The sequence below is a fragment of the Gopherus evgoodei genome, chromosome 20 (assembly GCF_007399415.2).
Source record: "Gopherus evgoodei ecotype Sinaloan lineage chromosome 20, rGopEvg1_v1.p, whole genome shotgun sequence".
NCBI classification, from domain to species: domain Eukaryota; kingdom Metazoa; phylum Chordata; order Testudines; family Testudinidae; genus Gopherus; species Gopherus evgoodei.
In genome coordinates, this window is record NC_044341.1 from 18,225,181 (window position 1) to 18,297,019 (window position 71,839).

General features: G+C 46.1%; 1 protein-coding gene and 1 long non-coding RNA gene across 2 annotated transcripts; one reads left to right on the forward strand and one right to left on the reverse strand.

Annotated features, from left to right (window-relative positions):
• The first annotated feature begins 20,545 nt into the window (after window positions 1-20,545).
• Window positions 20,546-58,852, forward strand: STX12 (syntaxin 12). The gene is made up of 9 exons (XM_030539046.1): window positions 20,546-20,758; window positions 36,479-36,548; window positions 45,064-45,163; window positions 51,880-52,017; window positions 53,065-53,108; window positions 54,214-54,316; window positions 54,888-54,960; window positions 55,192-55,274; window positions 57,244-58,852. The coding sequence occupies exons 1-9, from the start codon at window positions 20,638-20,640 to the stop codon at window positions 57,334-57,336; spliced, it is 825 nt and encodes a 274-aa protein (XP_030394906.1). The 5' UTR covers window positions 20,546-20,637; the 3' UTR covers window positions 57,337-58,852.
• LOC115637613 lies at window positions 21,433-32,665 on the reverse strand. Its single transcript, XR_003997307.1, has 2 exons — window positions 32,559-32,665; window positions 21,433-21,684 (listed from the first exon to the last, which is right to left on the reverse strand). It is a non-coding gene; the product is annotated as an uncharacterized LOC115637613 (long non-coding RNA).
• Window positions 58,853-71,839: the final 12,987 nt, after the last annotated feature.

Genomic DNA, 71,839 nt, shown 5'->3' on the forward strand with positions numbered 1-71,839 from the left:
ATACACACAGATCCATTATACATTTCATTGCAACCTGAGTGTGTATAGGTGGTAACACTGCAGGCTGTTTAACAGACTCCACTTTGGAAGCCCACAGTGCAATAAAGAGTAGTAGGCACTAACCCTGGTCCACAGAATCTTCTCAATCCTAGGAATGTGCCTTGTTGACAAGTTTAATGGCTGTTTCATGCATTAAAGGCAAATAATTGCAGTAAATGAGTAATCTGTCTAGCAAACCCTCTGCACACATCCTGGTGTTTTGAGTACTGCTGAATGCAAGGCAGAAATATTTAAGACTTAATTAGATATTCAGTAGAGTTTATTGACACCAAAGAATTACTCAGATGTGTTTGTTCATTGAATGCCAGGAACAGATCATAATCAGGCTCCATTTTCTTCCCCTCAATACAAAACATCTTTGGCTAAATTCAAGGCAATGAAAGAAAAACGTTGCAAATGCCTCTGGCCCCTTGCATGAGAAGGCGCAGCAGCAGCAGCAGGCAGCTCTTGTTTATAAATAACCAGGTTCAGGAAAAGGCACTTTCCGTTCTCGTGTCAGTACTTTGTGAAGAATAAACAGTTTTCAGAGCTGAAAAAAAACCCTGCTTATCTTTTCAGTAGGAAAAGCTCTGCATCTGCTTCAATATATTCAGCCAGCACCCTGGGATTCAAACACCAATTTTGTTTCCCCCATTTCACTTGGTCTGCACAGGGGCAGGCATATGTCACACTCTGAGCAGGGAGGAATAGGCCAGGATCTGGAAATATCAGTTACTCGTTCCCAAGTTCAGGCTGCTACCCTTGGGCCTGCAGGAAAGTACTAGCCCGTTTTCTCATGAGAACTAAGTGGGAGTCCGCAGGGGAAGGGGACTCATTAAAACAAAGCATTCCATCAGCTCGTTCCTTTCTGCTCTGCTGGCCTCTCAAGTTATGCAAGATTTCAAAAGAGCTACAGAGGCTGTTTAAACAAGTTTGTCATCTCACTAGGGCCTATGATGAGCTGAGCTGAGGCCATGTCAGAACAATGATCCTCAACACTCCTGGCTGGCCTGTCCTTAAAGCCTCTCAAAGTTCTGCACAATTGTAAGAAGCACTCCCGAGAGGCAGGGCAGTATGATTAGCCCCAGGTTAGAGGTGGGGAACCTGAGGCACAGAGAGGGGAAGTGACTTGCTCAAGATCATGCAGAACAGCAGAGGCAGAGTTGGGAGTAGAAGTCAGCAATCCTGACACAAAATCACTTGCTCCAGCAACTAGACCAGGAACAGCATATGGGCACCTGCTCTGCCACCCACTGTAACCCTCATTAATCAAGCTCATTTATTAATCTAACTATCTAGCACCATAGTTTCTGAACACCTGGAACATTTTAAAGGAAACACACTGGCCATCTGTTTCTCTCAGTCCCCCAGGCCCCAGCCATGGGGAAATTCCTTTGACTGCTTATTGCAGGGAAGCCAGACAGGAATGTGCTCAGTGGTGGCTCTGTTTTTTACCACCCCAAGCACAGCAGTCAGGCGGCTTTTGGTGGCATGCCTGCGGGCAGTCTGCTGGCCACGCAGATTCGGCAGCATTTCTGCAAATGATCTGATGGTCCCACGCCTTCGGCACCCTCCACCGAATTGCCGCCAAAGCCGCAGGACCGGCAGACTTCCTGCAGAAAAGCTGCTGAAGGCTGCCTGACTCCTGCCCTCATGGCGACCGGCACGCTGCCCCCCACAGCTTGCCACCCCAGGCTTGCTGCGCTGGTGCCTGGAGCCATCCGTGAATGTGCATCACATTTTGTTCCAGTGGCAGGGACGGGTGCAACCCAGTCCAGAACCATCTTTGGGGTGTGGTGGTCTCATCCTTGGGGGTAATAAATCAGTGGTTCCAGAGAAGCATGCTTGTTGAGGGTAGTTTTGGTCACAGAAAGACTGAAGGCCCCCTAGTTTGCTTGGGCCATTTCCAATCATCAGGCCTTGAATCTGATTTAGGCCTGGGCTACACTAGCAGGGGGGTTCGAACTAAGATATGCAACTTCAGCTACGCTATTTGTGTAGCTGAAGTCAAAGTATCTTACTTCGACTTATCTGGCCGTCCTCACGGCAGTGAGTCGATTGCTGCGGCTCCCCCATCGACTCTGCTTACTCCTCCTGCCGAGGTGGAGTACGGGTGTCAATTCAGGGATCAATTTATCGTATTCAGAGAAGAAGCGGTAAATCAATCCCCGATACATGGAACACTACCCACAGATCCGGCGGGTAGTATAGACGTACCTTTAGAGCTCAATGGGGAGACAAAGTAAGGAATGGAGAGGCATGGTTACGTGCTTTTCATGACTTGCAATGCTAAGTGGCTGCAGAGCTGCATTTGAACAACCGGAGTCTCACACGTTGGTGATTTCACCCCCAGATAGATTGCAATGCAGTAACCAAGCTTGGAGGTCACGAATACCTAGATCACTGTGCCCTGGATCACCATGGCCAGGCATAGACAGGAAAAGGCCATTTTTGCAACCATAGCATCTGAAAAGAGTCTTTTGCCTGCTTTGCAGTGGGTAGTCCCCAAATTAAGGGCACTGACCTGAACAGAGCTCCGATTGTTTTGTACACTCTGTTTTATTTGGTGATCAAGCCCTGCTTTGAAGACAGGTTCAGAGTATTTGTGGAGGAGGCAGGGGATTTTGACAGCGAATTCTTATCTGATACATGTATTCATAACCAGCCTGTGATGTTCTGTAACTAGCTAGAAAAAGCAAATAAACAAAGGAAGGAAGTGCACTCACAAAACATTCAGTGCAAGCTCTCTGGGAGGCTCATTCACTCAATTTCACTTTTTACAGGATGCTGCTGCCCCTTGGTGGCCGTTGGTTAAACACCAAAATCTAGCTCCATCCAGATCCAGAGTAACACAGAAGGAGATGGAAACACAGAGTAAGACACCCTCAGTGTTGTGACTGGAGATGTTTTGTTTGAGGCTGTAGAGACGTTGCTGAGAATAGCTCCAAAAATCTGGTGCTAGTGCTCCCCTACCCTTGTTCCCAGGATCTGCACTCAGAAAATGGGGGATCCCTTTGCCTGGTTCAAAGGTGGAGAACCATCCAGTTTCTGTCTTTTCATTTCACTGGTAGCCAGAAAAAAGCTGGAAATGGATTTGGGGACAACTGACCTGAAAATCATTCTTCTACCTACATCTAGGCTGCTTGTGTGGACGCTGAGAATGTGGAATGGGAGAAAACCAGCCCAAGCTACTTCAGGTTCCGATCATTGCTCTAATTATCAGGGTCATCAAATGAAATTAATAGGTAGCAGGTTTAAAACAAATAAAAGGAAGTCCTTCTTCACACAGCGCACAGTCAACTTGTGGAACTCCTTACCTGAGGAGGTTGTGAAGGCTGGGACTATAACAATGTTTAAAAGGGAACTGGATAAATTCATGGTGGCTAAGTCCATAAATGGCTATTGGCCAGGAAGGATAAAGAATGTTGTCCCTAGCCTCTGTTCATCAGAGGATGGAGATGGATGGCAGGAGATCACTTGATCATTGCCTGTTAGCTTCACTCCCTCTGGGGCACCTGGCATTGGCCACTGTCGGTAGACAGATACTGGGCTAGATGGACCTTTGGTCTGACCTGGTACGGCTGTTCTTATGTTCTTATGTCATTACCCTGTACACCCTTAGGGTGGCAGTAGCAGGCCCAGCACATCACATCTCAGAGGCAAGCTCTGTAAGTGCTTCAGCAGCTTGGCCTTGTGGGTGCTAGCTTTGGTGCGTCCCTTTCAGACACATGGCTAAGGGAAAGGTTTTTACTAGGGCTGGCAGGAAAGGGAAAAGGTTGCAAATACTCTAGGTAAAGAGGCTTAAACAGTTACAGTTCAAGGTGAGTGACAGGGCCGGCTCCCGGTTTTCTGCCGCCCCAAGTGGCAAAAAAAAGAAAAAAAAAAGCCGTTGTGATCATGTGTGATCATGTGTGATCATGCCACTCCACTCTTCGGCTGCAATTCGGCGGCAGGTCCTTTGTTCCGACAGGGACTGAGGGACCCGCTGCCAAATTGCTGCCAAAGACCCAGACGTGCCGCCCCTTGATATTGGCCACCCCAAGCACCTGTTTCCTTAGCTGGTGCCTGGAGCTGGCTCTGGTAAGTGATAGCGGTACCAGTTGGGCTCCTGGGCAATCCAATTAAGAGTCAAGGCTTTTCAGACCTGCAGTGCCCTCTGTGGCCCAATCCCTATTCAAGCAAATAAGCATTTGTAGGTTTCCAAGCCAGACACAGTCAGCATCTCTCATCGAGTCACTCTGCACGGGCTCCCTGCCCAGCCACCGCTGCTCCCTCACAGACCTGCACCCAGCTGTGATGTCCGACAGTCACAGCAAGTTCCAAAGTGGAATAACTTCAACAGGAGAAACAGAGAAAGGCCCACCCTAAAATAGCTCATAGCCCAGTGGCTACGGCACACGTAGGAGGGGAAAGACATCAGATGGACTGGGGAACTCAACCTGGGGCTCCCACATGCCCTGTGATTGCTCTAACCACTGGGCTAGAGAACATAAAGACACCAGCTCTTTTTTCTTTGTGAGAAAGAGCTGATCTGGCTCTGATGCCTAACTTCAGGAGAGGGTTCATGGCCATGGATCCTGAGAGCAGACTGGCACCTCCCTCTGGCTCTGAGTTAGGCACTTAAGTCACATCCCCTCCTCAGCATTTCCTATTGGCTAGCTCACGCGGCTCCCCACTCAGCATGCTAGCTTCCATAAATCCCATCCGTAGGCACCTATCTCTCCCCATGCACGGTATAGAAAGCCTGAGTCCCTAGCTCAGGACTGTGGTTTTCACTAAGTAGCAGAGCACCTGAGTTACACATTGCAGTGCTGAGCCTTTGTGAATTTAGCCCTTAATCTCCCCTATTCCCCAGTTCCCTGCCTGTGAAATGATGATAACTGCCTACCTCACTGGGGAGTTGTGAGGATGAAATCTATAAGTGATTGTGAGGTGCTCAGACAGTGCAGGGTTGAGGGCCAAATAAGACAGCAGATCTGCCACACTTGTGTAAGCGCCTCCTTGAAAGTCTTTTCTGCCTCCAAAGGGGCAGGAATGGCTGTACAGACCTCTCTGCCCATTGCACACAGGACCTGCAGGGGAGGAAATGTTCTATGCAGGCCCTGTAGTTCTCAATCACCTCCAGAGAGGGAAGAGGCTGTGTTGTTACTGATCACATTTCTAAGGCCATGTCTACACTATGCATGAAAGTCGATCTAAGCTATGTAATTTGAGTTACGTTAACAGCATAACTCAAGCTGACATAGCTTAGATCTACTTATCACGAGGTCCACAATACGCAATGTCGACTGGAGATGCTCTTCTGTCAACTCCCCTTACTCTTCTTGATCCAGTGGAGTACAGGAGTCAACAGGAGAGTGATCGGCACCAATGCATCGATCGCCGCAGCATTGATCCTCCGGTAAGCATAGACAAGTCCTAAGACAGAAGCATAGGCACTGCCAGACTGGAGCAGACCCAAGAGCCATCTAGCTCAGTATCCTATCTGTGACAATGGCCAGTACCAGGTGATTCAGAGGAAGAGGTAAGAACCTGACAGTAGCAGATGTGAGATGAGATCAGCTAAAGCCATGAAGCACAAGGTTTAACATCCCTACCAAAATTGTTATCATTAATTATAGCAACTCTGAATATTCTTGTTAGGCATATAAATACCCAGTCCCTTTGTGAATGTTGCTAAATTCTAGGCCTCAATTACTTCCTGTAGCAATGAGTTCCACAGTCTAATACTGTGTGTGGAATAAGTATTTCCTTTTGAACCTCCCACTTTTTAATTTCATTGAACATTTGTTCATTTCTTCTCATGTTATGAGACAGGAAGAACAGAAGGTCCCTGCATTCTCTAGAGCCCTCAGTATGTTATCTACTTTTATCAAGTCCTCTCTTATTTGTCTCTTTCTAAAGTAAACAATCTCTTTTCATATAAGAGTTTTTCCAGAACCCTAATTATTCCTGTATCAGAGGGGTAGCCGTGTTAGTCTGGGTCTGTAAAAGCAGCAAAGAGTCCTGTGGCACCTTATAGACTAAAAGACCTATTGGAGCATGAGCTTTCGTGGGTGAATACCCACTTTGCTGGATGCATGTAGTGGAAATTTCCAGAGGCAGGTATATATATGCAAGCAAGAGGCAGTGGAAATTTCTTTTATGACTGCAGCATGCCAGCAAGTAACCTTGAGCTATTAATGGATGGTAGCTGAACCGGTTATGAACTCTAGCTGCTCCAGTGTATTCTTCCCTTCACACACCGTCTACATCCTCCCCATCTCTATTCTTGGTCATCCCTCCCAGTAGTTTCCTGGGGGACGATTGTTCCTCCAGCTCCCACCAGGAGGGAACCAATGGTACAGAGTTCATATAAGCTCTGTGCAGAGGCCCCTTACAGATATCTGACCCAGTTGTACAGCAGCCCAATCTGACCCTACTCAGTAGTGTCTTAATATTACTTTTTCTAATATAATCAAGCCCTATTTTTGCTACAGGGAGGTGTAGGATCAGGACTGGGAAGTTGGAAGGGGAGGTGATATATAAGATCCTGTCATAAGAAATGGCCCACAGTATAAAAATCTTTTGGAACCACTATTCCAGTTCATGGTGGAAGATCATTTTATTTGGGCTGGACAAATGCAGGTGTCACCAGACCCAAGCTGTGTGCCTCTATTGCCCCCTATGGTGAACACAGACAATGTGTGCCATGGGACCCTCATAATCCATACACTTCCCTGTCTTTGCAACTAACATCTTTTATCAATCTTCCTCAAAAGTACAAATCGCAGGGGCACAAAAGCATCCAAAGAAGAGCTGCTCCTTCTCAGCCAAGCAACATGAAGTGTAAATTATCAATGCTAGAAATTTATACAATAAAGCCAAGTCTGTCTCCAAGTGACTGACTGACTGTTACCTCTTCAGAGCTGAGACTTGACAAAAGAGAACAAAAAGATCTTTTTTCGGCCAGACTAGAAAGTCATTATCCTTCATGGGAAGGGAGGGAATGTGTGGATTTATCAACAATGCAGGTACCATACCGAAACTGAAGTCTTTTCAGAAGAGCAGCTAACACAGGACATACCATACATCTCAATCCCAGTCAAATAATTCCACTCTCATTTTAGATCTTTTGAAATTTTGAATCTGTTTATGTCAAGACAGCTGAATTGATTGTCGTGTCACCTTGCTTTCAAGTGGCAAAGGAAAGTGTATTTTGTACTTTTTGTATCTCATTTAAATAGTTTGCCAATTTATAGTAAAGAGACCTCTCTCCCTTTTAGTCTCATTTACCAGCCACAGTGACACTACAGCTTTACCTCATTTGTTTGTATTGCATCCATTTATCATGTTATGTCATTCTTTACTGTAAGCTTTTTGGGGCCAGGATCATACCTTCTAGATGTTCTGTAAAGTATCCACCACACTTTTGGGAACTGTAAAACATAATAATAAAGTTCATAAATACTGTTAGCTACTAAGAATAAGTTAGCTCCCTACACCAACAATGTTGGTCTGTCTGGAAAATCTCTCCGTACTGTCCAGCTACAATGCACCCATCAACACTCATCTTATTCACAAAGACATTGTATACAGCTTCTGTTCTCAAAGGAGTGTGTTTTAAAAACTTTGGGCAGGATCCTGCAAATATCTACATATGCACTGAGCTTGAAACATAAGAGCAGCCCCACTGACTAAAATGGGACTATTCATGCACCTAAAGCTAAGCACGCACATGCTTGTTTGCAGGTCTGTGGCCTTGTCTGAAGTCCTGTACTACACATTTACCAGGATTTTGTATCTACCATTCAAGACATACACCTGTAAATAGTAAAGTAATATTGTTGTCTCACAAGCCATTTCTCAAATAAATGTACACATTAAGTTGTCTCAATAGTGTATATTAGTAATGATGGTTTGATAATATCTCTTATATACAAATTAATCGTTACTCATAGTCCCTTAATTCAAACTTTCTGAATAAATTGCAAATATGACTTTCTTCAAATATTGGATGTCCTTTAAAATATTGTTCAAATTTTTTTTAATGAGTGAGAAAACTGGGTACATAACTTACACTGTTATGCTATTGAAAGTTACCAATATATTTCTAACTGGACAAAGAGAGGTAAATTGAAAACCAGAGTAAATAAAAATCATGATTTCAAAAATAATGGAGGGGTGCAAGCACTTTGGATGACAGGATTAAAATTCAAAATGACCTTCATAAATTAGAGATTTGGTCTGAAATCAACCAGATGAAATTCAATAAAGATTAGTGTAAATTATTACACTTAGGAAGGAAAAATCAAGTGCACAGCTACCAAATGGGGAATAACTGGATAGGCAGTAGCACTGCTGAAAAGGATCTGGGGGTTAAAATGGATCACAAATTGAATATGAGTCAGCAATGTAATACAGTTGTGAAAAAGGCTAATATCACTCAGGGGTATATTAATAAAAGTGTCATATGTAAGACACGGGAGGCAATTCTCCCACTCTACTCTGCACAGATGTGGCCTCAGCTGGAGTACTATGTCCAGTTCTGCGTGCCACGCTTTAGAAAAGATGTGTATAAATTGGAGAGAGTCCTAAGGAGAGCAACAAAAATGATAAAGGGTTTAGGAAGCCTGACCGCTGAGGAAAGTTTAAAAAACTGGGCATGTTTTCAGTCTTAAGAAAAAAAAGACTTAACGGTGGACCTGATAATAATCTTCAAATATGTTAAGGGCCGTTATAAAAAGGACAGTGATCAATTATTCTCTATATCCAGTGGAGGTAGGACGAGAAGTAATGGGCTTAATCTGCAGCAAGGGAGATTTAGGTTAGATATTAGGAAAAACTTTTCAACTATAAGGGTAGTTAAGCATTGGAACAGGCTTCCAAGGGAGGCTGTGGAATCCCCATCATTGGAGGTTATTAACAGCAGATTGGACAAAAATCTGTCAGGGATGGACTAGGTTTACTTGGTCCTGCCTCAGTGAAGGGGGCTGGACTTGATGACTTCTCGAGGTCCCTTCCAGCCCTACACTTTTATTAATCTATGATTTTTTTAAAGAATTAATTATTTAAATCATCTTGATTTAAATTGCTCAACTCATTCCAAATCTGAATTTCCTCATGGGCCAATATAAAAATGTATGTGTTTCCAGGTGCTATTTAACAGCATTAAACAGCAAGAAGGAACTCACAATAACATGTATTAATTCATGGATAAGGCCCTATCAAATTCACAGCTGTGAAAAACGTGTCAGAGATCATGAAATCTGGTTTCTTTTCTTATACTATACAGATTTTCACGGAGGAGACCAATGTTTCCCAAACTGGGGGTCCCGATCCAAATGGGGTTGTACAGGAGTCACAAGGTTATTGTTGGGGGTCAAAGTATTGACACTCTTACTTCTGCGCTGCCTTCACTTCAGCTGGGTGGCCAGAGAGCAGCAGCTGCTGGCCAGGTGCCCAGCTCTGAAGGCAGTGCCCCGGCAGCAGCACAGAAATAAGGGTGGCAACACCATACCATAGAACCATAGAATATCAGGGTTGGAAGGGACCTCAGGAGGTCATCTAGTCAACCCCCTGCTCAAAGCAGGACCAATCCCCAGCTAAATCATCCCAGCCATGGCTTTGTCAAGCCTGACCTTATAAACCTCTAAGGAAGCAGATTCCACCACCTCCCTAGGGAACCCTTTCCAGTGCTTCACCGCTTTCTGAGTGAAAAAGTTTTTCCTAATATCCAACCCAAACCTCCCCCACTGCAACTTGAGACCATTACTCCTTGTTCTATCATCTGCTACCACTGAGAACAGTCTAGATCCATCCTCTTTGGAACTCCATTTCAGGTAGTTGAAAGCAGGTATCAAATCCCCCCTCATTCTTCTCTTCTGCAGACTAAACAATCACAGTTCCCTCAGCCTCTCCTCAGAAGTCAAGTGATCCAGCCCCCTAATCATTTTTGTTGCCCTCCGTTGGACTCTTTCCTGTTTTTCCACATCCTTCTTGTAGTGTGGGGCCCAAAACTGGACACACTACTCAGATGAGGCCTCACCAATGTCAAAAGAGAGAAATGATTGTTATAGCAATTATATTAGACCAGTAAAAACCAGCAGGATCTTATTAAAGGGGACAAGGCAAAGATGCCACATTTATTATGATAACAATTTATGACTAATAACTAATATCTTAATTCTTATACACACTATACCTATTACCTATACACACACACACACACACATTCACATTATACCTAATACCTATACACACACACATATTCACACACACACACACCCACATTCATCAGGTGTTCTGCAGCTGCTGCATAGTTACCAGTCCTGAAGATAGCTTAAGTTTATGGCTTAATTTTGCAGCTTGGGTTCGTAGCTTGTGGCAGCTAACTGGCCAGGAAAGCTGGGCACAAGGCTGAGCTGGATCTCTGTTGGGCAGGCACCGATGTTCTTCCATGTTGGCAGCAGAATGTTACCCAGAGTTTCTCATCTCACCCTTCTTTTTTATAGGCTTTTAGTTTGGATTCAAAGTCTATAGGTCTTGCTGTGTCACGCTGCCTCTGGGATTGATCACCCATTAATTGCAGGCGTGACTTTCAGCCTTGAACCTGGCTTTGATCTTCCTTCTGTTGTTCTGTTGTCCTTTTCTTTTTAGGGTGGATGCTTCTTACTTTGTTTAGGGCTGTTGTCTAGGTCTTCAGCCGTTGGTATTTGAACTTTATCTCATCAGGACAGGCTGGGGCTGGAGGTTGATTCCATCATTCATACATACCTCATTCACACATCTAAACTAAACTAATAAGATTACAGCAGGGTTTGCAAAAATGAAGGTTGGAGGAAGCTTTTACAAAATGGAGTGAGTGTTTTAAAATGGGGTTTGAATTACAATATGGAACAGAAGTTACAGTGTAGGCAAGTGTAGTGAATGGTGAACAGAAGTTACATTAATAAAATGAACAATTAAAAACAATTTCATTTATCAGTTCTACATGATCACATCCCTCGATCTACTGGCAATGCCCCTACTTATACAGCCCAAAATGCCATTAGCCTTCTTGGCAGCAAGGACACACTGTTGACTCATATCCAGCTTCTCATCTACTGTAACCCCTAGGTCCTTTTCTGCAGAACTGCTGCCTAGCCACTCTGTCCCTAGTCTGTAACAGTGAATGGGATTCTTCCATCCTAAGCGCAGGACTCTGCACTTGTCCTTGTTGAACCTCATCAGATTTCTTTTGGCCCAGTCCTCTAATTTGTCTAGGTCTCTCTGTATCCTATCCCGACCCTCCAGTGTATCTACCACTCCTCTAAGTTTAGTGTCATCTGCAAAGTTGCTGAGAGTGAAGTCCACGCAATCTTCCAGATCATTAATGAAGATATTGAACAAAACTGGCCCCAGGACCAACCCTTGGGGCACTCCACTTGAAACCGGCTGCCAACAAGACATGGAGTCGTTGATCACTACCCGTTGAGCCCGACGATCTAGCCAGCTTTCTATCCATCTTATAGTCCAACCATCCAACCCATACTTCTTTAACTTGCTGGCAAGAATACTGTGGGAGACCGTATCAAAAGCTTTGCTAAAGTCAAGGAATAACACATCCACTGCTTTCCCCTCATCCACTGACCCAGTTATCTTGTCATAGAAGGCAATTAGGTTAGTCAGGCACGACTTGCCCTGGTGAATCCATGCTGACTGTTCCTGATCACTTTCCTCTCCTCTAAGTGCTTCAGAATTGATTCCTTGAGGACCTGCTCCATGATTTTTCCAGGGATTTAGGTGAGGTTGACTGGCCTGTAGTTCCCCCGATCCTCCTTCTTCCCTTTTTTAAAGATGGGCACTACAGTAGCCTTTTTCCAGTCATCCGAGACCTCCCTTGTTCTCCATGAGTTTTCAAAGATAATGGCTAAAGGCTCTGCAATCACATCCACCAACTCCTTTAGCACCCTCAGATGCAGCGCATCCGGCCCCATGGACTTGTGCTCATCCAATTTTTCTAAATAGTCCCGAACCACTTCTTTCTCCACAGAGGGCTGGTCACCGCCTCCCTATACTGTGCTGCCCAGTGCAGCAGTCTGGGAGCTGACCCTGTTTGTGAAGACAGAGGCAAAAAAATCACTGAGTACATTAGCTTTTTCCATATCCTCTGTCACTAGGTTGCCTCTCTCATTCAGTAAGGGGCCCACACTTTCCTTGACTTTCTTCTTGTTGCTAACATACCTGAAGAAACCCTTCTTGTTACTCTTAACATCTCTTGCTAGCTGCAACTCCAAGTGTGATTTGGCCTTCCTGATTTCACTCCTGCATGCCTGAGCAATATTTTTATACTCCTCTCTGGTCATTTGTTCAATCTTCTGCTTCCTGTAAACTTCATTTTTGCGTTTAAGATCAGCAAGGATTTCACTGTTAAGCCAAGCTGGTCGCCTGCCATATTTACTATTCTTCCTATACATCGGTATGGTTTTTTCCTGCAACCTCAATAAGGATTATTTAAAATACATCCCGCTCTCCTGGACTCCTTTCCCCCTCATGTTATTTTCCCAGGAGATCCTGCCTATCAGCTCCCTGATGGAATCAAAGTCTGCTTTTCTGAAGTCCAGGGTTCGTATTCTGCTGCTCTCCTTTTTTCCTTGTGTCAGGATCCTAAACTCGACCATCTCATGGTCACTGCCTCCCAGGTTCCAATCCACTTTTGCTTCGCATACTAACTCTTCTCTGTTTGTGAGCAGCAGGTCAAGAAGAGCTCTGCCCCCAGTTGTTTCCTCCAGCACTTGGATCAGGAAATTGTCCCCTACACTTTCCAAAAACTTCCTGGATTTTCTGTGCACTGCTCTATTGCTCTCCCAGCAGATGTCAGGGTGATTAAAGTCTCCCATGAGAACCAGGGCCTGCAATCTAGTAACTTCTGCTAGTTGCCGGAAGAAAGCCTCTTCCACCTCATCCCCCTGGTCTGGTGGTCTATAGCAGACTCACACCACAACATCACCCTTGTTGCTCACACTTCTAAACGTAATCCAGATACTCTCAGGTTTTTCTGCAGTTTCATACCAGAACTCTGAGCAGTCATACTCCTCTCTTACATACAATGCAACTCCCCCACCTTTTCTGCCCTGCCTGTCCTTCCTGAACGGTTTATATCCATCCATGACAGTACTCCAGTCATGTGAGTTATCCCACCAAGTCTCTGTTATTCCAATCACATCATAGTTCCTTGACTGTGCCAGGACTTCCAGTTCTCCCTGCTTGTTTCCCAGGCTTCTTGCATTTGGCACTTAAGATAACTCGCTGGTTGTCCTGCTTTCTCGGTCTGAGACAGGAGTCCTCCCCTCTTGCACTCTCCTGCTCGTGCTTCCTCCCAGTATCCCATTTCCTCACTTACCTCAGGGCTTTGGTCTCCTTCCCCCGGTGAACCTAGTTTAAAGCCTTCCTCACTAGGTTAGCCAGCCTGCTTGCAAAGATGCTCTTCCCTCTCTTCGTTAGGTGGAGCCCATCTCTGCCTAGCACTCCGCCTTCTTGGAATACCATTCCATGGTCAAAGAATACAAAGCCTTCTCTCCGACACCACCTGCGTAGCCATTCGTTGACTTCCACAATTCGACGATCCCAACCCAGGCCTTTTCCCTGCATAGGGAGGATAGATGAGAACACCACTTGCACCTCAAATTCCTTTATCCTTCTTCCCAGAGCCACGTAGTCTGCAGTGATCCGCTCAAGGTCATTCTTGGCAGTATCATTGGTGCCCACGTGGAGAAGCGTGGTAGCGATCTGAGGGCTTGATGCGTCTTGGCAGTCTCTCCGTCACATCGTGAATCCTAGCTCCTGGCAAGCAGCAGACCTCTCGGTTTTCTCGGCTGGGGCGGCACATAGATGACTCAGTCCCCCAGAGGAGGGAGTCCCCAACCACCACCACCCTCCTCCTTCTCTTGGGAGTGGTGCTTGTGGAACCCCTATCCCTAGGACAGTGCATCTCGTGCCTTCCAATCGGTGAAGTCTCCTTCTGCTCCCTTCTCTCAGATATACCATCTAGTTCACTCTCCGCATTAGTAGCTGTGGAAAGAACACGAAAATGGTTGCTCATCTGTATCTCCATTGCTGGTACATGGACGCTCCTCTTTCTTCTTCTGGAGGTCACATGCTGCCAAATTTCTTCACCGTCCCTCTCTCCCCTCTGCACAGCCTGCTCCGAGTCTTCAGGATGTTGTGCCCATAGAAGCATGTCCTGACATCTGTCCAGGAAATCTTCATTTTCTCTTATGCAACTCAGGGTTGATAGTTGTTGCTCCAGACCTCGAACCTTCTCTTCCAATATGGAGACCAGCTTGCACTTTGTACAGACAAAGTCGCTTCTGTCCTGTGGAAGAAAGACAAACATGGCACAACATGTGCAGGTCACAACAGCTGAATGCTCACCTTCCGTAATTTCTTCCGTCTAAGAGCTTCCTCAGCTGTTGCAGCAACTCACAGAAGCCCATGAGATGACAGCCTGAGTGGGCTCTCCCCAGGCAAACTCCCTCTGTTAGCCTCTGCTGTTCACCGCTCAGCTGGTTCACTGCTGACTGCCTTTTTATAGCAGTCAGGCCCACTCAAGGACCACCTGGAACAAAGCACTCCCAATTCACACTTTTCAAACAAACAATCAAACAATCAAGCACACTGTCCAACTGACAAACTGTCCCCTGCAACAGACACTCAGATACTTACCAGCACAGCTCCCCTAATGCAGCACTTAGCGTACCTCCTCTCAGACAGATCCCAGGGAAATGCCCTCTGTTAGCCTGTGTTGTAACTGTAGGGGTCATGACTCAAACAGGGCTGTGGGGAGGATCACAAGTTTATAGTCTTGTTATTGCCACCCTTACTTCTGCATGGCTACCTTCAGAGCTGGGCAGCTGGAGAGTGGCAGCTGCTGGCCGAGGGCCCAGCTCTGAAGGCAGCAGCACAGGAATAAGGGTGGCAATAACACGACTCCCCTACTATAAACTTGTGACCCTCCTCGTAGCCCTTTTTGAGTCATGACCCCTACAGTTACAACACTGCGAAATTTCAGATTTAAACATCTGAAATAATGAAGTTTGCAATTTTTAAAATCCTATGACCATGAAATTGACCAAAATGGACCGTGAATTTGTTAGGGTCCTATTCATGGATTCATAGATTCCAGGGCCAAAAGTGACTGTTGTGATAACCTAGTCTGACTTCTTGTATACCAAAAACCATAGAATTTCCCCAAAATAATTCTGAGAGATCTTTCAGAAAAACAGCCAACCTTAACTTAAATATTGTCAGTGATGGAAAATCCACCATGACCCTTGTAAAGTTGTTCCAATGATTTATTACTCTCACTGTTAAAAATTAAGCTTTATTTCCCATCTGAATTTGTCCAGCTTCAGCTTCCAGCCATTGGATTGTTTTATACCTTTCTGTGCTAGATTGAAAAGTCTGTTAGCAAATATTTGTTCCCCGTGTAAGTACTCAAACTGTAAACAAGCCACCCCTTAACCTTATTGTTAAGCTACACAGATTGAGCTCATAGACTCATAGACTCATAGACTCTAGGACTGGAAGGGACCTCGAGAGGTCATCGAGTCCAGTCCCCTGCCCTCATGGCAGGACCAAATACTGTCTAGACCATCCCTGATAGACATTTATCTAACCTACTCTTAAATATCTACAGCGATGGAGATTCCACAACTTCCCTAGGCAATCTATTCCAGTGTTTACCTACCCTGACAGTTAGGAACTTTTTCCTAATGTCCAACCTAAATCTCCCTTGCTGCAGTTTAAGTCCATTGCTTCTTGTTCTACCATTGGAGGCCAAGGTGAACAAGTTTTCTCCCTCCTCCTGATGACACCCTTTTAGATACCTGAAAACTGCTATCAGGTCCCCTCTCAGTCTTCTCTTTTCCAAACTAAACAAACCCAATTCCTTCAGCCTTCCTTCATAGGTCATGTTCTCAAGACCTTTAATCATTCTTGTTGCTCTTCTCTGGACCCTCTCCAATTTCTCCACATCTTTCTTGAAATGGGGTGCCCAGAACTGGACACAATACTCCAGTTGAGGCCTAACCAGCGCAGAGTAAAGCGAAAGAATGACTTCTCGTGTCTTGTTTACAACACACCTGTTAATGCATCCCAGAATCATGTTTGCTTTTTTTGCAACAGTATCACACTGTTCACTCATATTAAGCTTGTGGTCCACTATGACCCCTAGATCTCTTTCTGCCCTACTCCTTCCTAGACAGTCTCTTCCCATTCTGTATGTGTGAAACTGATTGTTCCTTCCTAAGTGGAGCACTTTGCATTTATCTTTATTGAACTTCATCCTGTTTACCTCAGACCATTTCTCCAATTTGTCCAGATCGTTTTGAATTTTGACCCTGTCCTCCAGAGCAGTTGCAATCCCTCCCAGTTTGGTATCGTCCGCAAACCTAATAAGCGTACTTTCTATGCCAACATCTAAATCGTTGATGAAGATATTGAACAGAACCGGTCCCAAAACAGACCCCTGCGGAACCCCACTTGTTATACCTTTCCAGCAGGATTGGGAGCCATTAACAACTACTCTCTGAGTACGGTTATCCAGCCAGTTATGCACCCACCTTATAGTAGCCCCAACTAAATTGTACTTTCCTAGCTTATCTATAAGAATATCATGCGAAACTGTATCATTTGATACACTTACTAAAGTCTAGGTATATCACATCCACCGCTTCTCCCTTATCCACAAGGCTCCTTATCCTATCAAAGAACGCTATCAGATTAGTTTGACATGATTTGTTCTTTACAAATCCATGCTGGCTATTCCCTATCACCTTACCACCTTCCAAGTGTTTGCAGATGATTTCTTTGATTACCTGCTCCATTATCTTCCCTGGCACAGAAGTTAAACTAACTGGTCTGTAGTTTCCTGGGTTGTTTTTATTTCCCTTTTTATAGATGGGCACTATATTTGCCTCCTTCCAGTCTTCTGGAATCTCCCCCGTCTCCCATGATTTCCCAAAGATAATAGCTAGAGGCTCAGATACCTCCTCTATTAACTCCTTGAGTATTCTAGGATGCATTTCATCAGGCCCTGGTGACTTGCAGGCATCTAACTTTTCTAAGTGATTTTTTACTTGCTCTTTCCTTATTTTCTCTTCTAAACCTACCCTCTTCCCGTAAGCATTCACTATACTAGACATTCCTTCAGACTTCTCAGTGAAGACCGAAACAAAGAAGTCATTAAGCATCTCTGCCATTTCCAAGTCTCCCGTTACTGTTACCCCCTCCTCATTGAGCAGTGGGCCTACCCTGTCCTTAGTCTTCCTCTTGCTTCTAATGTATTGATAAAAAGTCTTCTTGTTTCCCTTTATTCCCATAGCTAGTTTGAGTTCATTTTGTGCCTTTGCTTTTCTAATCTTGCCTCTGCATTCCTGTGTTATTTGCCTATATTCATCCTTCGTGATCTGACCTAGTTTCCATTTTTTATATGACGCCTTTTTATTTTGTAGGTCACGCAAGATCTCAAGGGTAAGCCAAGGTGGTCTTTTGCCACATTTTCTATCTTTCCTAACCATCGGAATAACTTGCTTTTGGGCCCTTAATAGCGTCCCTTTGAAAAACTGCCAACTTTCCTCAGTTGTTTTTCCCCTCAGTCTTAATTCCCATGGGACCTTGCCTATCAGCTCTCTGAGCTTACCAAAATCCACCTTCCTGAAATCCATTGTCTCTATTCTGCTGTACTCCTTTCTACCCTTCCTTAGAATTGCAAATTCTATGATTTCATGATCACTTTCACCCAAGCTTCCTTCTACTTTTAAATTCTCAACAAGTTCCTCCCTATTGGTTAAAATCAAGTCTAGAACAGCTTCCCCCCTAGTAGCTTTTTCAACTTTCTGAAATAAAAAGTTGTCTGCAATGCAGTCCAGGAACTTATTGGATAGTCTGTGCCCCGCGGGGTTATTTTCCCAACATATATCTGGATAGTTGAATCTATCACTATAAGACATGTTTTCCAATCCTTTAATCATTCTTGTGATTCTTCTCTGAACCATCTACAATTTATCAATATGCTTTTTGAATTGTGGACACCAGAACTGGACACAGTTGTGACGTTGCACCCCATAAGGTTTTATGGAAATATGCTTATGAATGGAAAAATGACATATCTGGAATATGTTTAATGCTACATATGCCATGTAACATATCTCTGCAAAGGTTATGGCCTACTGAATATATTCGTCCTATTCGTATGCATGTATCATTCTTGTATTCAAAGTTATGAATATTGCCTGTGTATTTGTTTGATTTTAAGTAGCCTCAGTGAAGCATTTGGTCAGCTTCTTGAGAAAAGACTATTCTCAGTAAGTGCCCAATCAAGAAACACTTAAGCTGACAACAGACTTTGATAGACACCCAGTCCACATCTGAGCTTTCCTGGGAACGTTCCTGTAGAGAACTAAGTCATGCATGGACATGTGACTTGCCCAGGTGACTCCAAAACTCCATCTTGTAGAGGGCATTCCACACAGGGGGAGGGAAGAATTTCCACTCACAAGAGAGAAACTATATAAAGCCGTGGGACTGTCCTCAATTTTTGTCTTCAGCTGGCTCGAGAGATAGCATCTCCACCCTCAAAAGATACCTGAAAGAAAACGGAACAAAGGACAGTAACCACAGAGTGATTGCTGGACCCAGACTAGAAGGAGGATAGTCTGTAAAAGAAGCTTACTAGAATGTCTCTAAGGTGAAATTTCATTTGTAATCACTTTCTTACTGTTTTAGGCTTAGACTTGCGTGTTTTATTTTATTCTGCTTGATAATTCACTTTGTTCTGTCTATTATTATTTGGAACCACTTAAATCCTACTTTTTGTATTTAATAAAATCACCTTTTTACTTAATAATTAATCCAGAGTATGTATTAATCCCTGGGTGGGCAAACAGCTGTGCATCTCTTTCTATCAGTGTTATAGAGAATGAACAATTTATGAGTTTATCCTTTATAAGCTTTATACAGGGTAAAAGGGATTTATTTGGGGTTTGGACCCCACTGGGAGTTGGGTACCTGAATGCTGGAGACAGGAATACTTCTTAGGCTGTTTTCAGTTAAGCCTGCAGCTTTTGGGGGACGTAGTTCAGATCTGGGTCTGTGTTTGTAGCAGGCAAGCGTGTCTGGCTCAAATCAGGCAGGGCACTGAAGTCCCAAGCTGCTAGGGAAAATGGGCTTAAAGGTAGTCTCAGCACATCAGGTGGCAGTTCTCAAAGGGGGTTCTGTGATCCAACCCATCACAGCAGTACTCTAGTAGCAGTTACACCAGGGCACCGGGCATAAGAGATTTGGGGAGGCTAAGCCTCTCCACATAGGGCAAAAATTGCCGGATGTGGGGCACCTCCCTTTAGATATGTGCCAGACAGCCGTCTTTGGAGCGCTGCCACCAGAAGCTCCTGAGAAGTGTGTGTGAGGGGGGGTCACCAGCGCCCATTGCATAGCGCTACCGAGTCCCCACCTGCACTGCACCTCTTCCCCCCGAAACCTTGCCCTCGCGGTCTCTCTTCCTCACTACTCTCTGCCCCTCCTTGTGTCACTTGCCCATAAGGCAGGAGGAGACAGAAAGGAGCAAACGGTGGGTGTGGGGGCAGAGAGGAGTGAGTGGCGGGCAGGCAGGAGGGGAGTCAGGGAAGAGACGGAGTGGGGGCAGGACCTTGGGATGGAGTGCGGGCGGGACCTCAGGGGAGGAGGCCGAGTTGGGATGGGACTCCCCAGTTCTAGGGAGTTTCTGGTGATCGCACCTGGCCTCCCCAAACACAAGAGTCACCTGCCACCTATGCCCCAGTGCCAAATACAAGCAGCAACAACCTCTCTACTCCTATATGAGACTCCCATTTATGCATCCAAAGATCACATTAGCCCTTCTGGCCAGAGCATCACCATGGCAGTTCATGTCCAGCCGATTAGCCCCCATGACCCCCACATTTTTTCCAGAGTCCGGCCTCCCAGGAGGGAATCCCCCACCTTGTAACCATGGCTGCCATGCCTTGTTCCCAGATGTAAACATGTCCACTCAGCAATATTCAGAGCCTCCTGCCCAGCTGACCAAGGGACCCCGCCTGCTCTGTATCGGTGACCTGGGCGGCCTCGTCCCTATTTACCAGCTGCAAACGGTCAGAGCGGTGGGCACTGAAGGCCTCGGCTGGGGCAGCTGAACCCCAAACCCTTCCAAAGGGGCGGGCTGCACAGGTAGCCACCGGCCAGGGCTGTTCCGCTGCCCCGCCCCCAGGCCCTGCAGCCCCGCGCCGCTCTAGGGTGCCCAGGCCAGGCAGGCCCCGGGCCGTCACCGCGCAGGCTCTGGCTGGCCCGCTCCCGGAGCGGCGCGCCCCCTGGCGGGGACAGGACAAGTCCGGCCCCACAGACGGGTTCCCCTCCCCCGTCACGCCGTGTCCCCGTAACCATGGCGCCCAAGTACCCTCCCGCCCGCCGCTGAGACGAGGCAGTGAGTGCGCGTGCGCCAGCCTGGGGGCCGGGTACTAGTGCGCACGCGCAGTTGGTGAGGCGGTGCTCTGCCCAGTTCAGCTGAGCTGCCGGCTGCCCTGCCCCGCCCCACCCCGGACCAGTTTGCCTCAGCCCGGCTTCGCCATGTCCTACGGCCCGCTGGACGCGTGTCGGCCCGGGGGGCCCCAGGGGCAGCCTCCGCCCCGGGACTTCAGCTCCATCATCCAGACCTGCAGCGCCAACGTGCAGCGCATCGCTCAGTACAGTGAGTGCGGCCGGCGCGGCGCGGCCCTTCCTCGCTCGCGCCTCCAGCCCCAAGCCCCGGGCGCGCGGCGACTCCGAGCCTCCTCCCGCACCGGCCTCCCCGTCCCTCTCAGCCTGAGCCCTGCCCCCTCCCCGTCCCTCCTGCCGCCGCAGGGCCTGGCCCGCCCCCTGCTGACAGCTCTGCCCCCCTCGCCTGCCCTGGGTTCTCTCCATCCCTCGCCTCTCCCTGCGAAATCCCGCTGCTGCCGTTCCTTGCCCTGCTGGCCCCGACCCGCTCCTTCCCTGCCTCCCCCGTGGCTGTGGCATCGCCTTCGAGCCCCCCCCCCCCCCGGTCAGTAACTGTTCTCACAGCTTTCACCCTTGCTGCTGCTTCATACTGCACCCAAACCGCTGGCCTCTCTCGTTCCCTTCAATCGCCTCTCCATCCTTGTCTGTGCATTGCAGTTTCTCTTCACCTCTTCCCCAGGGTGGAAAATAATGAATGAGGGCAAGCTACTCATTCAAATTCTAAACTAGATAGCTAATTGGAAGCACGTATTTCTTACTAGGCAGTTGGTTGTCTGCAGGAGAGTTTCTACTGATCTCTTGGAAGGGTTATATGGAATTTTTAAAATCTAAAAACGTCAGCAGGTATCTGAGGGACCTGAAATAACTGAATACAGCCAGGGAAGGAAGTCGATCAACCACAGCACCTCCCTTATAATTGGCCACGTTCATCAACTTGCTTTGTCAGACTAACACATCCATGTTGCTGCAACAGCTAGTCATCCCTTGACAGTATGGTGGCCCTCTGGCTTAACATGAGATAGTCCATTCCTGACTTTCCAAGGGACTTGTTTTCCTGGAAGTTCTCTTCGTCAGCCCCCGACTTCCCTCCATTGCGATGTCTGCTTCTCTTCCTCCCATGGGACAGTGAAGACTGCATATCTATAAGACAAAAATAGTGTGGTTTTTCTTGTTCTCTTGCCCATTCACCTGTCTAATCTCTTCTTGTGTTTCCTTGCTTTAATTCTTTTCATGAAACAGAATAGAATCCTCCTGCTGCTACTAGATCATTACACCTGACTAGTGCCAAGACAGAGGAGCACATGAGGTGTGGGACTAGGATAAGAGTTTCTCAAAATAGTCAAGGAATAAGTGTCTTATCAAATGCCTTAATAAAATAAAGGGGCACCATCAACTTGAGTATATCTATTGATACAAATGTCTAATTACTGTACCAGACAGAGAAGTTACTTTTCCATTTTCCTTACTTTAGACAAAAGGTGCTTTCAGTAGTAAATTTCATTGTAATCAATTTCCCCCATGTATGATATTACATTCATTACCTTTCTTGACTTTGATCATCGCTGCACAGAGTACTATCTGAAAGCTTTCTGTCACTTTTAAGACTATTATGAGCTTTACTTATAAGGACAACCCCAGGGAATTACAGACCAGTCAGCTTAACTTCTGTACCAAGATAATGGAGCAAATAATTAAGAAATCAATTTGCAAACACTTAGAAGAAAATAAGGTGATGAATAACAGCATGGATTTGTCAAGAACAAATCGTGTCAAACCAATCTGATAGCTTTCTTTGGCAGGGTAACAAGCCTTGTGGATGGGGGAGAAGTGGTACATGTGGTATATCTTGACTTTAGTAAAGCTTTTGATACTGGTTCGCACCCCTTCTCATAAACAAACTAGGGAAATACAACTTAGATGGAGCTACTATAAGGTGGGTACATAACTGGTTGGAAAATTGTTCCCAGAGAATAGTTATCAGTGGTTCACAATCATGCAGGAAGGGCATAACGAGTGGAGTCCCTCAGGGATTCGCTGTGGGTCCGGTTCTATTCAATATCTTCATCAATGATTTAGATAATGGCATAGAGAGTACACTTATAAAGTTTGTGGACAATACCAAGCTGAGATGGGTTGCAAGTGCTTTGGAGGGTAGGATTAAAATTCAAAATGATCTGGAGAAATGGTCTGAAGTAAATAGGATGACATTCAATAAGGAAAAATGCAAAGTAGTCCACTTAGGAAGGAACAATCAGTTGCACACATACAAAATGGGAAATGACTGTGTAGTGTCAACGTTAGACTCAGGACTCACAGTTTGTCAGACCACTCTGTTTTATTAGCACAGCTCTCTGCTAATAACACCCAGATAGTTTGTGTCATGCATGGCGCTCACATTATCTTATTTATACAGATAAAAGGGTGAGAACGTAACAAGATAACAAAAGAAGCAGAATCTGATAAGTTTACCTGGGCTAGGCATGCATATCTTATTTCCTTACTAACTATTACCGATCTTCTGTTTAATATTTCGCCATTAGTACCATTATTTATGCCTAATGTTTCTTTTCCTGGCACCTGTATTTCAACATTTCTTATTTCTGCTTAAAGGTACATACAACATTTCTTTAATCCATTCTTATTTTTACAATATAATTCATTCTACTTTCACAGTCCTTCCTTTTGGTCAAGCTACGCCATGACCAACATTTTACTGGGTTCCACCTATTAACGGTTCCTTATCTCTTTGTTCATCAACGATATTCAAAATCATCATATTAGCACTCTGTTTAGGGGCGGTCACCTGGGTGACATGCCTTACACAACTTTGGATACAACAGGAGACTAACTGAAAACATACAAAAATTATTAGGATTCCAAACAGGATAGTCAGGACTCCCTGAAACAACCAGTTTCCTATGCCAAAGAAATTGAACGGGTTACTTTAGGAACTCAGTTCTTCATGGGGAAGATATGTGATTTGTTCTAAGTGGCTAGCATGATCTATTACGTCATTGGTATCGTCAGGTATAAACACACAACATTGTTTTCCAATGAGAGCAGGGTTCCCTCCTTTGGCCGCCAGTACTGTGTCCAATGCCTGACGGTTTTAGAGGGCCACCTGTCGGATCGCCCTTGTTTCTTTGGCCAGGACTCTTAAACTTTCTCCAGTTTTATTTGCCATTATTTTAACTAGTGCTTGTAACCTCAGGAACCTTTTTGCATGGTGTATTACTCTCCCAAGTGGGATAAAGGAACTGCCATTAGCCTTTTCCCAGGTGTCATTACTGTTCCATGTTGTGTTAAACAGACAAGGTCCTCCAGTGAGGTCTGGGGAATCGAGTGGGATAGCCAGGACAGGAACACCAGCTTGAGAGTGTGTTGGGATGTGTCTGCAGACCCAGCATTTAGAAATATTAAGGGTCTGAGCTATCAACACTTGCTGCTGGATAAAAGAATTGTCATTGTGGACTCCCCAGACCTTAAGACACCAGCAGCCGAGGAACAGGCACCACCAGAGGCACATGTTGGAGGCAGGGCCCTTCTGGTTCTGACAACCTCAACTGCAGTCATGATTTTACATCCACCAGGCAGCAGGTGCTAGGCTCGATACTGCTCCTTCTTGGGCCTTGCTTTAGGTTGTCATCTGCTTCTGTCAACCCTTAGGAGAATGTAGATTGTAAAGTATTGCAGGCTGTTCCTCTGCGTCGTCATCTGGAGTCAAAATTGACTCTGCATGGTCCTGAGGTGGTGATTGGTTCATTGGGGGTTGTGCATTCTTACACTGCGAAGCATGTATCCACTCTGCGATGCCAGACAGTTTAACAGCCGTCTGGCTAGTAAGCAGTACCTGATGATTCTTTGATGCTCTCTAAGTCTCTTTGCTTCTTTCCTTGACTCTGGCTATAACAATGGCCTTCACACTTTATCTTTTCCTGATGCATACATTCCTCGTTCACACAAACAAATTGAGAATACAAATGGTAGTATTTTATATCGAGCAAAAAGGCATTGCAAATTAAACCTTGCTAAATTTTACGATCAATAGCCAAGACAATTTACACTGAGACCCAGGCCTTCAGTGTGTTTCTAATTTACTTAACATAGACACAATAGAGAATCCTGTCTCTTACCAACTAAGGCCTGGTCTACACTATGCGTTTATACCAATTTTAGCAGCTTTAAACTGATTTAACCCTGCACCCATCCACACAACGAGGCCCTCTATATCGATATAAAGGGCTCTTAAAACCGATTTCTGTACTCCTCCTTGACGAGGGGAGTAGTGCTGAAATCGGTATTGCCGTGTTGGATTAGGGTTAGTGTGGCCGCAATTCGACGGTATTGGCCTCCGGGCAGTATCCCACAGTGCACCATTGTGACTGCTCTTGACAGCGATCTGAACTCGGATGCACTGGCTAGGTAGACAGGAAAAGCCTCGCGAACTTTTGAATTTCATTTCCTGTTTGCCCAGCGTGTCAGCCGAGTGGCCATGCAGTCCCAAATCCAAAAAGAGCTCCAGCATGGACCGTACGGGAGATATTGAATCTGATTGCTGTATGGGAAGACAAATCTGTTCTATCAGAGCTTCGTTCCAGAAGACGAAATGTCAAAGCATTTGAAAAAATCTCCAGGCTATGATAGACACAGGCCACAGCAGGGGCTCAACACAGTGCTGTGTGACAAGCATAATAGAAAGCCAAAGAATCAAATGGACACTCAGGGAGGGAGGGAGTGGGGACTGAGGACTCGAGCTATCCCACAGTTCCTGCAGTCTCCGAAAAGCATTTGCATTCTTGGCTGAGCTCCCAATGCCTGGAGGGTCAAAAACATTGTTGCCAGCGGTTCAGGGAATATGTCGTCAATTTACCCCCCACCTTCAAAGAAAAGGGGAAAAAAATCGTTTCTCGCCTCTTTTCAGTGTCATTGTATGTCTACTGGGTGCTGCTGGTAGACGAGGTGCTGCAACGCTAAACAGCAGCATCGTCTCCCCTTCCCAATGGCAGATGGTACAGTACAATATGACTGATAGCCATCCTCGTTGTCATCCTGTGACTGCTCCTGGCTGGCCTCGGTGACGTCGGCCGGGGGTGCCTAGGCAAAAATGAGAATGACTCCTGGTCCTCATCATAGTAGCTGGAGGCTGAGCTCCTCTCTCCGCCTCCCTCCCCCCACTTTCATGTCTAATGGAGATTCTGGGCTATCATAGCAGCGGGAGGCTGTGGTCCTCTCCCTCCACCTTTTAATGAGTAATGGAGATGTCCTGCTTGGAATATAATAGCAGCAGGAGGCAGCTTCCCCCTCATTTTATCTCACTAAAAAGTCAGTGTTTCTTATTCCTGCATTCTTTTACTTCATCACAGAAATGGGGGGATAACTGCCACGGTAGCCCAGGAGGGATGTGGAAGGAGGGAAGCAATGGGTGGGGTTGTTGCAGGGTCACCCCCTAGAATGGCATGCAGCTCATCATTTCTGTGGGATATCTGGGGCTCTGACCCGGAGCGGCTGTGCTCTGTGGTTCTCTAGTAGACTTGTCCCGTATTCTAGGCAGGACTGACTCTCTCTATTTTTAGACAAAACATAAAGAAGGGAATGATCTGGGAAGTCATTCCCACTTTGGTCCATGCGCCCCCGGCTGACCTCAGCGAAGCCAGCCAGGAGCACCCATGACAGCAGCAGACAGTACAATAGGACTGGTAACCATCTCTGCTACCTTGCAAAGGCAAATGAATGCTGCTGTGTAGCGCTGCAGTACCGCTTCTGTCAGCAGCATCCAGTACACATACAGTGACAGTGGAAAAAAGGCTAAACGGGCTCCATGGGGTTACCATGCTATCGCGTCTGCCAGGGCAATCCAGGGAAAAAGGGTGCGAAATGATTGTCTGCCGTTGCTTTCATGGAGGAAGGAATGAGTGACAACATTTACCCAGAATCACCCGCGACACTGTTTTTGCTCCATCATGCATTGGGATCTCAATCCAGAATTCCATTGGGCAGGGAAGACTGCGGGGAACTATGCACAGTGCAACGCTCCGGAAATCGACGCTAGCCTCGGTACATGGACACACACCACCAAATTAACGTGCTTAGTGTGGCCGCGTGCACTCGACTTTATACAATCTGTTTTAAAAAACCGGTTTCTGTATAATTGGAATAATCCCGTAGTGTAGACATACCCTTAATCTTAAAACAAAGAGTTTAAGAGAGGGCCCAATTTGTAATGCATATGGGAAAACAGAATCTTATAGTCCCAGAGGGTCATTTCTTTCTGCTATTCAAAAAGGGTGGCCAGCAGGATGAAATGAAATCATACATTAATTCTTATGGGACATTATAAAATCCTGCTCCTACATATCCCCCTTTTGACACTAAGATTATTAGTTGCCAGTGTCACTTCTTATTTAGTCCACGTAATAGAAAATATTGGGAGGTGATTTGGGCCTGTGGCTTTAGCTTTGCATACATTCGTTTTATCCAAAAGCACATTTTAAACATTTCAATTAAACACATATACAATTTAAAACCAAAAACAATTAGAGGTAGTAACATTAGTATGCCAGTAGTTGTGGGAGACCATCCAGAAAATATGTTACACCAATGGTAAGCTGTTATGTCTTTCTGCAGTGGCAATTCTTAACATGTCCCCATTTGCGTGTATAATATGAATAGTTTGGTTTCCCACATTGTTTTTTTTTTTTTTCTAGGAACTATGTTACCTTTTTACCTTTTAACAGATGATTGGTAACTGTTTGCCATTCAATGCCAAGATTGATAGAGAACTCAGCTAAATCAGTGCTTACAGTAAGCTGAGACTCTCTTGTTGTTGTGGCAAATAGTAAGTGTGATTGTTGGTAAACACAGTACTTACATTACATTGACATTTGTCTTCTGGTGGGTTGCTATCACTTTTTTTTAAAACACTTTTCCTCAAGAATTAACACATGCACATAGACCATTATACAATACTTTGGTCTCATTATTAATTTTATTTCACATAACAGGATTCTAGTGAGATGTCTTTACTACAGGGCTTTGGAGCAACAGGCATGGATGAGCGAGCATACCCACTTTTGAGGGATCCACTTGGTACAATCTCTGGTGACCAATAGTTTTCCTACCTCCCCAGCCCACTGGCTTGAGGTCCAGATCAGCCAGAAAGATCCCAGGTGCAATCTGGGGAGTGGGCTAACTTTCCATATCTTTGCTTCCAGAGCCTGTTGGTGTGCGATTTTAACAACGTCTTCACTTAACAAATTTTGTCTCACCGTACTGGAGACATACTGCATTTACCTATCAATATAAATATCAAACAATGATTTTTTTTCCTTTGCTTTAACAGATGCATTAAAACCTTAATATTTTCTGATATTAACCAAAACATTTTATGTTCTAAATATCTGCATTTCAGTACATTCCATAGCTATTGCAGTATGTTGTGTTGTTGTTTTTTTACTTTCATTTGTTCTGTAACTGGTATTTAGCTTTTTATGATTTTCTGAAAGACAAAAATAACATTTTTCTACCCCTTTTCGGGGTGGCATTGTTTATTGCTTAAAAGATTCCTTTCTCTTACAAATACTCTTGCTGATTGCAGGCAAAACAGAAGAATTACCCCATATTTTCCTGTGTGGTTTTGTTCTATAGGCAGGCCAGGTTCTAATGGCTTCTACTTTTTAAGGGTTATGGGGAAACTATCCCACTGTTCAGTCATTAAATCCACGAGGTGGTGTACCTAAGGTTTTCCTCTTAGATAGCAGACCAAGTTTGTTTGTTTTTTCTGCTGTATTAAGCTCTAAGTTTATTCAAAGGTAATAGCTGAGAAGCATCATTACCATATTACCTTAAAGGATTTTTCCAAAAATCATACACACTATATGTTGTTACAGGGGTACTTACTAACATTAAATTTATTTCAATGTTTAATATTAACAATAACATTAGTGTCAAATCTATTAAAGGTATCTTGTTATACCACGTCTTTTATTTAGGCAGTTTGTTTGCTGACCAGGTATATCCTTTACTTGCAGCTTCTTTTGTGCTGGCAGTTCTCATCTTCCTTTATCAGTTAGGTAATTTGCATCAATACAGGCTTGGCTTTTGGATTCAAAGCCATCAGCAGTGGTCAGAGACTCTGTCTTAAAAGGGACACAATCAACTTCCTCCAGAGTTTTGACTTCTTTCCACTTTCAACTCCTGCTTACAAAACACACAGAGGCTACGTCTACACTACAGGATAAATTCGAATGAGCTTAAACCGATTTTATAAAACAGATATTATAAAGTCGATTGTGCGCTTCCACACTAGGCACATTAATTCGGTGGTATGCGTCCATGGTCCGAGGCTAGCGTCGATTTCTGGAGCGGTGCACTGTGGGTAGCTACTGTAAAATAATGAGGCCAATAATGTCGATTTGCGTCCACACTAACACTAATCCGATATAGTAATATCGTTTTTAGCGTTACTCCTCTCATTTTGTAGGAGTACAGAAATCGATTTTAAAGAGCCCTTTAAATCGATATAAAGAGCAGTGTAGTGTGTACGGGTGCAGCGTTAAATCGATTTAATGCTGTTAAAATCAGTTTAACAGCGTAGTGTAGACCAGGCCAGAGATCTGAAAAAGAAAACATAGTCTATTGTGGCTCTTTTGGAGCCCTAATATGATTTTAATTCAGCAGCACATTTCATTTGTATTTCTTTTATCCCTTTCTACAATATACACTGCACATGTCCTAGGGAAAATGCACATTCCTTCTATACTATAACTTTTAAAACATTAGCCATATCAATGTTTACATAAGATGTAACAATTTCTTTTGTTCTTACAGAGTTTTTAAGTACCCTTATCAAAGTGACAGTCTGATTACACAGAGCCATTTTAAGGCTCAGTGTTTTTAACATTGCTTCTTTTTGTTTTGTGCACCTCATTTCTGCTGTTGCTTCAGAGGGTCACTGTTAATTTCTTATTCTTTCACTACAGCTCTTATCTGCTATTGTTACAAAAAAACTAACCAAACAAAAAGACTCCTGATTTTGACCGTCCTATTGCAGCCATGACTTGGTCTTTATTTAAAAACCATTTTAAATTTTGTAAAGAATCAAGTTATCCCTTAAGGATTAAATTCTAAATCCCAAAGCCAAACAACACTAATTACCTGTGTCTTGCAAAAAGATCTTTCAGTTTTGCAACTTTGAATTAAAGAGTCAAATGAATTTTTAGTGGCATTGAAAACAAAAACAAAACCAATTTATCTTACACCTACAAAACAGGAGTTTTACAAACCAGATGTGCTGGTTTAGATTCTTAGAAGTTTACATATTTTCACAGACAAATATACATACACATTTTCTTTTCCTTAACATTCCTTACCACTGCTTTGTTTTTGCATAGCTGTACATATATTTGGATTATTTACAGGCCTTCTTTTGGAAAAGGGCCCATTTTCCCTTCAGACTGTCTGTAAAGAAACCAAGAATTCTCTCTCTCTCTAACATGGTCCTTTTTAACATTTTCACAAAGTTTTAACTGCTTAACTCTACAGAGGCTGGAGAGAATTAACTTTTCACTCTTTCCTTTGTTCATCTCTCCTTGTTCATCTCTCAAAAAGACACCTTTATCACCTCAGATTTCGCCATTTTCAGTATTGTTGCAGGGGTTCATGCCTGCACTTACTGCTTTTCTTACTCCTGACGCTATGCCCATAAGGCTTCCAACCTGTTTTTCAGTTTCTTTATCTGTTGCTTGCCTGCTTGTTTGGGCCAATTCTGCTCCTTCCCCCCTCCCCCGAACCGTTTGTGAGTGATAATTGTGGTCATTTCACAATTTTGAAAGAGATATTTAAGGAAAGGGATCAGAAAGGGTGGGGGCTAGTTGAGGAGCCCATCCTCCTTGCTGAATTGGTAGTGGAACACTAAAGAATCAGTTTTTGAGGCAGACAACAAAGGGGAACAGAACAAGGGGCTTTTTGTCCTTTTTACAATGAGATGGGAGTATGAAGGGGGTTGGAATTGATCCGGGGTGGGTTTTTTGAGAACGGGGTAAAGGAGAGCGCTCGGTCTGGTGGTGGGAGAGGAGGCTTTTAATAAAGCTTTTAACTTATTATTTGAATATTTGAGAGAGGTGCGTTTTGATTTTGTTCACCTACAATTTGCCTCTTCCCACCACTGCATGAAACAGTTAACTTCTCCTTTAGCCAATTTAGTTTTAGGTTGGCCGAATTTGTCCTTTAAGATGTCCACTCGGTCTTTGTTCCAAGATTTTAACAGTGGTCAATGAGTTTTGGGATCCCCCTGAGTTAGCCTAGACCGTTTTTCCAGAAATTTACAGGAGTCTGGACCCATCCTAAAATACACAAAATGAGCTGGCGTTCGTTTAGGGAACTGTCCTGACTTAGACGTCTGGTTCCCCATACAGGAGGACTTCACACACCAATCGCATAAGAAGGAAATTCGGGTTCGTCAGAGTGATGCCCGGTGCAACACACAAAAGGAGCCCACAGGCTACTGCCTCAGTCGCCCTTGCTTTCACACCAAGAGTTTTACCCAAAGTGCAGTGTGGCTGTGATTGTGCAGATTCCACTCACTCAGACTGCGGGGACAGGAGCCCCTTGGTCTGCCGATCCCCGGACGGAGATGGCACCCAGCCTCAAACACTCCACAGGGAGGATGTATAGACACAGAGACAGGACAATGGTCAGTCCAGACAAAACACAGAAATAATTACCTGACCAGATTCCTGATGTCAGATACCGGGATCCCTACCAGAACAGAGTGGGAACCAACAGGTTCGATGGCATAGACTTCACTGTGGTTGTGCACCTTTCTGTTCTGGTGGAGGACCGCTCGGGCCGAATGCCCAGGTGCCGGCTGTCATGGTTGTCCTACAAAAACGGTCAGGAATCGCACAGCCCCAGTGAAGACGGTTGCCATCTCGGTGGGACCTCTAAATTGTCAAAGTTAGACTCAGGACTCACAGTTTGTCAGACCACTCTGTTTTATTAGCACAGTGCTCGGCTAATAACACCCAGATAATGTGAGCACCACGCAAGACACAAACTATCTTATTTATACAGATAAAAGGACAAGAACTTAATAAGGTAACAAAAGAAGAAGAATCTGATAAGTTTACCTGGGCTAGGCATGCATATCTTATTTCCTTACTAACTATTACCAATCTTCTGTTAATGTTTCGCCTTTAGCACCATTATTTATGCCTAATGTTTCTTTTCCTGGCACCTGTATCTCAACATTTCTTATTTCTGCTTAAAGGTACATACAACATTTCTTTATTCCATTCTTATTTTTACAATATAATTCGTTCTACTTTCACAGTAGGAAGGAGTACTGCGGAAAGGGATCTGGGGGTCAGTGGATCACAAGCTGAGTGACTCAACAGTGTGATGCTGTTGCAAAAAATGCAAACATCATTCTGGGATATATTAGCAGGAGTATTGTAAGCAAGACATGAGAAGTAATTCTTCCGCTCTACTCTGCGCTGATTAGGCCTCAATTGCAGTATTGTGTCCAGTTCTGGGCACCACATTTCAGGAAAGATGTGGACCAGTTGGAGAAAGTCCAGAGAAGAGCAACGAAAATGATTAAAGTTCTAGAAAACATGGCCTATGAGGGAAGATTGGGGAAAAAAAAATGGGTTTGTTTTGTCTGGAGAAGAGAAGACTGAGAAGGGGCATAAGTTTTCAAGTACATAAAAGGTTTTTATAAGGAGCAGGGAGAAAAATTGTTCTTAACCTCTGAGGATAGGACAAGAAGCAATGGGCTTGCAGCAAGGGTGATTTAGGTTGGACATTAGGAAAATCCTACTAACTGTCAGAGTGGTTAAGCGCTGGAATAAATTGCTTGGAGAGGTTGTGGAATCTCCATCATTGGGGATTTTTAAGAGCAGGTTGGACAAACACCTGTCAAGGATGGTCTAGATTAGGGGTCTCAAACATGCGGCCTGCGGGGCTCTTGCGTGTGGCCTGCCAAGCTCCCCGCGCCCCCCCTCCCCTCTGCCTACCTGTGAGATTGCCCCCTGTGATGTTGCGAGCCCCGTGTCGCTGTCTGAAGCAGCTGGCAGCACGCCTCTTTGGGCTGGGGGGGAAGGGGAAGGAGGCAGAGGGCTCCTGCATTGCCTCTTTCCAGGCACCACCCCCCACAGCTCCCATTGGCTGGGAACAGGGAAGCGCAGCCAAAGGGAGCTTTGTGGGAGGTACCTAGAGGAGCAGCAAGAGCAGCACACGCATAGAGCCCTGAGCCCCTCCCCCTTCCCCAAGGGCTGCAGGGACACAGTTCCAGCTGCTTCCTGGAATGGAGCAGCGCAGGGCCAGGGCAGGCAAGGAGCCTGCCCTGACCCCGGTGCACACCGCTGCCACCCCGGAGCCACTCTGGGTAAGCGGTGCTGGGCTGGAGCCTGCAACCTGCACCCCATCTCCCTGCCCTGAGCCTCCTGCCACATCCCACACCCCTTCTGCACCCCAACATCCTGCCCTGAGCCCCCTGCGGCATCCTGCATCTCCTGGGGGCAGCATTGGAGTGGGGACTTCGGGGAAGGGGTTGAAGGGGGTGAGGCCTAATGGAAGGAGTGGAGTGGGGGCGGGGCCAGAGGCAGTGAGTGGGGGGTGTCAGTAATGCAGCCCTTGATTCAATGCACTAGTCCTCATGTGGCCCTCATGGTCATTTGAGTTTGAGACCCCTGGTCTAGATAATACTTAGTCCTGCCTTGAGTGCAGAGGACTGGACTAGATGACCTCTTGAGGTCCTTCCAGTTCTATGATTCTTTGATTCTCTAGAAGATGTTAGACTTGTGACCCATTACAAGAGTTGTTCTGGCATGAAATCTGTGATGCTTGGCTCCTTTGGGTAGGGGAATTTAGTGCATGGGGAGTTCACTACACAACTGTGTACTGGGAGAACTAATAGAACTCCAAGAAATCAACATGCTACCCAGGCAAGGTTCTGAGTTCCGGTATTTAATTATTCCATAAAGCCACATTGTACTATATGTGCTGTTAGGCATTACATTAAAAGACGTTGTTAAGTGCAAACCAGTATAGTTTAAATACACTCCATGAGCAAACCCAACATAAGTGACTTGATCCAAGACACAATCTAAATGAAGAAGTCACACCAACTAAACTAAATTGATTTACAGTTTTTAGTTAAATAGTGCAACTTCTTCTTGTAGACTGGGCCTAATGTTCTACTGGTATGATGGAATTGATTCACTTATCACTCCTCATTCTGACTCTGTTATTTTCAGAAGATAAAACAGTAGCAGGGTTCGTATACATTCTAATCCCACTGTAACAAGATTGTAACTGAAATAGTCAACAAGAAGAACTAGGCTTGAAGAATTGTGTGCAGCCCACTTAAATGCAGATTGTTTACGTACATCTTCTAAGGTTCGTCCTCCTTCCCAATGCGACGCTAGTTTTCAAAGACATCCTGCAACTACAATATATTCTAATAGCTCAAGTAGAACGCTCTAGTAACTAGAGTACCAGAAATGTAAAGATACCTTCATACTCCTCCGAAATCGGTGGCTGCTGTCTCCTGCTTCCACTGATGATGAGCACGTTTTTGCTGGTAACATCACAGGCAAAAAACTGTGCTGGGGAACTCTGCATGGAACAGATCACTTTACTGACTAAATCCCCAATTCAGACTCTTCTTTAGGCCAGCTCTATAAAAGCAATATCTGTCCTATAAGTTTATTCAGATTTTTACTCTGCTTGCTAAGAAATCATGAACAATTCCTGTTGTTCAGCTCCAGAACTGGGGGGCTGGAGCTGGGTGCAGCAGGTAAGGGTAGTTACTTGAGGTTCTCCACAGTGCTTAGAGGTATACCGTGAAATTAAACTACTCAATTTAAAAAAAAATAAAGTCTAAAGTAGTCTTGTGCACCTGCCTGAGTCCTTCACAGCTTCAGCAACTTCACAACCATGTTTTTGTAGTTGTAACTGTTTCTCTCCCCTCTTGCTGTCTTTCATGAACACACACAGGAAAAATTGACTGTAATGAAACTGACTATAGGAAGCACTTTTTGTCTAAAGCAGCGGTTCTCCAACTGTGAGGCAGGCTTCCCAGGAGGCGTGGGAATGTGTCAAGGGAGCTGTGAGCTGTGTGCTTTTTGAGTTCTGGCTGTCAACCCTGGTGGGTGGGCCTCATGCAGAAGAGTTGTGCACACCTGGGAGGCAGTGATAAAGGGGACAGCTGGAGCCCTGCCACCTGGGCTCAGGCTCTCCTTCCCTCCCCACAATCCCTCACCTGGACATGGTGGCAGCAGCAGCGCAGAAGTAAGGGTGGCAATGGGGCATCAAGTCTGGTGTGAAAAGTGATATTGACAGATATCACTCTGCAAACCTAACTTCTGTGTTCAGAGCTGGGTGCCTTGTCAACAGCTGCTGCTCTCGGGTCTGCCTTCAGAGCTGGGGGTAGTATATGTACTTGAGGGGGAGGGTTACATAAAACAGACACAGAGAAGAAGGGCCCAATCAAATAAGTTTGAAAACCACTGGTCTAAAGTAAACAAAATGGAGAAATAATTTTCCTCTCTCTTATAGCAATATTAGATGTTTGTATCAACAGGTAAACTCAGATATGTGACTTTCTAAGTTGGTGGTGCCCCTCCTATTTTATTAAACCCTTTGGTAAAACTCTAGTCACTTATAAGCACTTTACAAATCAATGACAAGACTACTTCAGACACCCTCACTTGGTCTAACAAAAAGCATTTAGGGTAAGGTATGTTGTGACAATTGGTCTATAACTTTTGCCTGCTTAGAAATTTAGCCTAGAAGTAATTTTCAATAAAGAATGTTATAAATGTGCAAAAGGACCAGACAGAGACTAAATCAATCTAAACAAAAAAGGCCACATTGATATAATTCACGGAGTAAAAACAGGAGATGTAGAACTGGAAATTAATTAGCCAAAATTAGTGTACAAAATAAGGGTATTGGCTGTTTTTCTCCCATCACTTCCCTTTTTGGGTCCTTAAGTAAAGAGACTTTGGGGAAAACAGACGGGGTTACAGAAAAAATCTTCCCCTCTTGGCTGTGTTTAGTGGGACACATGGCCTTTGTCATTCTGATCCTGAGAGATACCCAGACCAATCCTGAGAGAGTGACTCTGATGACATCGCCACTTCTACCAGCTACTGCTGAATTCCAGTGCCACCTGAGATGAAATGGCATTGAACTTTAACAGCAGCAATAACCACTCCAGCCTCTCTCAACTACACCTCTACCTCGATATAACATGAATTTGGATATAACATGGGAAAGCAGTGCTCAGGAGGAGGGGAGAGCGAGGCTGCACACTCCGGTGGATCAAAGCAAGTTTGATATAACATGGTTTCACCTATAACGCAGTAAGATTTTTTTTGGCTCCCGAGGACAGTGTTATATCAAGGTAGACATGTATCTTCTCTCTTCCTCAAAAGGACAGTTATTACTATCCGACACCTCAAAGAGATTGTCAATCTGGGGGTGCTGAAGCCCTCTCCAGCTAAAGGGAAACGAAACACAGGATGCTCTTAAAATGGAGGCCTTATTTGATATTTTACTTTTCAAATGCTTTCACTGTTTTTCCTTCTTTTCTTTGTCTTTAATAAAAGGTTAAAATGTTTTTAATGGTATTTGCCATGGTACTAAGCAGACCTTGTTTAGCATTATTTAATGTTGGACAATGACTGGGTTATGTTAACATCTTTGGCCCATTTATTCCATCTAGATTAAGAGAACAGGTCCAGGTCCATCTTAAAGTGGTGAGCAAGCCTTACTTCAACAAAACTTTGATAGCAACATTTCTATGGGAGAGATGGTAATGCAGCTAGAAAGGGAACTTCAAGAAAAATAAGCAAGAAGGAGTCTGTGTTTTGAAATGGTCTTGCCTTGCCTTACAAATCACCAAGCCATTGTAAACTCTTTTCCTCAGCTTCTCAGATAAAGAATTTGATGAGCCAGCTTGGAACCAAACAGGACTCCAGCAAATTGCAGGAAAACCTGTAAGTATTACCTGAACAAACATAAGTGTGCATGTGTATGATGGAAATAGACTGGGTCTCTTCTGGTTAGTGAGCAGTATCCTGAGCGAAACTCCACAGGGTGGGAGGGTGGCGGTAGAGAGGGAGTGTGTGTGGTGTGGCAAGGCATAAACATGACTTTCTAGTTCTCTCAAAAAGGCTAAGTTGGTGGATGAAGGGAATTTGGTAGTTGTACTGGAGTCAAAAGCCATTAATATCTGCTTGCAATGGACACTGTCATGTGGATCAAAAACTGGCTGAAGGGTCATAAACAAGGGGGATTAACAGCCATGTATCAAACTGTTGCAGGCTAGAGCAGGATCTGTGATGGAGCTGATACTATTTTAAGCTTCACTTATGATTTAGAAGAGAGTAAATGTCATATTAACAAAATTCTTGGATCCTAAATTAGGAGGAGTAATGAGAAGGTAATATTCTGAAGGGGGAGAAACTCCTGTAGTGCCAAAAGACTAGGCAAGAGAATGATAAGCAGCAATAAATTATGGCAATCAAAATGCCTAATGTAACTTTAAACACTGTAGAGGAGAATATGCCACTGGGTGACAAACCGCAGGGAGTTCAGATAGAACAACCAACATTCTCAAAGGGTCTGGAAGGACTGACCTAAGGCAATTACACATAGATTGTCTAAGGCCTTGTCTACACTACACTCAACAGTGGGGGTGTACACATTGCAAAGCTAGCTTTGTCGGCAAAACTCTCCTGTTTTGTGACAGAATAAAACCGCCTCAGCAAGAGGCATAATGCTTTTTGCAGCAAGTTTAAAATGACAAAGTGTCAGTGTAGATGCAGCTGTTCATTCTGTCGCCATAACTGGCCTCCCCCAGTATCCCACAATACCCACTGTGATCACTCTGCTGCCCTGGATTCCAGCTACAAAGGCATACGCCCTTCGCCTTCCAAAGCTGCAGGAAGTTCTGACAGCTGAGCATGCTACTCCATTCTGGCAGCAAAGAGCAAATCATTAACGTGGAATCCTCCTCTCCCCTGCACTGGGAACACAGCGGCAGACAGGCTGCTGCGGCAGCGGTTTGGGAGGTGGGAGGGAGACTGCTGTGCAGAGCTGGGAATGGAGGCATCTCCCTTTCCTGCCTCAGGACTGGATGCTTCTGGTTGCTGTCTGAATTTAGAGACAACATGCTGACACACTCACTCTTCCCCCAACACGTACTCTGTCTGTCTCACATACACACTTCTCCCCTACTCTCATATACTCCCCCAACACAGTCCATCTCTGTCTCTACACACACACGCCCTCCCCCCCCCCCTTCAGTTGAAAAGTGGCTGGCAATCTAGTAGGATGCCCATGGAACAATGGGATTAAGAAACCTGAATCATGTGATGCTGTGCCTGCCCATGAGGCACTGCAAAACTTTCCCAAAGCACCCTGCGGCCAGTTGCACGGTGGGATAGCTACCCTCAGTGCACTGCTTTCTGTGTCAGTGCAAGAGCTGCTAGTGTGCCTGTGCTCTACCAACACAAGGAGCATAGTGTAGACGTGCAACAGTGCTTTAATTAAAGTGGCATAACTTTTGTCAGCAAAACTCTGTAGTCCTAAGCAAGGACTACAGTTGTACACAAGCGTACAAATAATTGAAGGGTGTAAGCAGCAGAATGGTAGAGAAATAACTCAGGAATAATAAGAGGAAATTATTAAAAGGAAAAATCAAATGAAAACCCAGAAAAACTTCCTAACTGTGAGGTCTCCTGATAATGGAATGATCTCCCAAAGGAAATAGATTAGTTTTTTTGAACATTAAAATTAGAGTTGATCAAATCTAGAAAATGTGCAGTGAAGAATCAGTGACACCCAGAGGTGAACTAAATGGCCATAGAATCTCCATGTTACAGATTCTTTGAAAAGAAATATCCAATTTATTTGCATTGGGTTTACTCCAGTGCAAAGAAATCTCTTGGGTAAGGCTTGTTGGCAACCTTTTGTCTATGAGAGACTCTGGGAATTGCAGTCTGTGATGTAGATGGTTTGCAATGTCTCATGTGACTGAACGTGCAAATCTCTTGGCAGTTATTGCAAATGTATATATTTGGGTTGGGAGTTGCTTGCTTCCTCTGAGCTCTTTTCTCTTCAAGCTGTAGGAGCCAACTTCTGTCATGGACTTTGTCTCCATCAGGGTATCAATGACGCTACTTATTATGGTTACTTGCCAAGATTTCCCATTGGCCAGGATCAATTCCAGATTCCTTCATATCTTGCTTGCATATCTCTTTATAGTGAAACTTGGGACGTTCTGTTGTTCTTGTTCCCTCTGATAGCTCCCTATATAGCGTGTTCTTGGGTATGCATCCATCTTCCAAGCTACTCAGAGGGCCTTGCCAGGGCAGACGTCTTTGCTTGAGCAGGGCTGTCACACTTGGTAAATTTGCCTTTTGAAGAACCTCTGTACTGGTGACTTTATCCTGCCATTTGATGTTGAGTATACGGTGTAAACAATGTAGTTGGAAACTATTTAACCTTTTCTCCTGATAAGCATAAGTTATCTATGTTTCCCCACCATACATGAGTGCTGAGTACGTAGGCTTAGTACACTAGCATTTTGGTCTTGATGGTAAACTTTGAGTTGTTCCATGCTCTTTTAGTCAGTCTGCTGAAGGTGGTGGCAGCCTTTGCAATGCGAACATTTAGTTCTTCATCCAATGAGAGGTTGGTGGTCACAGTAGAACCTAAATAGCTGAACTTTTGGATGATTACTAGCTGGTTTGCATGTAGGATAATTGAAGGATCTTGTGGAACCCGCCTACCCTAATACAACCATTTTCTTGATGCTGATGGTTAGAGCAAATGCCTGACAGACACTTGAAAGGTAGTCCATGAGTTCTTGTAGTAGGTCTTTATTGTGGGCTATGAGGGCAGCATCATCAGTGAATAGAAGTTCCCTGATTAGCTCGTTTTTAACTTTAGTTTTGAACTTAAGTTGGGATAGGTTGAAGAGTTTCACATCTGATCTCGTATGGAGATGCACTCCATCCTTCGTGTTCTTAAACGCACAATTCAAGAGTACCGGGAAAAAGATTCAAAAGAGTGTAGAGGCAAGAACATATCCTTGCTTTACTCCATTTTTCATCTCAAAAGCTGTCTGAAGTGGACCCCTCAAACTGGACAGTTGCTCTCATGTTGTTGTGGAATGAATGTATGACTTAACAGGGTTGGTGAGCATCCTGTCTTTTCTAGTATTTCAAATAGACCTGCTCTGCTGACTGTGTTGAATGCTTTGGTTAGGTCCACAAAAGTGATGTACAATGGTCAGTGTTGCTTTTTGCACTTTTCTTGGAGTTGACACAGAGAAAATATCATGTCTATAGTTCTTCCAGCCCTGAATCCACACTATGATTAAGGGTAGGCGCAATTCACCAGCTGTTGTAAGTGCACTAAGGTGACTTTTGCAAAAGCCTTTCCTGCTACGCTTAGTAGCAGGATGCCCCTGAAGTTGTTGCAATTGCCCTTTTTGCCTTTATTTTTATACAAAGTGATGATGTTTGCATCGCGCAACTCTTGTGGTGCTTCACCCTCTTTCCAGCATTTAAGTAGCAGCTGATGAAGATATGGTAATAGGTTGTCTCTCACACTTGAGGATTTCCTCTTGGATGCCATATTTTCCAGGAGTCTTGCCACTTGCCCACTTCTGCAGTGGGCTCCACCTCTAGTTCTGGCATGACCTGTAGAGCTGGCATTTGGTCTAGTGATTTGCTGGTGATGTTTGTTTCTTGTGCATATAGCTCTGAATAGTGTTCAACCCAACGAGACAACTGCTTGCTTTTATCTATAATCATTTCACTGCTGTGTGATTCGAGAGGGGCAACCTTGTTGACAGTGGGACCTAGAGCTTTCTTCAGGCAGTCATACGTGACTGTGAGGTTTCCTGTGTCTAAGGCTGTCTGTATCTCTTCACAGACCTTGATCCAGTAATCATTTGCACAACATCTTCTTGCTCACTTTTGCATGTCAAAGTCTCACTTTGGGACTTTGTTTATTTCTTGTTGTGTTCCAGATAGAGGCTGTGTTCTTAACGTTGATGAGAGGTAATAGTTCTGCTTTGTTTTCTTCAAACCAGTCCTTTTTTGATGGTCTCTTTCCCCCAAATGTAGCTAAAGCTGTTTCATAGAATCATAGAACTGAAAGGGCTGAGAGGTCATCTAGTCCAATTTTCTGCCCTCAAGACAGGACTAAGTATTATCTACAATATCAGAAGGGTAGCCGTGTTAGTCTGAATCTGTAAAAGCAGCAAAGAGTCCTGTGGCACCTTATAGACTAACAGACGTATTAGAGCATGAGCTTTTGTGGGTGAATACCCACTTCGTCGGTATTCTGACTGCATGCGACAAAGTGGGTATTTACCCACAAAAGCTCACGCTCCAATATGTTTGTTAGTCTATAAGGTGCCACAGGACTCTTTGCTGATTTTATTATCTACATTATCCCTGACAGGTGTTTGTCAAAGCTGTTCTGTTCATAAAAATCCCCAATGATGGAGATTTCACAAGCTCCCTAGGCAATTTATTTCAATGCTTAACTACTCGACAGTTAAAGTTTTGTTTTTTGTTGTTTTTTTTTTCCTAATGTCCAACCTAAACTGCCCTTGCTGCAACTTAAGATCATTGCTTCTTGTTCTGTCCTCAGGGATTAAGAAGAACAAATTTTCTCCCTCCTTGTAACAACCTTTTATATACTTCGTGGATTGTTGTTCTTAAATCTTCCCAAAATTCCTCTGTCTTCTCAGGTAATGACTTCCCATGCATGCTAAGTTCAAAAGTCTTCACAAAGTCCTGGCAATTCCTGTGGTTTTTAGTGTTAATAGCATTGATTTGGGGCTTGCTCCTAGGTTTTGCTCTGTCGTTTCTTGGCTGTAATCTTCACTTTGTGACACTGACCACTCCTTGATTATTAGCAATCAGTGCTGTGGAACATGTGAGTGTTCTGCACTAAGGATAGGTCTTTCCTCCTTACAATAACAGTCTAATTTGTGCCAGTGGCCTGGTCGTGGATGTCACTATGACACTTTGTGGCACTCTTTTTTTCCTGTAAAATATGAATTGGTAATGCATATTTTGGTTCTGGGTGCAGCATTCAAGACGTCGTTGGCTGTTCTCATTCATCTTGCCAATGCCAAAATGTCCTAGGCAATCTGGCCATGAGTTGTCTGCACCAACTCTTACATTAAAGACACCAAGGAGGAAAAGTTGCTCAGTTGATAGTATTCTTTTGATGACTTAATGCAAAGAGTCGTAAAATATATCCTTCTCCTTGGGGTTAGATTTCAGTGTTGGTGCATAGGCACTAATGATGTTCACAGAGCCGATGGTCATCTGAAGTTTAAGTGAGATGATACACTCTGACTTCCCAATGGGTGTTTCTAGGAGCTTTACCTACTTGTTTCTCACAGCAAAACCAATACCTTGCAGACGATTTTCTTCACTGCTTTTACCTTGCCAAAATAAGGCCTCTTGACAGAACCAGCATCTGCAAGTCTTGTTTCCTGAAGTGATGCAATGTCAACATTGAGTTTGTACAGCTCAGTCTATCAATGCTGATTTCTGTATGCTGTTTTTGTATTGTAGGTCATTGTTGGTTAATCCTGGACAAGTGGTCCTGACATTCCAGCTTCCAAGCTGAAAAGTTCTTGGTTTCTTATTTTTGCCAGGTGCAAGGTTTCAATCTGCATTTCAACTTTTGGTTTAGCCCACGCATCCCAGGAGGCGGACAGACCATGGCGGGTCAGCACATGACTGTTCGGGGTCTGCTGACTTTGTTGCAGGCAGTGACTGACTAATAGAACACTGTGATTCCTCCTATCGTTGATGGTGATCTGTGGCACCCTCCTCTTCACCAGTCAAGTTAGAGCTTATAACCCATAACTGCCACCTTCAGTGTTGTGTCCAAATCTAAATGAAGGCTCTTTGGCTGCCTGCCTGGAAGGCTTTAGTCAGTTTCAGTTTCTGCCTATAGGTAAAGAGCCTTCTGGGTGGCCAGCTAGCAAGCCAAAAGCTTCTGGTTTGGCTCTCCCCGAACAGAATTTTCTGGAAATCCCTTCCCATGAAAAATCTGATGGTTTGGCTTTGTCTCTTTTTTTGGGATGAAAAATTTGTCAGATGAAATCTCATCCTGTAACAGATTTCCATTTTCAGTGACAAGGTTCCTACTTATAAAAGGGAGCCCCTTCTCTTCCTGTAGCCTCTGTTTTGTCATTCCGAGCTGTTCAGTACAAATTTGAGGGCTGCTATGTATAATAGACACCTGGGTGGATATGGAACATGTTTATAACATTCTACATGAAGTGCAGAACACTCTAAACTTTTTCAGAATGTAAGCAGGACACTGCTAATGCTTGAGTGCTTCAACTAGATTTTAGTTGATTTGATCTGGATTTAATGCTGTCAGTCTAATGAATCTAGTTTCCAGTTAATATAGTTCTGTTATAGAAAAACTCTCAGCTTTCACTTGAAGGGATTATTAGTACTTAACAATAGTGCTTTCTAGGGTGAGACTTCCAAGTGTACTGGTACAAAAATGCAGGAAAATCATAGTGAACACAACCATCAAATTAACTTCTCAAGCATCACTATAGTTTACCTGCTGTGAGCTAGAGTATGCAATGAGGCAACACAAACTCTACTAAACCTGACCGCTTAGTCCTGTACATCCATTGGGCTATATGGTTGATAGCTTTCTTCTTGGTGTCTTATGGGCATGCAAAGAACTTATTGACTAGTGCTTTTTTGTATCCCTTGCCTTCCTTTCCCCATCTTATACTCTGACCCACCACTAAGTTCTGTGTGCACATGGCAGGAGAATGAAACTCGTAAGAAACTTAATCTATGCCGTGATAGCACTCTTGGTTAATGAATGAATTCCTTCCAAATCCACCTTCCTAGGGCAGAAAATACTACAAATTACAGTAAGGTGTCTGGAAACTTTGTGACATGAATTTAATGTAGATCATATGGTAGGCGTACTAATGATATGTACAGTTTCCAGTGGTGAACTGTCTGGGTATGCTAAAGCAGAACTGTGTGTGTGTGTGTGTGTGTGTGTGTGTGCAACTAAGGACTTTTCATAGGTTATGGTTGGCTGTCTATTATAGAAGATCATGACTTCTTATAGCAAAGCATTCTGGGACCATCCTAACTTGCTGGGACAATAGTATTCATAGGTTCCAGAAACCTGTCTATGGTACACCCAATGTAACCACTAACTAAACAATTTCCTCCCCTCCCCCCCCATTTCCATGGCTTGTGTGTATCACGTTATGATGGGCATGGTAATCATTGTTCATGGTCACCAAAATGAAAGCAAAACTACTAAGCAAAAATTGGGACCCAGTCAGCATTTAAAGAATTACACTTCTGTCTAAAAATGTTTTCCTTAGATGACTATGGAAAGATTTGAATAAGCAGCTGTTCTGTGCACTTGAGATTCTTCTTCTTACTGTTTTATGATGTGTGCCATTTTCCCAGGTTTTTTGTCCCCCTTACTGCAGGGGTTCTCAACCTTTTTCTTTCTGAGACCTCCCCTCCCCCTCCCAAAATGCTATTTAAAACTCCATGGCCCACTTGTGCCAAAATAATGGGATTTCTGTGTACAAAAGCCAGAGCTAGCGTTAGGGGATAGCAAGCAGGCCACTTGCCGGGGGGGCCTCATGCCACAGGAGCCCCCACAAAGCTACATTGCTCAGGTTTCAGCTTCAGCCTCAGATGGGAGGGCTAAGGTCCTGGGCTTCAACCTCATGCAGCAGGGCTTCGGCTTTCTGCTCTGGGCCCCAGTGAAGCTAATGTTGGCCCTGCTTGGTGGCCCCCCTGAAACTCCTCACAGCCCCCCAGGGCACCTTGGATCCCTGGTTAAGAACTGCTGCCTTACAGCAATAAGGAGGAAAGAAACATCTTAGTGACTGCTGAACCACAAGGTTTGGTAGGAGGTTTAGAGCAGATGTAGAACCTGAAATGACCTTAAATACTATTTTTAACGTAGCTAGGCTGTGTCCTCTTTAAGTAACATGTTAACAAAATATGTGCAAACTGAAGCTACAAATGCACCCTAATACAAAAGTTAGAAGTCAGTTCCTCCTGTCACCTTGAGCAAGGGAAGATGCTGTCTGCTATGCAGTGTTTTATAACGCCTGCAACTCCTTACTGAGGAAATGGTACTTGGGACTTGTCAGGTAAAGACTATTCTAGTTATTTGATTCTGATACTAATAAGCTTCTGCAGACTCTTAAGAATTCTCTTCCCTCTTGGCATGGGAACTCCTAATAATATTTAGTGCTGTAAGTGCAAGTGGAACTTCCTGGGATAACCTGACAGTTGTAAACATCGAGCTGCAATAATTTGAATTGTCATAATGTGCCACTTAAACGTGCATGATTTTGGAACCCTTATGTGGTACGATGACAAATGTTAATTGTTTGGAAACTATACTAACAAATTAGTTCAGAGGAAACTACATAAGCTTATATTTTTATTTTAGACAACAGTTACAGCATTCTGCAAACCGGCTCGCCAAGGAGACAAACGAGTACCTAAAGGAGCTGGGATCTCTGCCACTTCCCTTATCTGCTTCTGAACAGGTTTGTGGGGTGAAGCTTCAGTGAAAAGGAAGAAAAATTATCCTAATATTTTCTTAAGAAACAAACACAATAACTTGTGTCATTACAGTACAAGTATGAACTAGCAAATCTAGGTTATCTGATAGGGTGACCTCTGTCTAAAGAGAGCAGAGAGCACCTGAAGAAGTGAGGTTTTTTACCCATGAAAGCTTATGTCCAAATATATCCGTTAGTCTTTAAGGTGCCACCAGACTCGTTGTTGTTTTTGTGGATACAGACTAACACAGCTACTACCCTGGTACAGAATTGTTTAGGGATGCTTTAAAATGGTGAGTGAAGCTAGAGAGTCCTCAGTGCCCCATGTCGCTTGTGTTTGTAGAACACAAAGTTTGATTTTCAGCTTGCGTGGATTTCTGTGCTGAGACTTTTTATCCCAAAAGAGATTGGAACACAACCTAGATTTGTGATCATTCTGACACAGTGATGTGACAGGCTTCTTGGTATAGTGTAAACTAGGAAGTCTTCTTGTAACGAAGAGGGTCTTTAATCCATTAGCATACTGATCAGCCTCTGTCTCATGGATTTACCATGGGTGCATGATCCTGGAACCTCCGAGTTCTAATTCTGGCTCTGCCATTCAGAGCTTGCCCACAATGGACATTACTGCACAGCAAGCCAGGGTGTGACTCTACAGTGCACCAGCTTGCTGCACACTTATATTCCATGTGGACACTGTTGCAGTGCAATGGGAGTTCCACAGTGCACTCATAGTGTACCACCACTTCAAATAGCAGTATGTCAGAGGGCATCCATTGGTCTAATTTCTGTTGTCAAGTTGAATCAAAGTATTGCAGCCCACAGCTAGGTTCCCTATAAGATGCACAGCCGTGCAACAGGCTATTTAGGGACGCGCAGGTCCCCCGGCCCAGCTCCTCCAGAATGGCAGGGGAGAGGAGCCCCTCCCCCGGCCCTGGCCTGCTAGAACTGCAATGGCTGGGGAGAGGAGCCCATCACCTGGCCCAGACCGGCCCAGCTCTGCTGCACCTGCCACAGCCAGGGAGAGGCACCCCTCCCTCCAAGCCCGGGTGGTACTGTGGGGAGAGAGAGCTGGGGGAGTCATGCACCATAGCCCCGGGGCAGCCTGCACCCCAAATCCCTCATCCCTGGCCCCACACCAGAGCCCTCACCCCCTATACCCCAACCCTCTGTCCCAGCCATCACCTCCATGTTGGTGCACACAACAAATTTCACTTTGCACATGGGTGGGAAAATTAGAGGGAACACTGGCCCACAGGCAACTAGATTTATGTGCCACAGGCAGAGAATAAGAGGGACTGAGGGCCTCAAGTACATTTTGGGGAATCCCTTCCTCAGCCCTGCAGCTGGCCAGCTGAACCCTGAGCTTTTAGGAACATAAGACACACACTAGAAGTGAGCTCCTGGGCTGTTGAACCCCTCCCCCTCTGCAGCATAACAAGCAACCGCATCATACAATTGTAGTCATAAACTTGTCCATCTCTCTCTCTCAACTCCTATAAATGCGAGAGACACCACTATAGCAAAACTGACTCCCTGGTCATATTGGAACAGATACAGCCAGGCAATGATTACAGGTGCTTGTCTTGCTAGATGAGGCTTTAGCTTATCTGCTTCTGTGGGTGGGGCAAGGTTTGTCATTTGTTACCAGTGACTCTGGTGGTGAGTTTGCATAGCAGATTTGAGTTCTGAGATGAAGACTGGGAGGAGTGTGGCAAGGATGGCTAACCCACCAAAAGGAAGAGACTTGGGAGTTAGTGTGGGATTGTAACAAAAAGTAATTGCTTCACCCTGAAGAACTGGTGATAAACATTCTTTCTAGGCTGCCTTCTCAGCCGACCTACGCACAGAAGAAAAAAACACAAAAACCTCGCTGCAGGAAAGTTGCTTGGGAGTTCATGGACATTGTTTCAAAGATATCTTCTGTGCATCCTTCACTATTGTGCGAGTGACAGAAGGTTGAATGCCCCAGACTAGATCTTCCTTACCAACAGGAAGGTTGGGAGATTTATGTGGAATGCCCTTGAAAAAGCTCCATGGTTCCAAATGAGAATTTTTTCTGGTTTTTTCAGGACTTGCAAGTACCCATTGTGCTCCTCCATACATGGAGGGCTCAGCTGCTCATCAGAAAGTCTTCTCAGATTACAAGCCAACAATTTAAACTTTTGCATCACTGAAGTAAAAGACTTAGGTGGCTGATTATTGCAGGCATGTGCAATGTCTGACTATAGAAACGGACATGTAGGTCTGTACTGTGTTCCTATGGGTTAATTTCTTATTGCAAGAAATGCAGTGTTAATTCTACTTTCACAGGAGTGTCAGGTTTCTAAGAATACATTAAGCATGTGATGAGGCTTAGGAAAATGTGCATTTAATTATGAACTTGGGCACTGAGGAATTCTGCTTCCTAATGCAACTAACTGCACAAATCAATGCTGTTGTATCCTACAAACTGTATAAGGAGAGTAGAATGAGAACTCTCCTCACTTCCTGAGTGCAGTAGAACAGGGATGCTTCTCAAAAACAGGGGCACTGATCCTTTGCAGAACAACAAGGGCTTAATAAACTCATTTGTAAAATAAGAGCCCTGTGTTTAATAATTCAGAAATGTAAATGACCCAGTTAGAGAAATGAGCTGGCAGCCCTTGGCTATGTATTTAAAATACAAAAATGAATTTCCAGGTTGTGCCTTTCCCTAGGGAATGTCTGCCAACCCCACGCTTTCCCCTCCCCATACAGGAGATATTATTAGAACTGGGATTTTTCAAAGTCTGTCGTGTGGACCACATCTTAAGAATCAGAGGTGTAGCCGTGTTAGTCTGGATCTGAAAAAGCAGCAAAGAGTCCTATGGCACCTTAAAGACTAACAGACGTATTGGAGCGTGAGCTGTCGTGGGTGAATACGGACATGCATCTGATGAAGTGGGTATTCACCCATGAAAGTTCATGCTCCAATATGTCTGTTAGTCTATAAGGCGCCACAGGACTCTTTGCTGCTTTTACACATCTTAAGAGACTCCCTTCCCTTGTATACCATGATGCAGACCACTTCTCCCTCCCATTGAGCAAGCTAACATCCCAGTGATAAATACAGCAATTGTGTACATGGTTTTCCTCACACTTTCCATGTAATGTATCTTTTGCTGTTCTGTTGCAGTTTAGTAGATTGGGGGGGGAGGGGGGAAGGAGGCGGAACCAGTACTGTGTGAGCAGCCAACTCTCTGCAGACCACCAGGGAGTGCTCCACAGACTGCTGGTTTGGTAAACCCTGCATGGAAACGTTCCCTAGCTATCTGGATTCTGCAAGCTGTAGAAAGGCATGGGTGCTGGTTTTGTAGCAAGCTCACATATCCAGAGGAAATAGAAGGCCCATTCCAGCTCCATATTTCTCTGGCTTCTTACCAGAAACCTGCAGAGCTGCTTGGAGAAGGGGCTCAACTGTTGCTGTATAGTGGCTCTGTCCTTTGCCCACCCTCCCCTGGCCTTATGGCATTGTTATAGCGTTAAAATACAATTGGACTATGTATTCAGAACTGTTACTTAGTATCTTAAAAGGCATTTAGAAGCTATTTGCTGTAAGGGATAGCTGATTGTGGTGAAGAAGCTAAATTATAGGCAATGCAAAATTGTACCAAAATGCTGCATAGTGGAGCATTTGTTGGCCAACATCAAGTCTCTTTATCATTCTAATGTGCATTTGAATGCCCTTGCCTTTCCCTGGGAAGATAGTGGGAAGATCTAGTCATCTTATGAGGTTTCCTGCCCAAAGGCCTTGAGCACAAGATTTATGAGGAGAGGCTGAGGGAACTGGAATTGTTTAGTCTGCAGAAGAGAAGAATGAGGGGGGATTTGATACCTGCTTTCAACTACCTGAAAGTGGGTTCCAAAGAGGATGGATTTAGACTGTTCTTGGTGGTAACGGATGGCAGAACAAGGAGTAATGGTCTCAAGTTGCAGTGGAGGAGGTTGGGTTGGACATTAGAAAAAACTTTTTCACTAGGAGGGTGGTGGAGCACCGGAATGGGTTACCTAGGGAGGTGATGGAATCTCCTTCCTTGGAGGTTTTTAAAGTCAGGCTTGATGAAGCCCTGGCTGGGATGATTTAATTGAGGATTGGTCCTGCTTTGAGCAGGGGATTGGACTAGATGACCTCCTGAGGTCCCTTCCAACCCTGATATTCTATGATTCTATCTAACACACAACAAAAGGTAACACATCTCCATGGGAACTAAGGAGACAGGCCTGGCATAAACAAAATATAAGCCTTAAATAGATAAGCCCCAAGCACTCTCCTGCTAAATTTTGTGATAAAGGACGCAGTTTTGAGCCTTGACTGAAAGGGTGATGCTCATGTGCTGAGGCATATCCATGGGATGGGAAGAGTGCTCGGTGAAGGAAAATCTTGTCAATCATCCTCTTCAAGATACCGTTACGGGATCTACAGCAGCAGATATGGGGCAGCAGATGTTGCCTCAACCTGATCCTAAATTTTAAAGGCTTACATACCAATTGTAAGACTGAAATTCCATGCTCTGTATAGTTGTTCAACATATGCAATTCAGTTTCCCTCTAGTGGACAAGAAGTCCTTGATAAGTTATGCTGCCATGTTGATAGGGCCCTACCAAATTCATGGCCATGAAAGACATGTCATGGCCCATTAAATCTGGTCTTTTGTGGGCTTTTACCCTGTATTATACAGATTTCATGGGGGGAGACCAATGTTTCTCAAATTGGGGGTCCTGACCCAAAAGGGAGTTGCAGGGAGATCGCAAGTTATTTTAGGGGGGCTGCAGTATTGCCTCCCTTATTTCTGCTCTTTTGGAGCAAGATGGCCAGAGAGTGGTAGCTGCTGGCTGGGCACCCAGCTCTGAAGGCAGGACCCTGCGAGCAGCAGTGCAGAAGTAAGGGTGGCAATACCATACCATGCCATCCTTACTTCCATGCTGTAGGTCGCGGAGGCTCTGTCTTCAGAGCTGGGCTCCCGGCCAGCAGCCGCCGCTCTCCAGCTCTCCAGTTCTGAAGGCTGCCCCACAGTAGCAGTACTTCAACCCCCCACTCCCCTCCCATCCCCCAATAACCTTCTGATCCCCTCCCCACAACTTCTTTACGGGTCAGGATCCTTAAAATAACAACACTGTGAAATTTCGGATTTAAATAGCTGAAATCATGAAATTCACTATTTTTAAAATCCTATGGCCATGAAATTGACCAAAATGTGCTGTGAATTTGGTAGAGCCTTACATATGGAGTAATAGTTGCAATATGTGAATATCTCTTGCTGAAAGTGCCAATAATTACTTTTCAGCATCCCAGCCAAGAGTTCATGAAAGCCTGAATCAGAATGGCAAGATTCTTCCCAGAAGAAAGTATTGAAACTTTTAACTATCTGGATAGGCTTCATTGGATTATGCTACTGCCTCAAATGCCTTCTCATAAAACTGTTTTTGAAAAATTATTTATATTTGCTTAATAAGAATGTTGAAATGTGGACAAGAACTGACTAAAGGATCATAAACTGGGTAATAAACAGTACTGTCTCAAGTTGTAGGAAACCTGTATGGTAGATACCACACAAATCTGCCCTCATCTTAGTTAACATCCTTAATGAGCTAGAAGAGGGGTGTGCGTGGCACATTTAATGAAACTAGTACATGACACACAAAAAAAGGAAGAGCTCAACCCTAATGAGGACAGAATTCAACCAAACTAAACAAATATGAGAAATATGGAAAAGGTAAAATGAGACTTGCCTTGGAGGGAAATGTAGCTAATAAATCTGGAGAAAAACAAGCTGAAACACAGACAAGGAAAGCAGTTATCCCACAAGATTAAGGGATAATGGACCGCAAACTAAATGCAATGTTGTATTGTGGAATATGCAGCACTCTAGGGGCTTGTCTACACTGTGGATGCAACAGTAGCACAGCTATGGTGTTGAAGTGTGGACACTTTCTACAGCGATGGAAGGGTTTTCCATCACTGTCTTAAATCCACCTCCCCAAACAGTGATTGCTAAATAACTGGAAGCATTCTTCCATCAACCGAGCCACATCTACAGCAGGGGTTAAGTTGGTGTAGCTATGGTGCTTAATGTTGTGAAATTTTCACACTCGTAAATGATGTAGGAAGTAGCGAAGTAGACCAGGCCCAGGGCTGCGTACAGAGGCAGTTTATGGAACAGGAAGGTCGGTTCCCATGTACAGCTCTGTCGTAATCACATAGGGAACACACTATTCCATATTAAGGGAAATATTGACAAATTAGAGGGAACTTGAAGAAAGTCACTGACCATCCTCCAGCTTTTGTAGGATTCACTTGCCAGGAAAAGATAGGGTTAAATTCTTCTAACTTGGCTAAATGAGTTACTGAGGGATCTGCAGAGGACTTAGGCCTGTAGGTATCTGAATCTTGTTAACCTAAGGAGACTGGCTGATTATTTAGTACAGTCCATGTGGTATGATTAGGAATAATGGGTTGCAATGTACTAGGGTCTGGAAGTGTCTGCAGGAAAGTTTCCTCACTCTCTAAATTTAAAGCTAAACTAGAGAACCCCATGGTAGGGAATGATCTGGCATTGGCAGGGGCTGGACTGGGTAATCTGTCTGAACACTGGAGATAGGGGCCTCCTGAAGCTCCAAGATGGGGGATTGTCTCATCAGTAGATATTTGAATAACTAGTTATCTTATTTCAATTCTTTAGCGCCAACAGAAATTGCAGAAGGAGCGTTTAATGAATGACTTCTCTGCGGCCTTAAATAACTTTCAAGCAGTGCAGAGAAAAGTGTCTGAGAAGGAGAAGGAGACTGTAGCCAGGGCACGGGCTAGCTCTCGTCTCTCGGTAAGTATTTTAAGAGGAGTTGTATAATGAGCTCAGCGAGTTCTGAAGTCTTTATTACAAAGGCACCTTTCACTCAAATATTTGGACTTCTGTGACAAACCATAACCAAATGAAAATGTGCATGTTTGTGGGAGGTACACACCACGCTACTGAGATCTATCAGCTCATATGTCTGCATGGCTGAAGACTTCATAACTGTCATTCTGCACTGTCACTGAACAGTGTCTGTGTACTAGCTCTCTGTATTCCGAAGCACAGCAGGCCAAAAGTCTCTCAGTGCTTTGCCTGCTTACAGTAGTGGAGGAGGAGGAGGAGGAAAATCAGGCATGTGCAAGTATATGTGGAGAGGGGAACCAAAGCACAGCTGGTAGGCCTGTAATAAGACTGTCAGCACTGGCCTATAGCTCTCCAAAAAGACCTTAAATTTTGTCCGTCCTTGAGCTGCCTCTTGGCAGACACTCTCTCTCCATATCCCTTTTCCCCTTCCCTTGAGCCCCCTTTGTCCAACTGCTTCTTCAGTGCAGCTTCCAATTTTCTTCCTATCCGTGGTTGGTTAAAACCTTTTCTGGTGATGTTGTCTCTGTCTCTTGTAAGTCCCTGTGATTACTAAGAAGCATTCCTAATAAAATGGACAACTAAACCATTTTTTTTCAATCCCTCTTGCCCATTTTCTCCCCTGCTTTGTCTAATCCCCTTGGAATATTTATTCGTAATTCTGTTCCCTTGCTGAAGTTTATCATAATCCATGGGTTGATGGCTTTAGAAGTAAATGCACCAAAACACTTACTGTATGTGGATGAAGGAATTGACAAGCAATCACAAAGGACTTAAGCAGACTTTTTAGGGGGCCTCTTTCAGTAGCCTCTGACTTGCAGTGCCCCTGTAGCTTATGTCTAAAAACCAAAGTAACGCAAGCATCTTAAGGGTACTCATGTTAGTATGTTCCAACTCTTCAGCTCCACATAGTAAGAGTCCTGCTTTGCTGTGGTTGGTTGTGCCCATGATGCCTGCAGTTTGTGACAGTAATGAACCATTCCTCTCTTCCAGACTGATGAGAGACTCAAAGAGGAGCAGCTGGTCTCGTTTGATAGGTAACAACTACCTCTTGCATTCCTGGGGTGCATTTTATCACTTCCATCTGTGTGTAATTAATACGTTACTACAAGAAACTGCATTAATGCAGCAGTATCACTGAATTTGGTGCATAGAGTCCAATAAACCCAATTCCTACACAATAGAAAACATTTCCATATATAGTTAGTTTGTAAACCTTATTGTGGTGGTACACAGCTTCCAAACATTAAACTATTTCAAAACTAGGCTACTTCACATGTTGGCTGTTGGCCCTCCCAGAGATAATTAGCATCTCTTAATGTATTTTGACACTTTAAGGTCTTAAAACTTACTAGCTAGTGAAAACTCCTGGACAGTTGTGCACTAACTCGGACATGGAATCTTGGTACAGCTTTCCAAAGTATTTACTCTTGAGTGGAGAAGGAGAACACCAGCTGGTTTGTCCATAATAGTGCCTAGCCTGCCCAATGCTGTCTCTCCAGGATGCAGGTGATTTGGGGGTGGGGACGACCGGCTTGCTTTAACCTCTCTGCTGGTGTTTGTTTTCCTTTGCAGTTGTTTTTGATAGGGTCGTGGACTAAAATATCATAGGCTTTATTTTGACCTCCAATGCCATGCATCCAGTAGGTATCATTCAACCCAGACCCATGCATGGCATGCTCTGCCTAGTACTCAAAACAACATGCTTGCAGGTTGCCTTCCATAAAGACTTCCATCTGTTCCTTTTGTTCTTTGGGTGCCCTACAAACAACACACAGCCCCAAGCACAATAGGAAATACAAAGTTTCCCAGTATGTAGCCATAAGGAACACTTTCATCTAGAACAAAGCATCTTACACAGACCAACTTTTAGTTTCTTTACTGAGATTTTGAAGTATCCTTATGCAAAACCCATGCTTCATCCCTTCAGTAACCTGTCATCACTAGTCCAATTTGTCTCTAAGTACAACTGTATTACCAGAATCTATCTACTTGTACTAAAGGTTTAAATCCACTCCTGATTTGATTTTTTTCATCCCCGGGGGAAGCTTTCTATAATTCACTGGCATTGTGGCATGAATGGAGAGTGGAAGTATCTGCCGCTCAGGAGGAACAGGCCCTTAGTCTGTGTTCTTTCTGCAGTAATGAAGACTGGAATCAAATGCAGTCTCAAGAAGATGTAGCAATAACTGACCAGGACCTTGAACTCATTAAAGAGAGGGAAACGGCAATCAGGCAGTTGGAGGTGAGCTTTGGAGACTATCATTCACAGCCCCGACCTAAATAAAAGGGCCAGGTAACGTGCTCTAGGCTTGTCTATTTGTGCGGAAGAATCAAGAGAGCTAGGAGTTCAGTAGGCCCAGAGCTCCTTCTAGAGATGCTGATGCTTAGGTGAGTAACCTCCTCGCTGAAGAGGGCTGTGTGCAGGTCCCTCCAGCACCCAGCAGCGTTGCTCCAAAGTTGGTAGGAGTGACACTTTAATAAAAAAAAAAGTCATATGAATCCTGCACTGTGATAATTACTAGTGCCCTGGGACAACCACTGAATACCCATGAAGCTTGCTCTCTGCTGTATTTGGTGTATAAGTCTTGAAAGCTTTCATCTCTCATGAGGTAGACAAAACTGTTACCACAACCACTGAAAATCAACATCCATGTAGGATGGGAATTTTTTTATAGAGGGGTGTTTAGTCTGTTATGCCTTAGGCAGTATTCCTGAGATGGACCTTTAAGCAAAGAAGAAACTAGCTTTGGAAAAATATAATCTATCCCTGTTGTAACTTGTCAAATAGTTACTGACTAAACTGTTGTCTTCAGGCAGACATTTCGGATGTCAATCAGATATTTAAGGATTTAGCTATGATGATTCATGATCAAGGAGACATGATTGGTAAGTATACTTGGACAATAGATGCTCTGAAATATAACTCCTCTCTTTTATCTGGCTTTATTCTACACCTATTCCACATTTTAAATTCAATGTATATGGAAAAACTGATTTAAACCATAGCAGCTATTCTATATAAATGCCATATGATAGCATATTCTGTTAATCTTTAATTCTGCTGTTCTGAATTGGCTTTTAATATAACTTGAGTTCTCTCACCTTACACTTGTGTAGATAGCATAGAAGCAAATGTGGAAAGTTCAGAAGTGCACGTGGAAAGAGCCACTGAACAGTTACAGAGAGCTGCTTATTATCAGGTAAACTTTCTTTTGTGTGCTTTGCACTGCCATACATATTGACCGGTGCTATCGCCATATTGCACAGAACAAGGCAAACATACCCACTTCTGCAATCAGTCAGGCAAGTTTACATACAACTAGCAGGAGCTGAGGTGGGACTAATTCTTCTAATGAACTCCATCTCCTGGAAAGGATGCTCCCATGTGTGCTACTTGGCTTATTGATAAGATACTAGAAATTAACCATGGATTTCCTTTGAGACCCCTCTACTCAGCCTTCTCCCTCATGCAGGTGATATGATGTGGGGTGCATGGACCTGGAGAATAGCTGAAGGTAGCTGCTGGGTTTTGTCTTCAGTACTTCATTTTAAAATAAAAACAGATATTAAAAGATAACAGAGAACTCCTTAGCAGAGGCAGGTTATTGTGTTAGAGTGGAAACATTACAAGGCTGATCTTCAGACTGATACAGTAAATCTGTGAGTTTACCAGCCCAGGCAAAAATTTACTACCTAATACTTAGCATAAATACCAACACACGCAACCCCATTCACAAAAAACTTAATAGATGATTTCTCTCCCACCCACTCCTTGACATAGTGTCCCACCACATGCTCAGCTTGCGTCATCTTGCCATTTGCTGCTCAGTTCTCACCACCCACTCATCCATTCTTCCCTTTTGCACCTCAGCAGTTATCAGTTCTTTTTCCTGACCTACTAAATCTCTCTCTCAGCAACTTTTCAAAGCCCCTCATTTTGGCCACTTTGATTAGATCTCTAGTGTTGGCTTGATGGCATGCACCTCTCCTCCTGCCTGCCGCGTTTGCAGTTCAGGAGCCTGTGGCTGGACTAAGGTTCTGCTTCAGCTGCTCCCTTGTGTAGAGGGCTATGGCTAAGGAACTGGGCAAGCTTGGTCCAGGGTAGGAGACATATGGAGATGGGTAAGAGGAGGTTACAGTGCAGTAGAGCAGCAGTGGTCTGATCCTGGCTTCAGCTGTGAGGAAGGAAAAGGGCCCGTGCTAGTGGTGGTAGCTGTTCCTCTGCTTGCTCTTGACCAGAACTACGGTGTTGGAGCTCCCACTCCAATGGAACAGAATAGCAGCTACTCTCGCCATCCAGCAGCTTGCGATATCGTTTATGTCCTGGGACGACTTCACAATTTCACAAACACCAGGGCTGGACTCTAACAGTTTAGAATTTGCATGCATTATAGGCATTGGTCATACTTACCTAGACACAGTAGGAAGTTTCCGAAGGTAAGTGAGACTCTAAGGCTGAAGTGGGTAAACTTTAAAACAGCTGCATGTCTGTGTTCACGACCGGGTATATTACAAGCCTCCAGGTCAGGATGGGGATAGAGTACAGTGCAGAAAGCAGAGGCCATTACATCAAAGAGCAGAAATCATGGCTGATGAATTCACCCACATATCATTTGCATAGTTCCAAGAAGCTTCTTGTAACAGCCAGTTCAGGCACACAAAGGGAGATGCAATACGCAGGTAAATTGGTTATTCTTTGATCATGCCTTATGGATGCCCTCAAGGAATCCTAACAGCTGGGTGAGGTCTGACTTCTGTACAAGTCATACCGGTGTGTTCTATGATAGCATGGTCTGCTAGGCATTTTAAAACACAAGCTTGCTCGCTCTCCACTACTGTTTCAGCCAGCTTCAAGTATCTCTCACTCTTTTTTTTGACAGCAGCAGGAGTTGAGTCCAACCGTGTTCTGACTGCATCACCTCCTAGTTCTTTATGCTGTTAACACTGAGCATTTTTGGTTTGAGTCCATAAAGCACACTGATTTAAACAAAGTGTAATCTGTTCTCTGGGAATTTTTTTCCATTCTCCTCCTGAGTCAGGATAGATGTGCTGTGCTTCTACTTTCGCTGCTGTTTCCTGTCCAGAACTCTATAATTAGCTGAACTCCATTGAGTCTTCTGTCATCTGCTGTTTTAGTGTCAATATTTTTTGTTCTATTTCTTTCATTAGAAGAAATCTCGTAAGAAGATCTGCATCCTGATTCTTGGCCTTGCTGTGGCTTCTGTAATCTTAGGAATCGTTATCTGGCAGGCAACAAAATGAAGTCCTCATAAGAAGTCTAATTTCATTGCAGAGTTTTCCCCTGGGAAAACAGGCTGGCTAGTCTTGGAAATGAATTGACCACCTTGAGGGAGCACAAACCAGAATGTCCTCTAGTGATAGATTTAGAAACTAACATGCAGATAACTACTTGGAATTAGTGAACAGTGGAGACAGTATTTATCAATTTATGTACAAATTCTATTGCTTTATGTAACTAAACTATCTTGTATTTTTTTGCTTTCTGTATTGTATTATGATTACTCCCTGTCCCAACTGTATCTTGAAGAATGTGATCAGTAATTGGAGATGTCTTATTTTGGACAAGTGGCACTACAATTCTTCTAACATGTTTATATGTATAGTTATAGTTATACTTTGTAGGAATGATGCAAATAGGAATTACTTCCAAAGAGTGCACAATACTGATTCTCACTTAACCTTTACTCACCAGTTCCTAACGTCTCTAGTATCTGCCCCATGGTTTGATTACTCTCCAGGTGGCCATAGCTCTTAACTCTTCTAGAGAAACTTTACCCTTACATTTTTGAATGGTAAGGATTAAAATGCATGAGTGCTGAAGTTGGAACCACTAGTAGGCTTGGTGACTGATCAGTTTAGTCTATAGATAATAGTAACTGTTTTTATTCATGTTTGGTGGTGGGGTTTTTCACATCAGCGTTTGTGGTGACAATGCAGCATTTAACATAACGTTCTCTAACAATATATTCTTTCCTAGTGAGACTATAGCTGGTGGCTTACTGTTATCAAACACCTTAAATCTTCCCACTCGGCACAGCCACCACTTGTGTAAAATTCAAAAATTGCTATTGAAACCCGCCCTATGGCCTAGGCAGCCCTAAAATCTGTAACTGCACATTTAGTTTTTAACTAGTTAATGTGACAACTTCACATTTTTAATGGTGATGAGAGAGCCATGCAAGGTTGGAAACTGAGCCCAAGGGTTTGTTGAACTTTCTGGTTTGCATTAGCCCAAACCAAATTATTTAGAAATGACCCTTGAAGCTCTATGACTAGTTAGCAATGTGGAACTGGTACTAGAACAGATGATATGCATTTTGTGAACAAATACTAGTTATGAACATCTAATACTCTTAATCTTCTGTTCATAAGGGATAAAAAATTGGTTTAGTAGTAAATCAATAGTAGTTTTAGAATGGCGCAGAGTATTGCTTGACTAAGTCTTTCTATGGAAGAGATCTCTGGTTCTACTTAGTGTTCTGTAATGGCACTGGATAGCACTTACCTGCCACCCCCATTCCTCAATGTGGTTCTGAACTGAAATGCACTGATGGAAAAATAAGATTCTAGCTAAAGCTCATAATTGTGTGGTTAACTGCAGCATACTGGCCCATTTTGTATTTAATCTTTATTCCGTGTCTGTCTTAGTTAAAATACTAAACTAAATGTGAAAACTGTCATAATTGCACAATTTTTTGCACTATTGCACCATCATTCCACACAATAACTGCCAATAAACATTTTAAAAAGTCTCTTATTAATTGTCTCTCATACAATTTGAAGTGTTAAACTCCTTGTGGTGGAGTAAATGATACTTAGTCTCTAAAGGTGGAAAACATATTTCTTGAAACTTACCTCTCTAGGTAGGGTGGAAGGCTGTCTTCATTCCAGCCACTCTTGCTCGTGGCATTTACAGTGTTCATTGCTGTAGTGTAGTTAAAGGTAATGTAAAGTGAGCGCTAACTCACCTTTACGTGGAGGTGTACAAGATTTCAATGCTGAAACTCTGTTGGTTACACTGCAGTTAAAAGTAAACTAAACTTGACCTCTTACTGAACATTGTCTAGATAATAGTCCTGCCTTGAGTGCAGGGGACTGGACTATATGACCTCTCGAGGTCCCTTCCAGTTCTGTGACTGGATCATGTACATTGAAAGATTCGCCTAACATCGCTGTTGTCTAAATACGCTTTGGAGAGCTCATCCCACCCGGTCTGACTTAAGGGCAAGAGACATCAGTGCATGCTGCTTCTGACACCATCAGGTATTGCCACTAAATGATCCAAGACTTCGCCTCCTCCATGGACAGTGTGTTGTCTGTACTGTATTGATGATTGGGAAGTAACTCTTCAGTGTGGTGGGCCCATGTATGAAAACAAAGTGGTCTCTGTATGTTTCCACATTGGGGGATATGCCATAGTTGCCGCAGTTTCAGAATAGTCTAGAAAGCTGTGGCCTTTGCTACTACTTAAGTGCATCTTGTGTAGCACTAAATGTTTAGTATTGAAGCTTCCTTTTTCTGTGGTTGGTTGACTTCTCCCTGTTGGTTTTAACTCCCTGTTTTTGTTCTTTAGGAGAACAGTTCTTATCAGCCCATCTTCCTGCAGACTACTGCTTGCTAAGCTCTGACCAGTGGGACTGTGGCAGAAGTTACTTCCCACGCACCTTTGACTCCTAGCCTAAGCTCCAGCCTGAGTTTTTAACAAACGGAGCAGGGGCAGTTGGAACACAGGGCCTCTTTTTCTGAAGTGAAGGAATAGGGCTCAAAACAGGAGCTCAGCTGCCACCTAATAACTGTTTCCTAGAACAGGTGGTCTCTTCTCTGTACCATTCCACCCTATTCGCTTTCCTTGATGACCTCTTCCTTCCTTCCATTAGCAAGGGTGGGGAGGACCCCTACTCTAGAAAGTTCTGAAGTTCACCTCCCACCAGAGTGAATAGGCAAAGGCAATGCATTCTCATACTCCAACTACGGGTAAACAGTTCCATTTGCAGTGATGCGCCTCTTCCTTACTACCCAACCCCAGTGTGATCCTTGCATGGTTTCCATTCTGTGCTGGGACAGTGGATGGCTCTTTTTTTAAAAACTGCTTTCTAACAGTGCAGAGAGAACAGATTCTACAATAGAAGCGGTGCATAGCCCAACCTCTACCGCCAACTTGCTATCCTTCAAGGGAATGGAAAAAACCCGCCCGCTCCTGCTAGAGCCATTAGCTTGCCTGTAGCATGCTACAGCCCAGGTACATTTACTCCTCTCCACTTTTTAATCCATTTTGGAGGATCTACAATGTGCTTACTCCTTTCTCAGGAGCAGTTAATATGACATAACAGCACTGTTACCGTACTTAACACTTGCACACAAACACGTGCTCTGGCTATATGCAGAGTGCTTGCAAAAGGAAGTTTTATTTAAACATTAATTAAAAATACAGCAGGCCCCACCACAGAAGGAAAAGGAAACAGGTGCTAAAGAAATTATTTTTGTCTCCAAGCTCTTTCCATTGTGGTTTTAATTAGGCTGGTGTTTAAGTTGCAGGGAATTAATTTTTTATTTGCCTGTAATGTTAATGCTCCAATCATAGACAGTGTTGCAGCAGGCTGTGGTCTTTATTCTTAAACTAACCATGTTTGACCTTCCTCAGCTCCAGCAATTAGTCTGTTACACTTACTCAGGGTGGAGAGAGACGAGGTGGTTTTGTTTTTAAATCTTGCTCTAAGAACCAATCTTCTGAGTTTTCAGTCTGACTTTTCCATTGACTCTGTTATACCTTTTCTTCGCAAGGCAGCAGGCCTGTGGGCTCAACTTGCTGGTTAAAAATCAAAATCAAACTTCAGACATATGATTGAGATAGACTAGGCCCTGTTTATTTGAAATAGAGAAAGCACTCCCATACTTATAATTCCCTCTCTCTCCTCTTCCTTGCCCCCCATCCCCGCCATTTGAATAAAAAAGTACTCAAATCAGACAGGGTTCATACGCCTCCTAGCATGCCCACTTGCTGAGTTATACCTGTTTATAGTAAGTAGGCCAGCATGGCTTAACAGTGAGTGCTGGAGGCCATGTTAATGCAGCTTCCGAGCTGTTGGTTGTTGGATTCTCCTGTTGCTTCGACAGATGAGCGTTCATAACTGATGTGTTATGGGTATGTGTCTGTCTGGTTTTCTTTTTTAATTTTTTTTAACAGCTGCTCACATAGGAAGTGAGTCCAATCCTGGATTTGCAAATGCCAATTGTAAGTCTTCCAAGTGTAACGAGGAGTCCAGTGGCACCTTAAAGACTAACAGATTTATTTGGACGTGAGCTTTCCTGGGTAAAAACCTACTTATTCAGATGCATGGAGTGAAAATTACAGATGTAGGCATTATTATTCCAAGTGTAGTCATTACTGAGGGGAGGGTTTGAGGATTTGGCCTTATGACATACAATAGAGCAGAGATCTCGCAGGCCACTTTTAAAAAGTGGCCACAACATCATGGCACAGACCTTTCCATCTAGGTGTGTCCAGTGCAGTGACTTCCCAGGTTTAATGTCTATCTTGTATGCTTTGAGGTTGGCTTTTAAGGTGTCTTTATCTGAGGACGGGTCAACCCTTAGAGCAGGTTCCCATACTCAGTTGTAGAGCACTACTATCAGCAGACAGGAAACCTCCATGCAGACATGTCTGACCCAGTAAAGTTGAGCCCTGATGAGCCTGCTCTTGAAGTCCTGGAGAGATGCCAAATCCCTGGCATAAGTGTTTGGATCTCCTGTCCTGCCACTTGATGCTGCAGATGGATCTTAGGCAGTGGAGGTGGAAGCTCTCCCACTGTTTGATGTGGTGTTGGTAGTGTGTCTGTGGCTTGCAGCCGTAGAGGAGTGAGGTGAGTACAACAGCAGCCCAATAGATTTTTACCTGGGTTCTCCCTCCAGAGTCTGGGGATTGCCTTTGCCAGGTGCTGAATGATCTCATCAGCTAATATGGTGTTGCTGGAAAGTGTGCTATCCAGGCAGAAGAATTTCCTGACCAAATTGAGGGGTGTGTTGTCAGTTGTGACAATTGGATCATGGTGCTCGTGGGCTGACTGAACAACTTGCACTATGAATGGGATTTCAGCGAGAGAGATTTGTGCAGAGTCTTTCCCACTCTGCCACCCAGGCAGCTGTTGCCATGCTGGTGCAATACAGGTCACAAGCACGGCAGCTGACATGGGTGCATGATTTGTATTCAGAGTTGTCTTTTCTCCTAGATGAGCTGCTAACCTGAGCCTCATTTACCCATGGACATAGTGATTAGCCAATGACTGTCTATAATGCAGGTTTCGCTTATATGCCATCCTCTCCGTTGACACTAATGTTCTTCCCTGCAATCTGCCAATGAAGACTTTGCTGTGACCCTGGCAGAGGGTTTGGGGGTTACTCACTTTCCCAAGGTGTGACCCCAAGACTAGTAGGGAGGCACGAGCCTATCACTCTTCCCGTACAGGCCAGTTAGGGCTGCCCACTGCCCTGAGCTTCCTGGCAGTCCTGGGGTTAGTGAACTTTATCACATGAAATACTATTACGTTATCACCTAGCTACCCAGGATCTACATCAGGGGTCTCAAACGCACAGGCCACATGCAGCCCATGGAGTTATTTCCTGCAGCCCCCCATAGGCACAGACTCCACCAACAGCCAAGCTCCCCCTCCTCCCCCCCAGTGTGCTGCATCCCTGCTCCTCCACCTATCTCTCAGCACTTCCCACTGCTAAACAGCTGTTTGGTGACACTTAAGACTTTCCAGGAGGGAAGGGGGAAGAGTGGGGATGCCACATGCTCAGGGAAGGAGGCAGAGAAGAGGTGGGGAAGGGGGGTGGAACAGGGACAGGGAGGGGTGGAGTTGGGGCAGGGACTTTGGGGAAGGGGCTGGAATGGGGGCAGGGAAGTGGTGGGCCAGGGGCAGGGCTGCATGTTTGAGACCCCTGTTAGATAGACTGTTAGGGGCATCAGGCACCATTGCCCAGGGGTCTCTCTGTTTGTCATGCTGTCCAGCACCCCTAAGTAGAAATTTTCTGTAACATTTTTATAATTCTTAGGTGAGTCTGTTTCCCTCAACATTGCACTGTGACTGGGGGGGCGGGGGTGGAAAGGGTTACGCAGTGCAGGAGAAAGTCAGCGCCTATGGCAGGCCCAAGGAAATCACTCCGCGGGGCTGCGTGTTTGAGATCCCTGGTGTAGATCATCAGTGTTAGTGACCACATCAGGAATAGTTACAGGTGTTTATATTTTATTAAAACCCCTCTTTGCATTACACTTTTTATAAAATTAATACCTTGACTTTTAATAGCTGTGACAAAGTTCCTCCTCTACCTTGGTGGGTCCTGCACTTATTTGGCAGATTTGCTGACCTCAATGACCTTCCCCAGTCTGGGTCAACTTCTCCTGTGTCTGATCAGGAGTTGGGATGTTTGGGGGGAACCCAGGCCCGCCCTCTACTCCAGGTTCCAGCCCAGGGCCCTGTGGATTGCCTCTGTCTATAGTGCCTCCTGTACCAGCTGCATGACAGCTACAACTCCCTGGGCTACTTCCCCATGGCCTCCTCCAAACACCTTCCGTATCCTCACCACAGGACCTTCCTCCTGGTGTCTGATAATGCTTGTCCTCCTCAGTCCTCCAGCAGCAAACTCTCAGCTCCTCGCACACACTTCCTCTCCTCTGGCTCCCCCTCCTTGACTTGAGTGAGCTCCTTTTTAAACCAGGTGCCCTGATTAGCCTGCCTTGATAGGCTGATTAGAACACCTGCAGCCAATCTGGCTTAACTGGTACTCTAGTGCAGCCCCTGCTCTGGTCACTCAGGGAACAGACACCTGCTTCTTCAGTGGCCAGTAGTAGATCTCCCTTCTATTCCTCTGCTGTAGAGGGGAGGAGGGAGAGGGCGGCTGCTGCTGCTGTCGTTCCTGCTGGGCCCTGGGCCCTCGCTGCTGCTCTTACTGCTCCAGCTGCTCCCCTGGCTGGACTAGACATCACCACCCCACCCCCTTTCTCTGCTATCTGCTTGCTGGCTGGGTAGTGGATTTCCCACCTCCAGTTGCTGCTGTTACTCCACCTACAGCCCCATTGAGGGGGAGGGCTGGTGGCCGCTCCCCAGAGGAGGGGAGTGAGGGACCCCAGCTCCAGCCCTTGTTACTGAAGATGCCACCGCCACCACCACTATCATCTGAGCAGGGTCCCTCCTGCCTGGCCACCAGACCACCACCACCTGGAGCTGCTGTGTTTGCTACTGGGGAGTTGCTGGAGCCCCGAGGAGGAGAGGACCGCTTGCTGTTGGAGGACCACATAGAGACTCTGAAGACCACCGTGGAGGGGGCACTTCTGGACTGAGTATTTTTTGAACTGTGCTCTTGTGAGGGTCTGGACTGTGTGTGTGTGGACATCGGGAGTGTGGCGTGGAGCCTGTCCCCAGTCCATCCGTGTCCCCCTTCTCCCCCACCACTATTGTTGCCCCCTCCGCCACCCTCGCTGGCTGTTTTCTATCTACTTCGGCCTCCTGCCTCTGGGACTGAGCTGCTCGCCTGGCTCACCACGCCCACTTCCACCATTTGAGCTTGCAGCAGCAGCCAACCATTGACTCTTTTGCACAGGTGCCCGTGGGCACACCCCTTCCCCTCGCCCCCCCCCGCACCCTGGACTGACCACCTTTCCTTTGCCACATTTGTCTGCCCCACCCATTTCCCTCTGCGGCCCTGATTGTCCTGCCCCAGCCCTGCAGCTAGCCCTGTGGTCCCTCCACCCTTTTTTCCCAGCTCACCCTTTCCCCCTCCCACCCTGTGATCCCCCAGCCCTGATTGGCCCCTCCCCTCATGCACCCATGCCCCTTCCATGTGCTTGTGCCCTTCCCCCGTTTGAGTTTGCCCTTGTTCACTGCACCCTCCCCCATGCCATCATCTCCCCTGATCCCCTAGTGCAGCTGGAGGAGCTGGAATTCCTCTCTGAGTCGGTGACCTGCCACCCTCCCACCCCTAGGTCCCTGATATCTCCCCATGCCCGTTTAGCCCTCCCCTTCTGGTGCCCTCCTCCCTTGCCTGCAGCCTAGCGGGGAGGGGTTGTCGCCTCCTCTCCTCCCCCTCCCCTCACTGTTTGTCCCCCTTCCCGCTCTCGTTGTGGCAGGGGATGCGGCGGGGGAGACCCCTCGTGATGCTCCCACCGCCCCTCCTCCACCTGCCCCCGTGTCCATTCCCCAAGCCTCTACCTCGACCGCTGCTGCCGATCCACCTACCACCGCCCCTGCTGGGGCACCGGCGGCAGCGAGTACCGGGGAGACCTCAGCTTCTGCCATGTCCCTTGCCCCTTCTGATTTGGGGGGAGCCCCCCCAGCCGCTGGGAAAGGTCGGAGTGGGAAGAAGGGTAAGGGCCCAACTAAAAAGGCCAGGCCCTCCATGGCAGAAACTGCCCCCCGCTGCCGCAGCCCCGCTACCAGCCGCGGCATCCCTCCCTGCTGCTCCCTCCACCAGCTCCGCGGGTGTCTCTCCCTCGGCCCCCAGGGCATATGCCCAGGTGGTGATGGCCCCCTCACCTGCTGCTGCTCCTCCGACCACTACTTCCAGTACCATCTATAGCGGCGGGGGCCCCTTCCCCACCTTCACCAGGAAGCATGGCATCCGTTGCCTCCTGGTGCTTGCCTTGCCCCATATGGAGACCTACGTGTTGGCGAGGGTGGTGGGATCCATGGCCATCGTGGCGGCCTCCAAAATGTACGGGAGGGTAGTCTTCTTCCTGGCGTCGGAGGCCACTGCCCAGGAGGTGGTAGAGACAGGTCTGGCAGTAGGGGGCGTGTTCGTCCCCCTGGAGCCGTTGGAAGACCTGGGGGTCCGCTTGATCCTGACCTTCATCCCTCCCTTCCTGCCCAATGCCGCCCTGCTGCCCAAGCTTTCTGCCCTGGGGCGCCCCATCTCCGTCATCAGCCCTCTCCCGTTGGGCTGCAAGGACCGCGCCCTCCGTCACGTCCTCTCATTCCACCGGCGAGTGCAGCTCCAACTGCCACAGGTGGTGCATGACAGAGAGGCGCTCGAGGGGTCCTTTCTGGTCCCCTACAAGGGAGCCCACTACTGGGTGCGTTATTCGACGGGGGAGGCCCGGTGCTACTTCTGCCGGGCGATGGGGCACGTCCAGAGGGACTGCCCCTTGGCCCAGCATGGAGGAGTGTCCGGGACCCCCAAACCCAGGCTAGGCGCCAGCCCTGTCATCCCCGATGCCCCTGGCTGCCCAGCACCCGAAGCTGCCCCTCCTCCTTCTCGGTCCACTGCTGTGGAGGAGGGTGCAGCGGAGATACCACCGGGTGTGGGAGAGGGCTTGCCCCAGGGGGAATCCTCCCTCATTCCTGCTACCCCACCATTGCCTCCCTGAGCCATCGCCCTTGCCCCCCGACCTGACCCCTGTTAGCCAGCCCCCGGATGATGCCATGGAGGGCTGGTCCTTAGTGCAGGGGTGTCATAAACAGATAGCTAAGGGTTAATGTCTCTTACACCTGGAAAGAAGTATCTGAACCACCTGACCGGAGGACCAATCAGGAAACAGGATTTTTTTCAACTCTGGGTGGAGGGAATTTTGTGTCTGAGTCTTTGGCTGTCTGCCTGCTTTTCTCTCAGCTTTGAGAAGTGATTTCTGTTTTCTAATCTTCTGTTTCCAAGTTGTGAGTACCAAACATGGTTTTGTTGTTTTTGTATTTACATGTCTATAGTGGCTGGAGTGTTTTGATTTGTATTCTTTTTGAATAAGGCTGTTTATTCAATATTATTTTAAGCAATTGACCCTGTATTTGTCACCTTAATACAGAGAGACCATTTGTATGTATTTTTCTTTCTTTTTTATATAAAGCTTTCTTTTAAGACCTGTTGGAGTTTTTCTTTAGTGGGGAACTTCAGGGAAATTGAGTCTGTACTCACCAGGGAATTGGTGGGAGGAAGAAATCAGGGGGAGATCTGTGTGTGTTGGATTTGCTAACCTGATTTTGCATTCCCTCTGGGTGAAGAGGAAAGTGCTTTTGTTTCCAGGACTGGAATTACAGAGGGTGGACTCCCTCTGTTTAGATTCACAGAGCTTGTGTCTGTGTATCTCTCCAGGAGCACCTGGAGGGGGGAAGGGAAAAAGGATTATTTCCCTTTGTTGTGAGACTCAAGGGATTTGGGTCTTGGGGTCCCCAGGGAAGGTTTTTCAGGGGGACCAGAGTGCCCCAAAACACTCTAATTTTTTGGGTGGTGGCAGCCGTACCAGGTCCAAGCTGGTAACTAAGCTTGGAGGTTTTCATGCTAACCCCCATATTTTGGACGCTAAGGTCCAAATCTGGGACTAAGGTTTGACAAGGGGAAGTGGGGCAAGCAGAAGGCTCGGGCCCCACTACATCCTTTGGATTCGGAGACCCCCCAGAAGAGCAGGAAGGGGGGCACCGATGGTGAGCCTTCTGCTTTGCCCCCTGACAACTCCTGTGGTGCCGGCTGGGGACACCGTTGCAGCACCGGAAGGTAACACTGCCCCTCCTCTGGGGTCCCTTCCCGCGGAAGCCCCCGAGGGAGCCCTTCTCGCCTCCTTACCATCCACAGCCCCTGCGAACGCCGAGGTGGGCATCACTTTGGGTGCTGGCGGGGAGGGCCCTGGGGTGGCAGACGGTGATTTCTCTTCCATTTATGAAGAGATCGAGGCCCTAGGTCTGACCCCAGTCATGCAGGGAGAGGATGACCCTCTGCCGGCGGGCCTCAGTCTGAGCGACCTCACCCCAGTCCCCGTGTTCCCTTTTCCTGACTGCTGCTTCTGCTCCTGCCTCTGAGAGTCCCCTGGGGTCTTCCATCAGCCTGGCTGCAGGTGGCATGCTGCTGACGGCCGCCGAGCCCATTGAGGTGACGGCCAGTGCCCCACTGCCAGGACCCGATTCCCATGGAGTGTCCCTCTTGGGTGTGGAGCACCCGACCTCCTTCCCGGACGGGGACCCCATTAGCAGCCGGGATTGCCGCACGAACCATAGTGGCTGAGCCCCAGCATCGTTGAGGGTCCCCTTCGCACTCCCCAGATCCCTGAGGCTGAGCAGGAAGGGCCACCTTCCAGAGATCCACCTATTGCGGCTCAGGATCCTACTTCTGCCTCTCTCCCCGATTCTCTTCCTGATACTACCCCTACTCCTGTCCCCTGCCCTATCCCTGATGCTGGCCCTGTCCTTGTCCCCTCCACCTCCCATGATGACATTGCCGCCCCTGGGAATGCCCCCAGGGAGCAGCCTTAGTAGCTTTTCCCTGTCCTGACCCACCAGGGGCTGCTGTTCTCCTTCCGCCGCCCCCTGTTGAACTGGGGAGCGAGGCAGGCTGCATGGTGTCAGCCCATCGGATGCCACGTCGGGGGTCTGCCCCCTGCCTGCCCTCCTCAGTGGGCCACGGAGCTGTGACGGGGACCCCACTGGGGGAAAGTCATAGATCAATAACCCTGCCCCCCCAATGCGCTGAGGGAGGAGCTGCGGGAGTTCCTCGAGGACGTCCGTGGCTCCCATAACAAGGTCCAGGTTGTGCTCATGCAGTGAGGGGATTTCCATCAGATCCTCAGGGCTGCGAGGGCCCTCATGGGGGAGGGTAAGACGATCGGGAAGCAGGTCCGCCTCTTCCGTGACTCTTTACTCACCTACGGGGTAGGTCACGGATTGCTGCACGGCCCGATGGAGGCCGTGGGCATGTCTGCCGGCGAGGATCCCTCCCAGCCCTCCTTATGGCATCGATCATCTTTGCCACATTAGACACCCAGGGCTGTAGGATGGGTCTCTGCAGGAGCCAGGTGCTCTCCTGCCTTTGGGAGGAGGGGGTACTCTGTGGTTTTCCTGCAGGAGACCCATACGGATCCGGCCGCTGAAGCTATCTGGTGGCTGAAGGGGGACGGGGTCTATTTTAGCCACCTCTCGGTTCGCACAGCTGGAGTGGCAACCCTGTTCTCCCCTGACCTACGGCCAGAGGTGCTGGGGGTTGCCAAGGCTGTGCCGGGCTGTCTGCTGCACCTCCGGGTCTGTATGGAGGGGCTTGTGGTTAATCTTGTCAACATCTATGCCCCAACATCGGGACCAGAGAGGCTGCGTTTTTATCAGCAGGCGTCCGCCTTCCTCGGCTCCCTGGATTCTCGTGAGTGCCTGGTCCTGGGCGGGGACTTTAACACCACCTTCAAGGAACGGGACTGCTCAGGGACCGAGCAGTGCCAGGCCGCCGCAAACGTCCTCCAGGAGATCATCGAACACCACTCCCTGGTGGACGTCTAGCGCGATCACCACCCAGACAATGTCTCGACGTTCACATTCATCCTGGTGGAGGCCCATCGGTCGCACCACTCTCGGCTGGACCGTATTTACCTGTCACGTCTCCACCTTTCACGAGCCCACTCATCCAGCATTCGGCCGGCCACCTTTTCAGATCACCACCTTGCCACCGTGACAGCCTCTCTCTGCGCGGAGAGGCCAGGGCTGGCCTATTGGCACTTTAATAATAGCTTGCTGGAGGATGCGGGCTTCGTGGTGTCCTTCCGGGAGTTCTGGCTGGCCTGGCGGGGGCAGAGGCGCGCCTTTCCCTTGGCGCGGCGGTGGTGGGATCTGGGGAAGCTGCGCGCCCGGCTCTTCTGCCGTGACTACACCTGGGGCGTCAGCCGACGGAGGGATGCGGCGATAGAGCAGTTGGAACGGGAGGTCTTGGAGCTGGAGAGGCGTCTGGCCGCCAGTGCCGAGGATCCATCCCTCTGCGGAGCGTGCCGGGAGAAGCGGGAGGAGCTCCGGGCCCTCGAAGACCATCGGGCCTGGGGTGCCTTTGTTCAATGTCGCATTCACCTCCTTCGGGAGATGGATCGCGGCTCCCGCTTCTTCTATGCCCTGGTGAAAAGGAGGGGGGACAAGAAGCATGTCACCTGCCTCCTGGCAGAGGATGGCACCCCCCTCACGAATTCGGCGGAGATGTGCGGGAGGGCAAGGGCCTTCTATGCGACTCATTGCTCCCTGGATCCGACCGATCCTAATGCTTGCAGGGTGCTATGGGACGGACTCCCAACGGTCAGCATGGGCAACTGGGACCGGCTGGAGCTGCCTCTCACTCTGGCCGAGTTCTCAGAAGCCCTCCATCGCATGCCCACCAATAAATCTCCGGGCATGGACGGGCTGACCATGGAGTTCAACCGTGTGTTCTGCAATGTTCTCGGCCCAGACCTGGTCACCATCTCGGCTGAGTCTTTGCAGAGCAGGGTCCTCCCTCTCTCGTGCAGGCAAGCCGTGCTCGCCTTATTGCTGAAGAAGAGAGACCTCTGCGACTTACGGAATTGGCGTCCCATCTCGCTTCTCAGCACAGACTACAAAATTGTTGCGAAGGCCATCTCGATGCAGCTAGAGTCCATGCTGGCGGATGTGGTCCACCCAGACCAGACCTATGCCGTCCCGGGCCGCACAATCTTTGATAACTTTTGTATCTGGTCGGGGATCTTCTGGAATTAGGGTGTAGGGATGGTCTGTCAGTCGCCCTCTTGTCCTTGGATCAGGAGAAGGCGTTTGACAAGGTGGACCATGGGTATCTCCTGAGCACTCTGCGAGATTTCGGCTTCAAACCCCAGTTTGTGAGTTTTCTCCAGGTGCTGTACGCTTCTGCAGAGTGTCTGGTCAGGCTCAACTGGACCGTGACCGAGCCGGTCAGCTTCGGGCGGGGAGTGCGACAGGGGTGTTCCCTCTCGGGTCAGCTGTGCGCTCTGGCGATCGAGCCCTTCCTCTGTCTCCTCTGCCGGAGGCTGACAGGGTTGGTGCTTCGAGAGCCGGAGCTGCAGCTGGTCCTGTTGGTGTATGCCGATGATGTGCTCCTTGTGGTCCAGGACCTGGGCAACTTGGTGCGGGTGGAGGCTTGCCAGGCCATCTACTCGGCGGCCTCCTCCGCGTAGGTCAGCTGGGTCAAGAGCTCTGGCCTAGTGGTCGGGGATGGGTGGCAGGTGAGCACCCTTCCACTCGTGCTTCAGGCCATCCAGTGGAGCGCAGGTCTGCTGCTCTATCTCGGTGTTTACCTCTCTGCCACTCATCCATCTCCGCCAGAGAACTAGCACGGTTTAGAGGGCAGGGTCACGGAGTGGCTCCGGAAATAGACAGGACTACTCCGGTGCCTCTCCCTTCGAGGGAGGGCACTGGTGTTCAATCAACTAGTCCCGTCCATGCTCTGGTACCGGCTCAACACCCTGGTCCCGGCCTCGAGTTTCCTGGCCAACCTCCGGACAGCGATTCTGGAGTTCTTTTGGCCAGGAATGCACTTGGTCTTTGCAGGGGTCCTCCACCTGCCCCTGGAGGAGTAGGGGCAGGGCCTGACGTGCCTACACACTCAGGTCCATGTCTTCCACCTCCAGGCCCTGCAAGGGCTCCTGTATGGTGCAGGTAGTCCAGTGTGGAGTACATTGGTGTGCGCCTTCCTCTGCCGCTTCCGAAGGCTCCAATACGACCGGCAGCTTCTTTACCTCCATCCGAGAGGTCTTCCGTGAGACCTCTCCAGGCCGCCGGTCTTCTACCAAGACCTCCTCCAGACCTGGAAGCTCTTTTCAACAACCAGGTCTGTGGCACCACTGTGGGGGCTGATCTCCTCGTGGAGCCCCTGCTACACAACCCCCAGCTTCGTGTGCAGGTGGCGGAGTCCCCCGTGGTGCGCCAGAGGCTGGTCTTGGTGGGAGTCACCAGGGTCAGAGACCTCCTGGACTACAACCGGGGAGACTGGCTGGATCCCCTGACGCTCACTCAGCACATAGGGCTCTCCAGACCTC

Coding starts and splice junctions, on each gene's coding strand:
- STX12 (XM_030539046.1), top strand. CDS start 20,638: ATGTCCTACGGCCCGCTGGACGCGTGTCGGCCCGGGGGGCCCCAGGGG. Junction 36,549..45,063: donor AGCAAATTGCAGGAAAACCT/GTAAGTATTACC, acceptor TTTTTATTTTAG/ACAACAGTTACAGCATTCTG. Junction 53,109..54,213: donor CAGCTGGTCTCGTTTGATAG/GTAACAACTACC, acceptor TTCTTTCTGCAG/TAATGAAGACTGGAATCAAA.